Below are 72089 nucleotides of genomic sequence, written 5' to 3'. Positions count from 1 at the left end.
CTGTCCTCATAAGAGAGGTGCTCCAGCCCTCAGATCATTTTCATGGCCCTCCTCTGGACACATCTTGTGCTGGGGGCACCAGAGCTGGATGCAGTACTCCAGGTGAGGTTTCACCAAGGCAGAATACAAGGGCAGAATCACCTCTCTCAATCTGCTGGCCACACTTCTTTTGATACAGCCCAGGATGGAGTTGGCCTTCTGGGCTGCAACTGCACATTGGTGCCTCATGTCCAGCTTTTGATCCACTAGTACCCCCAGGTCCTTTTCCACAGGACTGCTCTCAAGTGTGACCTCCCCCAGCCTGTATTCATATCTTGGGCTACCTCAGCCCAGGTGCAGGACCCTGCACTTGGCCTTGTTGAACCTCATGATGTTCCCCTGGGCCCACTTCTCTAGCTTGTCCAGGTTCCTCTGGATGGCATCCCATCCCTCTGGCGTATCGACCACACCACCCAGCTTGGTGACATTGCCAAACTTTCTGAGGGTGCTCTCAATGACACTGCCAATATCGTTAATGAAGATATTAAACAACACTGGGCCCAGCACTGACCCTGAGGGACACCACTTGTCACTGTTTTCCATCTGGACTTAGAGCTGTTGACCACTACCCTCTGGAGGTGACCATCCAGCCAGTTCCTTATCCACTGAACAGTCCACCCATCAAACCCATATCTCTCCAATTTAGTGAGAAGGAGGTTGTGAGGGACCATGTCAAAGGCCTTGGAGAAGTCCAGATAGACGACATCCACTGCTTTTCCCTGGTTGACTGATGGAGTCACTTTGTTTAGAAAGCCACTAGGTTGGTCAGGAAGGATTTGCCCCAGTAAAACCACACTGGCTGTCCTGGATCACCTCCTTAGCATGTCTTCTAGGAGGATCTGTTCCATGATCTTCCCAGGCACAGAGGTGAGGCTGATAGGACAGTAATTCCCAGGGTCCTCCTTTCTACCCTTTCAAAATATGGGCATAACATGTCCTTTCTTCCAATCACCAGGGACTTCACCTGACTGCCATGACTTTTCAAATATTATGGACAGTGGTTTGGCAACTACATACACCAGTTCCTTCAGGACTCTGGGATGTATCTCAGCAGGTCCCATGGACTTGTGTATCTTCAGATTTCTCAGATGGTCATTAACCTTATCTTCACTTACAGTGAGTGGGAATTTGTCTCTCTGGTATGCAGCTTGTAGGCCATCAACATGACAATTGTGAGGAGAGGGGTTGCCAGTGAAGACGGAGGCAAAATGTTGTTGAGAACCTCAGCCTTCTCCTCATCCGTTGTCACCATTTCACCATTGTGGCTCATCAGGGGGGGTTACTCTTTCTTTAACTTCCTCTTTCTCATTTACATATCTGTAGAAGCCCTTCTTGTTTTTCTTAATATCTCTTGCCAAGTTCAGTTCTAGTTGCGCCTTGGCCTTCCTGACCTCGTCCCTACACAACCAGGCAGCGTCCCTATACTCTACCCAGGATACCTGTCCCTTCTTCCACTTCCTGTGTAGTTTCATCTTGCCTTTTAGTTTGACCAGCAGCTCTCAACTCAGCTATGCTGGCCTCTTGCCTTCCTTGCCTGATTTCCTGTACCAGGGGATTAAGGCCTCTTGTGCCCTATAGAAAGCATCTTTAAAGACCTGCCATCTCTCTCTGCTCCCTTGTCCCTGAGGACCACTTCCCATGGGGTGCTATGTACTAACTCCTTGAAAAGCTGGAAGTTTGCTTTCCTAAAATTCAGAGACCTGACTAAGCTTTTCATCTGCCTCTTACCCCTTAGGACAGTGAACTGCACTAGTTCATCAATCAAGCCTCTTGAGAAGCTTTTCTTATCCTTTTATTTTCCTTATTTATCTCCTTAGGCTTTGAATTAAATATTGTAATCCGAGAATCTTGGACAAATCACTTGACTCCAGAAACCAAAGATACATACACATCTTAAAAAAAACAAAAAACAAACAAACAAAAAAACGTAGTTCTGCAAATCTAGTAGCACTGCAAGTAAAAAGTCTATAAACAAAAAGGGTGCAAAAGTTCTTTTTTTTTACACAATTTTAATCAAATTCAAGGAGTAGACAGAAAAATAAAGTAGAAAAAGCAGACTAGATACTGTTAAGTATTTTTAATACAAGAAAGCTTGATAGACAAGATTAAAGTTATTTATTTTTGAAAGTATAATTCTATTGCTTAACCTTCATTGTTTGGTTCCACTGAGAGTGTTTAATCTCATGTGTTGTTCTTGGAATGCCTGTCTTTGAGTCTGCACAGAGCAATAAAAATCATATGGCAACTCCTAAGGTGGAGCTAAGCTGCTTTCTTACAGAAGTACAGAAAATTTCTAAGTTCCTTTCTTCTCTAGACATGAAAAATTATCTTTTCTTTGATACTTTCCTGAGAATATATGACATGCAGAAGGTGGCTTGAAGTTTATTGACAGCAGGGGGGTTCACATCAACTGGCTACACAGTGATGCCTGCTGCCTCAGATCTGCTGATGCTCCATTTTCTTCAGTATTCATCACTGCACAACAATCAGACCTGTGAATTATGTCTTTGCTTTTAAATGGTTTTGTGGTTATCTAATGTTTCACACTACATCGCTGTCTTGCAATGACAAGCATTTTATCCTGAGTGAAATATGGATGAAAGGTAGCTGGGAATGCAGTTTCTCTGGTTTGTTTTTTTCCCTAAACCAGACGAGAGTTTTTCTTTATTCATAACCTAACTTGTTTAACTGACCTTTACAAAAAGCAGGTATAGGATTTCATAGTGCTTTTGTCCACATCATGCATCACTTTTTACATAGCTACAGTTACATACAGCTCCCAAATAAGGCTGACAGTCTTACAAACTTTCCCTGATAACCAGCAGACTTGACTAGACCTTTGGTATTTTCCTTTCCATGCTGTATGTCAATAAACTATGCCTCATACCAAATTCACATCGCTCCTAAGAGGATAATATTAATGCTGCCTAAAGCCAAATAACTCAAAGTTTTTGAGTGTGGACAGGAAACAGATCCAGAACAAATCTTCCATTATAACTGAGATTAACATAGCACTGAAGGGGCTATATCGGGCAAAGGAATAAGCTGTTTAATTGGGTAAGTCTAAGAGTTTCTGAGAACTAAGAAATGTCATTCAAAATCCACAGGTAGTACCTAGGAGTCAGTAAGTCAATGGCGAAACTCCTGCTGCCTTAGCTGAACTACCTCTGCCTGGATGGCTCTTCCCAGATTTTTAGCTGCAGATTTGCCTGGAATTCACCCTGGCAGTCAGCCTGCAGGCACCAATCCTGACATTGGAAGACATCCTAACATTGGAAGAAAGAATTTGAAATAGATGCATGGGCATAGCTGTAAACATGCAAATGAACATATGTTGCATGGCACAGTAGCCATAAAGAATGTACACATGAAAACATAGTAACTATGGAGAAAAAACAACTTTAAATCTTACTCTGTCATAAAGCCATTAAAGCAGAAGTATCTTATTAATTCAAACCACATACTTTTTTCTAGTGTAGATGCAAAATGTTTAATGTATCATGGCAAAGTCTGAGAGAAAGTGCACCCTGGTTTATATGACCATATACTAAATATACAGCCTATGCAATATTTCTTAATACAATTCTTAGTCAGTCAGGAGAAAATGTTAAGATTATTAAGTTAAATCACAGTCACTTCTAGCACTAGTACTGTCCTCTGCAAGCTTTCTAAAACACAGTCATCTATTTTTTTTTCAACCTGCCAGTCCTTCTGTACAACCAAAAGGGGATAAAAAGAACACAATGGACCTAAGTGCTGAAAGCATATACCTGCGAGAGTATTGTGACAGCAAGGGTATGTCTTCACTGTGCAACAAAGCACTGGGGAGATACCTACAGCAGCTGAGGCACCTGAAGCAGCATGGATTTGTTAGCACACTGCCAGGACAGTGCTGTCTCTCAGGCCAGGCATACTCTCTCAGCCCAGGCATACTCTCTCAGCCCATTACCAACCTTTGTAGTGTATAGACAAAACCTCAGATAAAATCAAAATGGACCTCACCTTAAGAAGTCATCAGCACCCATATAAACTATGCTCAACAGCTTTCCTCCAGTTTTGCCCAAAAGCCCATGCAGACCCTGCATGGGATCTGTCACTTTCGCAGGGGGCAGAGAGGACACCCAGTGATGTTTGCTGAATCCACAGGCACAAGACCTCCAGGCCCACAACTGGAATCCCCCATGGATACAGCCTGCCTCTGTTTAATCAAAGACTTTTGCTGGATTCTGCTGCTCACGCTGACTTTGACCTTAATGCTCAGACTCCCTTTTGCTATACTCATCATTATAGGTAACGTACACTTAGGTTACCAGAAAGTGCAAACAAACCAGGTTAGAACAACGTATGCAAAATCATTTAACATGCCTTGGACATGCCAGGATGCAAAGCCCCACAACAAAATCTGGAAACACATGGGTCCTACCCATGCAGAGATTAGGTTATCATATGGTGCTCAGTGCCCCAGGGAGAGTAACAGTGATGATCTTGCCCCTACACCATTGTTAACACTTCTCTCTGCTTTGCAGGCACCAGCCACAGCTTCTCCCAACTTTTATTAAGGCAATTATACTCAGTCTCTTCTGAGCAGCTGTTCTCAATGTGTATTTAGCTTTACAGGTTGCCAAGAACTTAAAACCCAAAGACCTTTAGCTGTATTTGCACAACAGAGTGTTTGTTGTGGAAAGCCAGCATGCACACACATTCCCACCCCATTTCAGCTTCAACTGTACCCTGAAATTGCAAAATGTGGTTTTGGACCTGGGAAGTCTTCATAGAAGAGACAGACTACTCTTATGAAAGTAATCTGAAGCTAGCACATCCCACACCCACCGCCAGCACTGCCAATATCCAAACAAATGGTAAACAGAAATAAATGAAACAGAAACTAAGTGGAAATTATTTTGTAACTAAAATACCTGCAGCATGTTTATCAGCAACAGCTAAGGACTTTCCAGAATTGTAAAACAACATCATATTTTCCCTGAAGAAACCAATAAAAGCCTTATACCTGTGACACAGTAGAAAGCTACCTGCAGTTATTTAATTAGAATTTCAAGAAGAATTAATGTTCATAATTAGGGGGAAAGTTCTTAAACAACCAGTGAACATAGGTGAATTATCTTTCACCAAAAGTTACCATTACAAAATTTTGCATCACATATCCTAACTTTGAATAAATGGCTGAACAGTACTTTCACATGAAAAAAAATTGCCATTTGGAATCACAGGTTAACTCCAGTTGGATGGGAGCTTGGGCACCTCTGTCTAAGCTTCTGCTGGTGGCAGGTCCAGCCCTGAGATCAGACTAGGTTGCTTAGAGTTTTGTCCACTTCATATTAACTCATTAACTCATACAGATCAGCAGCTTATAGATCAGCCACATGTGAGACTGAACTGCTGCCATATCTACTGCTACACTGTAAAGAAAGTTTGACAGCCATGTCCCTTGGAGGTGATGCCAGTGCCCCGAGTCACTCCCAGCTCCTGCCAAGGCTCAGGATAGCAGTCTGCTCCTTGCAAATAATGGAAAGTAATAAATCCCAAAGAAAAAGTATTGCTGGCCTGTTTTTATGTGTGATTGATTTGACAGTTCGGGGCATAGAAATATGTATGTTACTAGCACAAAATTAATAGCCCATTTCTTTTGCCACAAGAGCAACAGTGATAGCTGCTTGCCTAGTGGAGTCTGTCCTGTTTCTCAGCTTAGTTGTTAAGAATGAGTTTAGATGAGAAGCGTTTTGGATCCTATACTTTAGTTGAATAAATAATGACTGATTCATTCTTCTGGGACAGTTAAGCCCAGCTGTGTTTTACACCCTTCTTCAAAACATATGCGGTGACATGCCAATCATCTCTAGGAGATACTTATTTTTACATTTTTGTACACCTTGCCTTATAGTGCTTTGACACATCTAAATGTCCACTGAAATGCATTTAGCCGCTCTCTTCTCCTTACATTTATCTAAAGCTGTTGTGTTCTGTTCCTTGACACAGGAGTTGCCAACACACTAAGAAAAGCTGCTTTGGCATCTTGCTGCTAAAACATAAAGCTGTAAAGCACTTAGAAGCTGGTCTGTTGTTCCTGGTTTAAGGAATGCTACTGCATGCCTTCAGTTAAAATGGTTATAAGGGAGCAATTCTTGCCTTAAAGAAAGTGAAAATATACAGCATTGCATAGACATAGATAAAGTAAGGTACCAACACAAAATAGGTGTTTTGGGTACAATTCAGCAAAAAAATTACTTTGGTCAAAATCTATTAAAATAAACCCTCTGATACCCTTCCCCTCCTCTCACTTCCCTCTTCCCTCCCATCCCCTTTCCCCTTCCCTTCCTTTCCCTTCCCTTCCCTTTCATTTAATGAGGGTTTATAGATACCTGAAGATGTAAGCTTGTTTTGAACAGACAGGTTTTAAACAAGAGTGGGAAAGAGGCTGGGTACCTACGCTGTCTTTCAGATACACTTTGAATCTGCTGAGTTGACAAGGTCAAACAGTTCTTACATAGTCATCTCTAGAAAGACTGCCAGAGAACTGTCAAATGATGGGTTGGGTTTTTTTCCCTTTTTTTTTTTTTTTTTCCCCATCTTCATTAATTAAGGTCTAGCAGGAGAGAAGGTTTCCATGTCCCAGCAGCAGCAATTGTTTCCTACTCTTCATTAAGATATTTAAACTATGCTAAAAACTGTGAAGTGGCTTGAGAGTTTTTGACTGGCTTCCTGATTGCAAATAACATCAGTTCTGGTCCTGACTGCACTTGCAGGAGAAAAATAATTTGTTGTGAGCTCTTAGTATGTGGGTCTGGCTTACATTAGGGATTTTTACACCAGAAAGTCCCCAGTTATTGCAAACAAAGCTGAGAAGATATTTAATGTGCTGTCCTGAAGTTCTGTGTAGTAATATAGCCAAAATTAACATTTGAAGATGTCATTTCATCAGAGGGAATGAAAAAGATCTAGTTACAAATGGGCCTTTTTACATCAGTATTGTAATGCTAACAGGTCTTAAATAACAGAAATAATTTATTTTAATTTCTAAACTATGCATAATTGACTTCACAAACAGCCTGCATACAAATTTACTGACACAGAAGACAACATTCTTGTTGTCATGTGCAAAAGAAGAATTGCTTTTGAAATATAATTAAAGTCCTCATAGAGACTAACTTAAATATCAAAGAGTTTTCAGGTCTTGCTAATGTGATGCTGATTTTTTTCAGATTCTGCACTCTTCCAGCTTTGAAAGATGTTCTTGCTGTGAGTGTTGTGTGTTCACATCAGTATCTCATGATCACTGAGACTGAAATTTTACACTATCAGGGTAGTGGGGTTTTTTTGTGACTGTAAGGACCACAGTGCACAGGACGTGCATAGTATCTGGCAACTATAATGTCCCTCTTTCTCCCACCTCCTCTAACAGGGTTTGCAGAAAATACTTCTTTTCAAAATACATTTTAAAATCAGTGGAAGCTTTCTAAAGATTTGTTAACCCTGTCTTTCGGCACATACTGAGTATTCTGTGGATCTAGCCACATTAAATAATAAGAGTATAATGTGTGGGGAGAGAGATGGGGGTTGGGGGAGAGGCAGATCACTGAAGGAGCAAGCTGGAAAGAAGAAATGAGATGATGTATCACAGATGCAGGTAGACAACTGGCTCCTGGCTCACACTTACGCTTTCTCAGCAGGATGTGGAGAAATTTCTGGAGGTGACAGATGACAGTGGGAGAAACTGGCAAAAGTTAGGAGGAGAGCTGGAAGGACTGATTGGATTTCATAGAGGCCTAACGTGTGTGAGAAAGGACCAAACATGACAGCTGAAGGTTGTTTAGGGGACTTTTGGGCACATTGTATCATGGAAGGCCAACAAGGCCTGGGGATCCACTTCAGTGACGTCCTCCAAGGCTGAGTGCATCACCAACAGCAAAGTTGAGGTGGGATGCAGCAAAACTTTGAGGAATGAGGAAAAAGTGATGAGGGGCAGGCTGTTTATCTAGGGGAAGTGGAGAAAAAGATGGGAAAATGGCAGCTAAAAAGTGATCAAGAATTAGGGAAAAGGAAGATAAGGTATGCAAACAATGTGATTTGTGGGATCTGGAGGTACTTGCAGAGCAGCCCAGCACTTGGTTTTAACTTTGGAACTTGTCTTGCTGGACCATTCAAGCTAGAAGGGAGTTCAGGAGGTCCAACCACCTGCTCACAGCTCTGGGGTAAGACTTGGTAGTTGAAGGCTGTGTCCAGTTGGGTATTGAAAACCTCTGACTGCCAAAACCAGGATGCTTAAACAATATCAGTTGTCTTGCCCACACCACATCCCAACTCTGCTGCCATGATCAGGAGGCTGGGGACACGGGGGTGCAGGTAGTCCAAGGGAACACATTGAACGTGGACCTTCCTTAACAAAGCTACACATTATGGCAATGCAACCCTCCAAAACTGTGTTTGGTGTGTCCCAGATGGCTGTCTGAAAGCTCAGAATCCCTTCTTGCACCGCCTTGCCCACTCTCTCAGGCTAGAGCAGGGCTTAGCCGGTCAGTGCCAAGTGACTGCAGAGGTGTCTACCAAAAATTTCTTCACAGCTAACTCCCCTTCAGAACTTTCCCTCAAGTCTTTCATACAGAACTAAAGATAATATATAAGAGAGTGGTTTGAATCAGGATACAAACCAGTTTTGCAAACCAGGCTGCCTATCTGGGGTTTCAGCACTTAGTAATTTCTGAATAATTCTTAACTCATTAAAAATTTTGGTACCTAATCATTTAATCAGTCATTTCTCTGCACTCACCAAATTAACCAGGACTAGAGATGCCCCATTTCATTTTTTATTTATTCTTTACATTAATCACTCCAGGACCCCAATGACAATATCTCTTCCTCAGGCATTAGACATTATGATTTAACCACAGGAAACATTGTTCATGTAGCCATAAGGCAGTAAAAGACCACAAGAGGTCAGGCAATCTGAGTCCTGCTTCAAGGCCAGGGAAAATTGCACCTAAAAATAATACTAGCCTGAAGACCTTTGGTGGTGGCAGCTCCACAACCACCCATGCAGCCTCTTCTGTTGCTTCCTGTCCTTGGCATGTTATTGCACACTGTTGGACATGCAGTCCCCCAATGTCCTCTGATTCTTTCCTGGGCAGTGACAACACTCAGTGACTCTTGCTGGACTGTATCACCTTTCTTTTGTCACCATGATAAAAGTTATCCCTATCTCAAGTTTCTCTTTTTTTTTTTTTTTTACCTCTAACCTTGTTCCCCAGTGTTCACACCTTCCTGTATCCAAGACAATCTGCTCAAGAGACATTTCAAGCAAGGTATAAATTACCTGCTCTCTAATCTGGCATGAGCCAGTAGTGAAGGTGTGGCTGGGTACTCTCCATGCCAGCCTCCCACCAGCACTCTGTCCACATGGACTCTGCTCCTACACGGCTGTCTCTCGGGACATGCATTAATGGATTTTCCTTTGTAGTTGGCTAGCTACTTGTGCAAGCAGAGTTAGAGTTAATGTCTCTAAACATTTTTTTCCCACTGCCAAGTTTATTTGACACTAGCCAATAATTTCAAAATTATTCAGGAGAAATAATACACCCATTTTATTCCAAAAGTGACAATTCTTCAGAAAATAATAAGAACAAAATATGGGTCAATGCATTTTGCACTCATCTTAAGTAAATAATTTCTTCATTGGTCATGCAAAATTAGAACAATCCACACTTGAATCTAATATTGTCAGCCCTGTAACACCTATTTCTGCTATAATTTTAATATCCTGGCATAAGACAGCAGCTCTTAAAATGGTGACAGTCTCAGGCCTGGAGAACATGAGACATTTCCTAAACACAAAGAAAAGAACTGATGAAAGAAGTTAACTGTTCCACCAGAAACAATATTATCATACTCATCTTGCTTCAAGAGGTAGTGGTATTTTATTCAGAAAAACAAGGCTGGTGTGAGGGTGTACTTAGTGCACAACTTTGTTTGCAATTTTTAAAAGTTGTGAGTTTTTTTGTTTGGTTTGGTTGTTTTTTTGTGAGCTTTTTTGTAAGAGTCCAATAATTTACACTTTGACTTTATAGCATTCCAGATCCAAAAAATATTCAGGTTCTCTTTTCTTCCTCTCTCAAAGTGGCTGTTTGAAAGGAAGGACGAAACAGCTACTCTTGCTGCAACAGTACTTTAGGAATGCAGAATAATCTGTAGTTAACATATTTTATCACTAGAGGGAAATCCATTACAGTGCTGTTCTCAGTAATACTGGTAGGCATAATCTTCTCCAGAGCTGTAAAATGTGCACCAGGCTTGAGTTTGGATGCAAAAGTTGTAGCAACCAAGCATGACACAGGGAAGGCTTTTTTTCCCCTTCCTCGGAAGGGTGCCCAGGGAAATTGTCCCTACTTTCATCACATCACACTAGAAGATAAGAAGGAAGAGGCTGGAACACAAGTGTTCCCAGGAAAAGCAAAATCCCAAAGTGTTTTTATGCTGTTTTTATAGTGACCTTCTGTGGCAAAGCACTACAGAAATGAGTATTGCGTGTGTAGCTGGCATTAATTATGCTACTTTTAATAAAAAACTCATTTTTAATTAAGCATAGTTTCCACAATTAAATTCTTACCACTTTTATTTTCCCATTTAAATAGTGCTATGCTCCTTACCATTCAAATATTGTACCTAAATATCAACACATTTTAAACCCTGAACTTCATGCTGTGAATGAAACAAGTAATAAAGAGATATCTGAGAGATTTCTTGATACACAGATCCTCACTTTGCTGTCCATGCTTTTTGGTTTTTTGTTTTTCTTTCCACTGCAGTGGTATACAGTAGTAATTACCTAGCTGCTCTGGCATCCTACACTCAGATGCTGAGAGATGAATTAAATCTTTGGATTGACTGACTTATACTGGCAACATCCCCAACTTTCAACCTTCTATATAATTTCATAATCATATTGTTCTTTTAACTCACTGCAAAGTGATTTACATCTTCTTACACAACTTTATTTGAATGTGGATGAGGATTAGGTTACACGATTTTCAGGCTTCACAGATAATTGCTTGAACCTAAGAATCATCAAAGCCTCAGATATCAGAGTGAAGAAATACTTACTGTAATTCCAGTTTTGAACAGTTGCCAAAATCCATTTAACTATCAAAGTTTCTTATTCTGTTTAAAAAACTGGATTAGCTCTGTGTTTGCATATTGAAAAACCAAGACACAGTAAGACATCATGTGTCATCCGAGGCTTTTTCTCCTAACAGTATTTTCTTCTCCTATGAACATACATTTTAGCACACATATTATTGCCATTTAAAAAGGACTTAGAGGGGATTTAAGTGTTATTCCTAGGCAGGAGCAACTGGCAGTGAAAAGAAGTTGAAGGAGAGCAGCAACAAAGGGAAGGAAAGAGAAAACTAAGTTATAAGAGAAAACTGGTCAAGACAGGCTGGTGAGAACACCAACAATCTGCCTCCACCCTGTCTTAGGCCACCAAGTCTGTCTTGTCGCTACAAGATACTTTTTGCTTCGCAGACAGAAAGGACTTCTAGATTTCTCTGTTTTGGAGTTAGAAATGCCAAAACTACTAGGAATCAATCCTTCTAGATTTTTTCCTCCAAGAAACAAGAAATTTAACTTTCAGAAATCCATAAATAGAAGTCCCTTACTCACATGGGTTGGCTGAACTCTAGTTTGTTTTCCAGACTTAGATACTTACACGCAAGATAAATTACAATAATTTTCTTCACTCACTGATTTAGCCAGAATGCCTTATGACAAATTTCATACTGATAATTTTCAGGGAAAATTATATCCTTAGGCTAGAGCCAAGGAGTAACCTTCTTTCAGTACTTGTTTGCATACATATACATACACATACAGAGAAACTCACAGGAAAACCTCAGTTGGAAGGATACTCCTGATCTCATCTTGTCCAGTCCCTGCTCAGACCAGGGCCAACCTTGAAGTTAGATTCAATGTTAAAATTAGATGGGATTGCTCAAGGTCGTGTCTAGTCAAATTCTGATTATCTCCAAGGATGGAGATATATCCTCTTTTCATAATAAACAAGTGGCTTAGATCCAGAGCACAAGCAGCTCAAGGACTTAACCTTTTGGAGTTTATCTGCAAAATAAATTAAGAACACTAATGGAAAGGATAACGTGAAAGCAAAGACACTTCATCCAATTCACTAGACTCAAATCTAGGTTTGGATTATAATCTACTGTTCAGTGATTAATTTCACTTTTACATTTCCTGTGTTTTAGGCTCACCCTAATATCATAAAAATCATGGGTGTTTTTCCACTTAGGGGAAAAAAGTAATTACATTATATAGAAGTATGCAGTTTAGGGGCTAAAATTAAAATTGTATCAAGATGTTTCCTTCTAGGTTCTCTCTCACCCACAGACTCTGAAAAACTTCCTTTACTGATTAATAGACTCCTGGCAACCAAGCAGTCCAAAGTTTTATTGGCAGGATTAAACTCTTTTGCTCTTTATTGATGATGTACCTTTCCAAAGAGCTGTAAAAGTAATTAGTTAGGCTTTTTAATAAATTACCTGGGGAAAAAAAAATAAAAATATTCCTTTTCACCAGCTCAGAGTTGTCAGTATGCAATATAATAAAATCAATTGGCAACAAAAAACAACAAACAGGTTCATTTAAATATGTTTCAAAATGTTGTGGCTTTCCACATTTATTTTGAAAGGCTATGCAAACTGTTGATATTCTGCATTATTAAACATTATTGCTTAAAAATATTGTTTTGCAAAAGGTAGCACAGACAATGTTTTAAATACACAAAATACTAAATAGCTACATGAAATTTTTCAGCTAGGTTGGACTCAGGGGAAATACAGGACCAGATTAGAAAACAAGGGGTGCTGTAGCTTAAGACAAAGTCTTTTTCATTTCAGATGTTCTTGACTCTGCTGAAGGTCTCTCTTCATCGCCAAAGGTTGCTGAGATCACCCCTGTCTATATTGTTCATCCATCACAGTCATGGCCTCTGCAAACCTCTTACTTAGGAAGATGGGCTTGTACTATTATGCTGATCTGTAAACTGGTTTCTATACCATTTACTGCTAGCACAGAGCTGAGACCTCCAGCAGAATTGAGTAAAACCCAAAAGTACATGTCAGTCAGAGCTATTAGACTCAGCAGCATGCAACATTAGAGCATTTATCCTCTAATGAGGAAGAGACTCCAGATTCCTTCTCCCTTTACCTGCCCCTCCTCTCTTACAGAACAAGTTTAGCACTACCTGTGCCACATCCTGCTATGGCCCAGCAGGGAGGGCACTTATCCTGTGCTTAATCTCCGGCCTACAAAAGCAAAAAAAGCAAGTTCATCACCAGCAATAATCTCACCCCATTGGCTGTAGGCCTGGTATAAGACACAGGTCCCTGAAGGTGGGCTCCCAAGAGGTAGTGCAGATAAGGAAAGGCACAGGATGATGGAGACAGGGCACGGGCTAATGCTGAGGTGCTACAGGGCTATAGCCCAAGCATCAGTGGTCAGCAAGGGAAGTACAGACCTGGGAGCTGAAAAAAAAACGATCTTAGGAGTTACAAAAAATAACAACAAGAATAAAGAACAAATTTTAACACAGGTACAATGCACCATATATAGGAAATTCAGATGTAACGTAGAATTGCAGACTGATCAAGAAAGAACAAAGCACAAAAGGCACTGGGAGACATGAACGTGGCCTTAAGTGGATCCTAGAGGAGAAGGTAAAAACTACCACCACCATACTCATCCCAGTGAAGGACTCAGAATACTGTTGCCCCCAGTCTGAAGCCATTGACCCAGAGGGGCATTGGAAGGGGAAAAGGGTTCATCCTAGACAGTGCAAGCATAACAGTTTTGACTGTATTATTATTATTGAAGATTTTAATAAACAACAATATTCCTAATTTTTCCCTACTTCTTCCTGTTTTGAAACACAAATTAAAAAATCAATCTGCATTTATTTTTTTTTTATTAGATTGCTAAGACTTCAGTTATACTAATCTTAAACTCTTGGCATTCCCTGCCTTCCCCCCTTAAGAAGATTTTGCATGTAACAAAGTTTGTACAAGCATGGATGTATTTAGGTGAAGAGCAGCAAGGGTTACTAGACTGGCTAAGGCTGGAGTTGGAGTTTGATTTAAGGCTGGGTTCATAACTTAGGTTTAAAGAGCTTTTCCAGAAAGCATAGAGCTTGGGCTCCAAAAGGTCTGCCAGATGTGACTGAGCTAAACCTATGTCATTCACTGCAATCCCTCCACATGGGCAGCTACATTTTTGCATCCCTAACTCTAACAAAAGCATCGATCCTTGTTCAGTGACCCTGTGAAGAGGCAGAGCTCAGTGACCCAAGCAGGCACCAGCTGACAGTTTAACCTGTCTCCACCTTTTTTAACCTGTCCGTCGCCTTGGTGTATCCCAAATCCCAGCTGTGGCCGGGTTGCAGGCAAGGGTAATGGCTCAGGCTTCCATACACCTGTGAGCAGGAGTAGGCTGGAGGTGAGTCTGGCTGGTACCACCAGAAATGATGATCCCCACCTCCTCTGCTGCTGCTCCCCAGATCTAGGGCTTGAAGCTTGGCAAAGGATCATGCTGTGTGAACAGGTGCCAACAGGGGAAAAGGAGAGAGGTTGCCCATGGAGATACCAAATCATTTCACTGTCCCCAAGACAGTCACACCTTTCCCTTGGGTTTCCTACTCTCTTATGTCTCAGTACTTGGCTTATGTCTCCACGAATGCATTACTCTGAATGTTTTTCCTTCCAGTTTGGATACTGGACCAATGCAATGGTTCTTAGGCAAGAGAAATAGTTAATTAATCAGTTATCCTCCGAATGGAGCTGTCATGCAACAGGGTCAATTTAACTCTTACTGCCTTGGACTCTGTCCACTGACTGTTGTCTCCACACAGTACAGAAGGACACAGTCAAAGTTCAAGTAAACAAAAGATTATTGGTCTGCCTGGGCAACTGGGAAGAAGAGGAAAGATAAAATAAGCTGCCTGGGTAATCATAAAAAGATTGATGGTTGTTACTAACGTAGGGCAATGATAGAAAGGGTAAGAGGTTTATCCAAGTTTTGGAGAAACAAAAGATAGAAAAAAAAACAAGAACAAAGCCTTCCCCACATATAATGATATTAAAATAATTCTACACGTAGCCCCTTAGTTAAAAAAAATACTGAACGAGTAGGAGAGAAAAGCTTTTTATCATTTCCCCTCTTTTTTAAAAGGAATCAAACCCAAATGTAAAGACCTAGCTTACTTCAAAAAAAACCAACAAAACCACAAAAAAAATACCCACCACAAAAAACCCCCAACAAACCCACCTTATATTGTTTTCTGTTTATACCCTTCATATTTACAAAGAACTTACAAAGACAAAGAAATGTTTTGACCTACCACTATACTAAAAAAATTAGTAGATCTTAAGGGTTTTTCCCCCATCTTCTTTCAGCTTTGGGTGTTTTAGTAAATTACAGTTTTCACAGAATAGAAAAAACACTACTCTCATTCAGAATGTCAGCTTAACTGCATCTCTACAGTTAAGCCCACAGCCTGATATAACTATTCCTCCATCACTGTTCAAAACCTTTCTGACAGCTAATTTATAAGATTCCTGCAAGGATCCCAGCACATACTATTCCCTTACTGCAATTCAAGATGCCTTGCTTCTAAGTTCACTGAATTTCTTCTCATTAACACGCGTTTGCGTGACACAGCCGATCCTGGCACACCTTCAAAAGAAACTCCTCTCACAACACCCCCCTCCCCCGCCCCCAAGTGTTTGCACTCAGAGCTTTGCAGTCGTTCAGAGGTGCCTATGTCGAGTCTTGCAAATAAAGCCATACTAACAGAAAAGAAATCATTATGGAAACACATTCGGCAGCACGAACACATCACCTTTATGACCCAGTCCTCTACAGCCGAACATTTGTTTAAAAATCCTCAGCTGTAGCTAATTAAACCCTGGGCCACGGAGGGAGTCAGTGCTTTCAGCCAGCAAGCCAGCACGGGCAAGCATTGAGAAAACACACACAGGTACAAAATCTTCTCACCTGTGGTGGGCGTGCAGCGTTTCTTCCTCCTCTGAACCCTGAACATTTAAAAAAATAAAATCTACCAAGAATGGGGGAATTATCAAAAAACTCCCCTGGGCACAGACCGAGTCAATCCGCAACTCAGAGCTCTGTTATTTCAGCCAGGTCAGTGGGAGTTAGCCTGAACTTACAGTCATGCAGCATTTGGCCCAACGTTTTTAAAAGGCGCTGAGTTTTCTTCTGCCTAACTTTGAGTTAAAGCATAATAAAACTGAGCGAGTGGGACTGATCGGGGTACTTACACCAATCCCCCAGCTGCCCCTGCTTGTGGCATGCACTGCATCTCCCAAGTTGGGGAGAGAAAAGCTTTGAAGGAAGAAAACACAGCTGCAGTGCTTACAAAAGCCAGGTAACCCCATATGGCACATATTTTTGTGATTTTATCTTGACAAGGAAAAAAATAACTAATAGATCACCTCAACCTCTTAGAAAACATTTTGTTCTTCCCTTATTGTACTGTCTGGCAACAGAGCAGCTCTGTGGGCTGAGGCCTGTGTCTCAGCTGCATTTTGGTGCACATACAAAGCCCAGAGGCAGGGTTTGCCCAATACAAGAAGGTGTTAAGGACTTGAGAGATAAGGTGGAAGGAGCTGTTGATGCTTCAGTAAAAATTTGAATAGAAGTTTTCAAACAGAAAAGCATTTTTCAGTGCTCAGTTTTCACATGAGCAGATAAGCCTGAGAACTGTTTTTTTTTTTTAAATGAGAGCCTTCCCTTTTTCAGTTTTTAACATATATCTACAGGAATTAGGAAGATATCTAGGTCCTTTTAGCAGCACAGAACAATAATCCAACTAGTTTTTGGCATTAAACAACCTTGAGATTTACATTAGCTCAATATATCTCTTTACTTTGCTCCAGTGTTTCCTAATAAACACTCTGTCTCCTTCATAGTTGCACCTTTAAGAAGTCCATCTACTTTGGTGCTAGGTTGCAAGTGGCTTGGAGTATAGATGGAATAAGTGGGTGAAGGTGGCCTTGTTTTACCAGCACAAGCCCTCTCATGAACGCAGCTTCACTGCTACAAAGCATCTTTAAACTGAGGCAACAGTGCCCATTTTAGCCAGATCAGCTTGGTCAAGGCAACAAAGCACTGCCAAAATGCTCTGGAGTAAGGATACCCTGAGGAAGCTTTGGCAGCCAGAGTATGGTGGTGAAGCAGAATAAAGGAGCTGCAACATGTGAGGAGAAGGGCAAGAAGGCTGATACTACCCAAAGATAACTTTAGAAATCCTTTGGATTTGAAAATTGGCACCAATGATGTGTTGCAGGATATGCAGAAGGTAGCATAGAAAGAAACTCTTTCTTATTGAGAAGAGCTTCTCAGAGTTTCCAAATCCATGTGCTCTGTCTTTCATTCTCACTGCCCGGAGCAAACTGTGCATTTATTTTATCAATTAAAACTTGTTAAACTTGCACTTATCTTCCTTATGCTTTTCTATTGCCAACAATTTCCTGATTAGTCCTGTACACTATTTCTATTTTACTATAGTAATTCTCATCTCTGAACTGCTTAGTGACGTGGTAACTGACAATATCATCAGAAACTGGAGGAACTTATGGATGCAAACTTCAGTATTTCAAGTACTACACTTAAAAATAAATAAATAAATAAATAGATAAATAAATAAATAAAGTATGTTGGTGAACCTCCTATTTGTCTTTTGGAGTAGAAATTCAATCAAGTTCTCACCCTGTGAAGTCACTGAATGTACCCTATGAAATGTTTATTACCCAGGCAGAGATATGAAGGTCTACACTCTGGCTCAAGCACATTAAATTGTAATAATAAGCCTCCAACTAATGAAATTGAGAAACTGGGAGGAGGATGATAACCAGTGTACAAAGCTTATATTCCACTAAGTGTCTTAGCCTCTTAAACAAAAGCCACTAAAACTTGTTTTGATACTACCTTCTATTTATATTGTTTATAATACAACACATTGATAAAGCCTATTTTATTATACTTGTAGGAGACAAAATTTGTCTTATGCTGAGCAGCTGCTTGAATGGCTTTGTGGTCTACACATAGCTGATTTAGGCAACAAAGTGCTAAGAATATGTATGCCTAAGCAAACATGTTTCTGGAAGAAGATTGTAATTCCAATGCATTTTGACAGTGTTTTGTAGCATAGGCTGAGTTGATCCCTCTAAAATGGACACTATTGCCTCAATTTAAAGTTTATTTAAAATTTTAATTTAAAAAATAAAAGTTTTTTATGATATAGCAATATAATTTCTTTGGAAAACCTGTTTTCTTTGTGATGTTCCTGGTCACTGATCTCCAAAGTTAACATCACAGCCAGGATATGATCAATGAATCCTAGAACTTGTAACACTTACATGATGCTTTAAAAACCTAGGCTGCCTTTTTTGTTGTGTTAATAAAACATTACAGCAAATGTAGCCTTCTTCTAATAGCAATGTATGAGTGGATTCAAAATGACATTACTAAGGGAAGGTTTACCCAAAAACCAGAATGACTAGAGTGCAGTATGCCAGAAGAAATACCATGCTGAGCGACATACGTATTCCCCTTCCTTACTTTTAAATAACACTCCATAGCACAACAAAGAACTGCAGTTCATTGGAACATTCACACGGGGTCTCATTTTGTACTCAGTTTCAAGACAAAGTTTGTCGTTTAACTCATTCCATAGCCCAGATTTTTAATTGTTCTGGTAGTTTACATAGTAAACAAAAAAATCTAAAACTCATATGTATACCTTTGTATTTATAAGGGAATTTAAAGTCATCTGTTTGCCTGTGAGCCCTGTTACTTTTCAGCAGTGTTACTAGAACTACTGAGCACTACAAACAAGATCAGAGCCTATTTGTACTAGGTATTTTACACATGAGAGTGAAGTCTCTGTATTGATGGGTTTAAAATATGTGGATTTTTAAAGTATAAAAATAATGTATTTAGTGATTTGTTATTCATGTTAACCCTATGGATTTGGGTTTTTTGGTGTTGGGTTTTTTTTTTAGATTCAAATTAGCAGCTGGAAGTAGGCAGGCCATCTATTTTTAAGGGATTCACGAGCTTGTGCCAACTTCAAGAACAACCCAAAAGGTTCCCATGTGGAGGTGTTTGACAAGTCTGAAGCTGTATTCTCATGCTTCATGCAAAGAGGCCCAGCAGAAACCAGCAAGGTCTTGCCTACTGAAATGATGCAGACACATCCAAGCTTGCTCTGAACAGGCCAGAGTTGGCTGTGCCTGTATAACTGTGTCCAAGAACCAGGGTAAATATTCAAGCAGTCTATCTGTTCCAGTAGGAAAAACAATGCTGGATTCATAGTGGAGAGAAGAGAGTAGGACTCTCTGTAGTTTAACAGTTAGGACACAGAGCTCAGAAAGAATAGCCTGACAACAGTCCTTGCTTCATGGGCTATTTCTCTTTTCTCCAGTGATTGGTCCTGCTCTTTCTCACCTGCTGGCACTTATTTGCAGACAGCAACTTACTGTATGAAGAGGCATAATTTCTTGTGAAGAGTCTGGTCCTTTTGATGTGTGTTATATGTGATCTGTGACACCCTCCTGGTCCAAGACTCTCATGGGACCTTGAGGCAGGAAGGTCTTGTTTGGTCAGACTTGCACGTCTACTGGATGTTGAGCTTCTCAAGCACGTGACCATAAATGCTTCAGCAAAGGTGCAGCAAATTATCTTGCATGCAACTAAGACTTAAGAGTAGCCCACCACCAGGAGCTGCCTGGGAGTAGCTAGTTAGCTTTGAAACTACATAACCTAGCTTGTATTCTAGTCAGTTGTTCACCATATCCTCAGATGTGAATATCTTGTCACCATGGCAATAAAGTATAAAATAACCTGCATTACTCAAATGTCTTTGTTACTTCAATAGGCTCAAAAAGTAGTTCTACAAAATGAGTGAAAAATAAATCAATTTTTTCTCATTCTAATCCCAGAGGCTGTGACCATTCAAATACCAGCTTCATTATTCATAAATTGCTTGTTCTCCTCAGACTGATACAGAGAATGTTGCACACTGCAACACTACTCTGAAAATGGATCCAAACAAATACAAGTTGAGAATCCATTCAGTTTACAAATGAAAGGACCTATTTGCTTGTTTCTAGTTACCAGCCCACCACCCCATGGGCTTCTAAGCAGTAGGCTAAGCTCTTCTGTCATGTCCACTCTCAATACCTATGTAGCTAACACACCTATCATCTCTTACAGATACCTCTGCAGGCCATGTTAAGACCAGATGATTAAGACTACTAAAAGCATCAACTGACATCAGAAATTTCTGACATGTGAGTGTGACAGGAGAAGGGATCTTTCCTTATTTTCAAGAAGTCATTTAGGACAGCACTCCCCTTGTATGGGTTACCTTTTTCTCTCTAATCACCCCCCCTTAGACCTTGAAGCAGTTTCCAGATCACATTCTATTTAAAGAGACATTTTCCCACATCTGACAGGTAAAAGCTTGTAATTTAAAACAACACAAGGCTGCGTTTATCCAGGACTTAAGTAGGTGGAACTCCAGAGATGGCATGGAGTTCTTTCACCCTGCAATAACATCAATCAGCTTTATCCATAGACCAGGGTGTATGGAAAGAGGCAAGATTTCTGTGGTAATTGTGCTGCTGTTCTTAAGACTCTGGGCATCTGCATGAGTTCTGTGGTGTTCCATCTGGAGATATCAAAAAACCTTTCCTAAGGTTTTCCTGTGCATAATTCTTCTTGCCTGACAGTACAACTTTCCTTTCAGTGAACAGAACTGAGAGCTCTTGGCAGTATGCTGTCTGCCTAAGTGCAGTAAACTGTAAGACAGAAGCACAGAAATTATAATACAGGATAAAAATAATCTATTTCTTATACATGAGACTACACAATGCAATCAAGTTCATTCTGAGCTTTGTTTTAGCAGCTATCAATTGTATGTCCCAAATTTTAGAAAGCTGGCAAAGAAAATGCCAAGGATTGTTTTATGCACATTCTTACATCTAAGAAGATTAAGAACAAGTCTAACTAGTTTTCAGAAAGAACAGAAAATCCAGCATTAATCATCTACTAAGATCCAGTGGTTCCAACATTTCTCATTAATTCATGTGCTTGTCTGCCCACTTACTTATAAGCCAGGTCATTCAAAACTCAAAATATTTCAACACATAATTAATTAACCATGAGAAGGAATGTAACATAGTAATACTATTAATATTATACATGTCCTGTGCAACACTTTGACACAGCTCCTTCATTTTCATTTAGCTTCGGTTAATAATCTACATTGCTACATCTTCATTGAGTTTTGCTCAAAATGGACAAGCATTCATAAGCATTCATTTACCCTCAGAAGTCAAACATTCAGAAAATGAAAACCATAGATAGCACCTTCCCGTATTTTTTTGCCTCTGAATAAATTTGTGATCAGCTTCCTTTTTCCTAGCTTTTACCCTCTTGCCAGTTTCTCCCTAGCATTCTGCCAAATCCTGACTGCAGCACAGTATTCGGAACTAGAGAAAGGCACTGGACCAGTATGCCAGAGCAAGTGAGCCAGAGAAAGGGACAGCGTACTACTTTTTCCTTGTCATAGCAGAGAGAGCAAGTGAACAAGCTGTACTGGCTTTACTCCAGAGACACCAAGGGGAAGCCAAGGCCATTTCCATTGAAGGGAGCACTCTGCCACTATGCATTCTTGTGAACAACAGAGGATAGGCACATGAAGGCCAAAAATGCAATGCTCAAATAATTTAGGGCAGTAGAAACACTGTGAGGTTGTACAAGCAGACAACATGACATCTGAATTTAAAGCATCAACCACCAATACTAGCCTCTCCAAACAAAACATAGTATTAAAATTAATTGCCAGAAAATTAGAGGAAGTACCTCCAGAGCAGATCTCAGCACAAAGGATTTTGTTCTGAGAAGAAAGCAGACTCTGTCCATTCTTTTTTTTTTTTTTGTCACTGTAAAACATGGACTATCCTTTTGACTCAACTAGTTTTTCAATAGCATAGTCATTAATTCCTCACCACACCCATATAACTATTATCTTCTTTCATAGTCCTAATCAAAAGCTCAAGTCACATAAAAACTCCCATATGACCCCCTACAGAAAGCAGGTCTAACCTTAGGGTGTTAAAAAGGAAAATTACAAGCCAGATTATCTTTTTAGTTCACTTTTATCATTTGTAAGACCAGTTCACATTTAAAAACCTGAAACAGTCGTGTCTATCTCTGAGGAACAGCTTTCACCTGGACTGGTGAAAGTGAATATGAATAGAGTAACTATTAATAACAAGCTGTGGACATCTATATCGGCATCTCAACTTGTATGTTTTGAAGCATTGCCTACTCGTCTCCACTCACTGTGCTTTTGGTTCACACTGTGGCAATTCCCTGCATGTGCCAGCTCAACTGCTTTTAGATGGGACTGAGCTGGCATAGGTACTTTGGGGGACTGCATGAATAAATACCCAGTATATGGGACCCAAACAGAGCTATACCGTACTAAAACTGCCAAAATATACACAGCTTGGAAAAAAGGCCTTTTGCAGCAAAGGTTTTGCTTTATGGATCCACTTTGATTGCACTGCCCTGTTCACTGATGTGGACATAATTATCCCAGTCTGATTTATTGGGGGGAAAAAAAAAATATAAAGTATAAGCTTTTAAAATCTGCTGTTGTGTTGGATTTCTTTGCTTTACCACATGTGAACTTCATTGTTATTTTAAAAACTAATGGAAAGTTCAGTACTTGAAACTTCATTTATGAGTCTAAATACCAACTCAAGAGTTAATATAGCCTTTTAAAAGAAGTGTATTTGTAAAAAAACCTCAATAAATCCTGAATTTTTAAACTCTGCTTCTCCACATTCAGAGGAGAAGCTAGGGAAAAAGCAAGACAAAATAAGCTAGTGCTAGTCACAATCCCACACATTGTCATTTATACTCCAGGTAAAAAGGTAAAAAAGTTGACAGGACCTACTCTAAGTGCACATTTGTATTTGTTAACCAGGTCTAACAGAACACATGAATACAAAATGTAGCAGATACTAAACTCCTTCAAAATTGAAGCTATATGTGATATCCTTATTTGCTGTAACAGTAATTTCTACAAAACAATCTCAAAATGAAGAATTCTTAAGGGATTCCTATATTGACATATTCCTACGTACACACAAGACAATTTCCTGAAGTCCCAGCACTTTCCCTTGCCCATTATATTTACTTTTTTTTAAAGCTAATTTTACAGTGTACTAGTGTCCAGTTCTTGAGTCCTGAACACAAGAAGGACATGGAGCTCTTGAAATGAGTCCAGAGGATGGCCACAAAGATGATCAGAGCTGAGAAAGCTTGGATAAGAGAAGGCTCTGAGGAGACCTCATAGCAGCCTTCCAGTATCTGAAGGGGCTACAGGGAAGCTGCAGACAGACTTTTTTACAAGAGCTTATAGTGATAGGATGAGGGGGAATGGCTTTTAACTGGAAGAGAGTAGATTTAAATTGGATATTAGAAAGAAATTCTTTCCTGTGAGGGTGGTGAGACACTGGAACATGTAGCCCAGGGAAGTCATGGATGCCCCACCCCTTGAAGTGTTCAAGGCCAGACCAGATGGGGCTTTGAGCAACCTGGTCTAGTGGGAGGTGTCCCTGCCCATGCATGGGGGTTGGAACTAGATTATCCTTAAGGTCCCTTCCAATCCACACCATTCTATTAGTTTGTCTTCCCAAGTAATGGTTATGAGTAATGGAGTCCTGCTTTCCTGGAGATGACTTTAACACCTGCCTGCTGATAGGAAGTAGTGAATTAATTCCTTTTTTTTGTTTTGCTGGCATGAGCATCTTTTGCTTTACTTACTAAATTGTCTTTATCTCAACCCATGAGTTTTCTCATTTTTACCCTTCTGATTCTCTCCCTGCAGCTGTGCCGGGCTTTGTTGCCAACTGGGGTTAAACCATTACAAGGACCTATCTTGATTTTCAGGTACTTCTGAGAAGCATCCCAATATGCAAGAGTATCCCTTCCAAGGCCTTCAAAAAACTTTTAAATGAATGTATTTCAGACAGCAAGAGTAAGCAATTAAACTTTTATTCATGATCATTTACATATGACTAAAAATGTTCACCACAAAATTCACACTTTCAGTTATCTTGTACTTAGCAGTGAAAAGTCATCTCTTCATAGTAAAGCACCAAGGAGCACATCAAAAAACAGTCAAACATTCCATTTATCAGTTCTTCTCTCACAACGTACATGACAAAATTGAAGGATTTTGTAAAAGTCTAGAAGTTCCAAAACAAATTCTACAGTCACCTGAGTGCTTGGCAAGAACAGTGTGATTTAGTAGCCGTTAGTTTTTTCTGCTTTTTTCTCAAGAAAGAGCTACTTTTCACAAAACTGAGTCAGACATAATTGGGCCAAACATTGGGTTTCGTATTTCACCTGAATTTTTCAATGGGAGGGAAACAGAACAATTTGCTAGTAAAAGTACCTACAACAACTATAAGAGCAGATGTCAAGAAGAAAGGAAAAAATAAATCAGCTCCTTATAGCCTGATTCATATGGCCCAACTGCTTACAGGCATCTATACCCACTAGTAGCCTGCTCAGCTTTTTCCATTACATTTAATTTGCATTTCATTCAAACACCCTACATTTAAGAAGACACCATGAGTTTTTAAGTTAAGTTGTGTACATGGACAAATACATGTACATAGTTTTGGTAGTCATTTAAAGCTGTAAAATTTATATGTAAAGACAGTCCTACAGACACCATTACAGATTACAGAGAAATAACCAGAATCAGTGTTACATACAAAACAATATTCTAATACAGAAACCAATACAGTTATCAAATAACTCATTAGAGAATAAAATTGTTATACAAAAAGAGAATTGCTACCTTTTTATCACTTCAGAACAGCAAATAAGAAGGCAACATTAAGAAAAGTGCACAGCAGAAATGTTCAGTTTTCTGAAAAAGTTGAATTTTTCTTTAGACATGAGGCTTTTGTCTGGAAACATTGGATTAGGATTGCTTATATTCTCTCCTAGATCAGTCTCTTCTTGCATGAGTTTTCAGTAAGGCGCTTACTCTGACATGTAGGAACGATACATTAAGGCCACGATAATTGCTGCTATTAGTGGGATCACCCAGTTGGACCATGAACTAGAAGGAAGTTTTTGAAACAGCAATTTAGGAAGTGACAATCAGCAAGCTTAAAAACCCCACAGTAATTAGAGACATCCTTCCTCCCCATTCCCAACAAATACTTCAAAGTTAGGGCAACAGAACACCTGGCCAGTAATACTCTAGCCAGATAAAAAAGCTTGTACTGTTAAAGCTTTGTACTAGAGCTTCCAACAAGTTTGCTTACTAGACAAGAATAAGATTCTAGACACATTTAAAGTCATGATGTGCTGCCCTGTACATCATTCAAAAGCTATTTAAGTAGCAGCATGACATGGCACTCCCAAGGACTCAGACTTCCTGCTTGGAGGAGGATTCAGTGTTCCTCTGAAGTGTCACCAACAGGCAAGTTTGATTCAGCAGTGTTCCAAAGTGTTTTCCCCTCCCTCTGAATTCTGACAGATTCTTTAATTTTCCTTAAATACAAGTTGTAGCATTTTTTAAAAGTGAGGCATCCATGTCAGCAAAAAAGTCAGCAATGGCACCAAGTGTCTTATATTCACCTGATGACTCAAGAAAGCCTGTGCAAAATAAACCATTTGGAGCATACTGATACTTACCAATGTGAGAAAAAAAAATCTAGCTAGTAAGCTAACATGCTTGTCAAGTGGTACATAGATGCCAGCTTAGACTTTACATAGTTCATGCACCATCATCTGAAGTCTAAGCTTCCAGAAGATAGGAACTATTCAGCTTTCTAAGCTTCAGAAACATAATCATGAGAAACTTCAAGTTTGACATCAGGTGTCATACTATACCTGGTATTAGACTGAGTTGTAGTAATAAGAGTTTCCTGAAAAGCAAAGCATAAAAACATATTTACATCAAGCAGACACCCCTGTTGACCTTCACTAGCCCCTCAATTTCTCCAAACTCATTAAGTGGGAATAACTTAAAAATTACTCATTGCACTGCATTTGGATTCCATTTTCTTAGAATGCCTATAACAGACTGTTGTATTAGAAGCTAGCTAGTAGCAGTTTCTGTAGTCAACTTTGCATCAGAAGTTATTAAAAAAAAAAATAATCAAGGAATTTTGCCAAAAGTTTTCCATGAAGCTAACTTCAACCTCAGGCTACATCTGAAAAGTTTCAGTCACCTTAAAAGACGAAGATCCCTTACTTGCCTAAAATCTACTCAAAAAGACTCTGAATTAATACACAGCTATTTCTTATATGGAACCTACATGACAAAAGCTACTAATTACATTCATAAGGCTTATTTGTTGTATTTCAGATTGTGTAAGAATCAGTCAATTTTTTTACGGTTGTTTCTGACATTGATTTGGACTCCTTGTTCAGTTTCCATAGCAAAAAGGAGCACTGCAAGACTGAATCCCAGTGGGTACATGTGCACAGTTTATATTAAGACTTATTAATTTGAATAATGCTAATTGTACATGGTCCTAAGTGCAGTTAAAAGATCCAAGATTTAAAACTACTTAAAATTTGTGGTGCAAGATCCATCACTGAAAAATTAATTGCTTTAACATCAGAATATTTACTATTCATTTAAAGAGTGAAGGATTCCTAACATCCTCTCATAGGCTCCAACAGGCTACTTCTAAATCACTACAGGTTTACAAGTGACAAAAAGCATGTTTAAAAAAGACTCAGTCATTACATCTACATAGGTTTTGCAAACATCTCAATGAAAAATTAAACCCAAAGTCAAGCAGCATGCAACAGCTTGTGCCCACACTATCAAGGCTAACACCTTCTACAACAGACTTGCCACATTCAGGGACAGAGGACACCCTCCTCCACCCCAAGACCGTAAGAGAAATACGGCCCAACTCATCAAAACCTGTTTTTAAACACTATGGCACCCAACATGTACAGTGAGGCTACTTTAGACAGTGCAAGGACAAGGAGGACATTTTAAAGCACAAGGTCTTCTGATGGCTCCTAGAGAGCTAGAGCACCAGGCCTAATCTGCCACATTATCCACCCAGAGTGCAACGCAGAGTGAAACTGTCTTATCAGCTACACCCACACGTCCTACCAGAGCTAATTGCTCCAGATTATTTCTGGAATTATGGAAAACACACATATAGTGTAGATAACTATGACCAGCACTAAAACAAGAGAATAAGCCAAATAGGAGTGTAGTAAAAAAGTAATTAGGATACCTCCTAACTCCCACCTGACCACGTTTTGAACAAACTAATATTCTAAGCACTTCAGTTTAGTAAGTTCCTGTGAGCTTAGCTAAGCTTACTATAACTTGCCCTGGGCAGTCTGTTTTGCAGTTGCATTTACAGTCACTGCTCTTACAGCTTCAGTATAAACTGCTCTGAATCTCAAAAAAAAAACAACAAACCCAAACAAATAGCAGATGCTATTCTTGGTGGGAAGAAGTTCTAAATTCCAGTCCCCCAATTGTCTATTTTTATTAGCATACTAGTTCCAGTCCTTAATAATAAAACGAGTAATTGCTATAGTGAACATTACAGCATGTGTGTATATTTATTATTTTCTTTCCTTTAACTCATTTACATTATTGGAAGATCTTACAAAAATTATTGTTTCTTAGAAGTAGTGTCTCTGATGGTTTTGGCTGGAATAAGTGAATTTGCTTCATAGCAGCTGCTATGAGGCTACATTTTGGACTTGTACTGAAAACAGTGTTTGTAATGCAGAGATGTTTTTGTTATTGCCACACAAATTAAAGAAAAGCTAACGGGAAGAGTAATTTGAAGCCAGATAAAAAAGTCTAAGAGATTTATGGCCTGAAACACTACATTTAAATCAAGCTGAATTATTTTTGACTCTGAGGGTACACATAGCATTGACAGACAGACACTGCCCCATATGCTTAAAAGACACAATGTGGCATTTCAAAAAACACACTTACTGTTGGTTTCTGAAGCTTCCCTCTGTCGTCCTGCAGAAAAACCAAGAAACATACATTTAGGGATAACTTATTTTTGTTCAAATCCAGTGTGCAATTTATTCTGTTAATGTGTACCTATTTTAACATAGGAAACATTTGCAATAGAGCAGGTGTCAGTGCATGATTTCTGAGCTACTATAAACAGGATCACTTCCTTAAATAATACTTTCCAGTATACAAAAGAAGTAGTGAAACCAGAGCCTCCAACATATTTCATTATTCCTTGTGCCCACATTTTTGCATTTCCTTTGTCTCTAAACAGGACATATAACCTTAGCTTTATACACTGATTGCAATCGTATTAGTTTACTTCTACCTAGTTTACTCCTATCATCAGGCAGTAGTGAGAGAGGAAAAAAAAAAAAGCCCCAACAGTTATATAATCTTAATAGGGCTGTATTTGTACATTAAACTATCAAGCTGTTCATTTCATATCACATGAAAACAGGTACTTGTCAAATAAGGAAGAACTGGACTGGTAGCCAGGTTAAGAACACTTCCTGGTATCAACTGTCATCTGAAATTGGTGACAAACCTGCAAGATTACAAGTGTGCATCAGAGCTGAATTGCTTCACATTAGGAGAAGCTACACTATTCGCATTGATCAAGAGAGGATACAAGATCAGTAATCTTCCTATGAAATATGTTACTCAAGACAGTGATATTTACCTCAAATCCAAGACAAAACACACAAAACAGAAAAGGAGAAGAGACAGGGATGGACACTAAAGTAGAGCAGATGGGCACACTAGCAGCCTAAACCTCTAACAAGTGGTTTTCAACCATCAGGATGCAGGATTGCTTAGATAAGTCCTATCTGAAAGAAGCCAAGGTAACAGCTTCGTAACTAGAAAGAAATACTTCCAAATTCGTGGCAGCAGAAAAGCACCTATTAAAAATACAGGGAATGGTTAAGGACAGTACAGAAAAGAGGAAGTGACAGATGATCCAATGGAAACTCATCATAAACAACCCTGACAACTACAAGCATGGAACACTGATACAGCTCAAAACAGGGGGAGCCAGACAAGAGAAAGACAGAGCATCAAACTATAATTAAGATGCTTACAGTAACCATTTTCTCAACACACACAGGAAGAGTAGGATTGTACTTTATATCCTGATGGAAGCCTGGCATATATATTTACAATTATGAAAGTGGCTGTTAGGAACACTGTCTATACCTTTCTTAAGTTAGTAGCCAGTCTGACATATCAGCTTCAGGGGTTACAGAGTTTCATTACAAAGCCCAAAGGATTCACAAGATATGGCATGACTCCATAATCAGTTTATTCAAGAACTAAGTTGTAAAATATTTCAAAGCAACAAAATATGAAAAGCATCCTTATGCTACACTAATCAAATCCCTTCACATGGGGAAAATCTCCAGCCCAGGTCCATCCACAAACAGCCGCAGTGCTGGCATCCAACCAAACTTGCAGCTCTCCTTTATTTTGAAATAAATTAGCAGAGAAATAACTAGATGCAAAAACACTACAGTAAACAGCAAGTACTGGTACTCTCACATACTCACCAGATGAAGCTCCCCAATAATAAATGTTTCTGACATTGTCCTTGCATCTGAGGAATGGCCAACATCTTCAACTACTGGTACTCTCACATACTCACCGGGTGAAGTTCCCCAATAATAAATGTCTCTGACATTGTCCTTGCATCTGAGGAATGGCCAACATCTTCAAAGTTCTCAGTAGCATCTCCCCCAGCTTGCTCTCTGAGGACCTCTTCACCTCCTGGGTGCTGCAATTTTTAATGAGTTTGGATTTGTTACTGAATACCATTCCACATTCTAAAAAGGGAAATACTTCATTTCCCCATTTCTAAAAATAAATTTTTTTTAATTTTTTTATTTTAAAAATTTAAAAAAATTGTCCTTGCAAAATAAGTTGCTAGAATTCCTATGCAAACATAAGCCTCTCTGAATAATCAGAGAGCTTTATATACTCTCTGAAACAAATCCAAGAAAGCTAAGTCTCCATGCCATCAGTGACAGAGCAGCTAAAAGGCATTACCCCTAGCAACTAAAGCATTTAAAACATTATAGGAATCAGTCTTTTAATAGACCAACTAGTATCTAAAGTTACATTCTGTGTTATCATTTCTGCAGGAAATGTATGTATTTACCCAAATAATGCTTTATACAGCAAAAGGATAAAAGACAAAAAGGTACAAGCTGCAACATGAACATTCCAGGTAGGTATAACAAAATAGCTACTCACAAGAAGAGCAACCAAGCACTGAAACAAGTTGGCAAGGGAGTATGCAGAACCTCCATCCCCTGAGGTTGCCTATACAAGGCATTAAGGAACCTGACCTTCAAGTTGATCCTCATTTTAGCTGGGGGTTCAACCAGATTACCTTCAAGGGTCCCTTCCAAGAGGAATTATTTTATCATTATCTAGTAAACCAGCTACTTTGGAACTGTTTAAGCACAACTGAAGGCTCATAAAAGACACTACGACAGCAATCTGATTTTAGCTGACTATGGAATCCTAAAACTACATTGCTGATAAAACCCTTGAGATGCACCGAAGCTGTCTCCCAGTATCTCCCAATACCTCAACCCATCACCACTCCCTTAACCTAAATCCCTGCTCTCCATTGACTTTTATTCTTCCCCAGGATGCACTTTTGGGATGGCATGCAGTTCCACATTTTCATCCATCCACTAATTCTGCCTGTACATGCTACAAGATATGTCACATCTTCTATTTCAGTGAACTTTCTCAGCTTCAAGTTACTCATTAACAAATAAGTAACATGCCATAAAAATTCACCACTCAAATTTTAAGTAATCAACTATTACATAAATACCAGGAATGATTAGGTAAGCAAACTGAAAACACTTTAGTACTACTGACAGAGCACTGGAACAGGCTGCCCAGGGAGGTTGTGGAGTCTCCTTCACTGGAGACATTCAAAACCCACCTGGATGCGTTCCTATGTGATGTGCTCTAGGTGACCCTGCTCTGGCAGGGGGGGTTGGACTAGATGATCTTTCGAGGTCCCTTCCAACCCCTAGGATTCTATGATTCTATGATTCTACTGCCTTGGATTACTGCAACCATGAAATAAAGTCTAATACTTCACCAGTGGCAGAATATTTTTAATGTTTCTGACTACAGGATCTAAAATTATACAAATAGGCAAAAATTCTACTATTTAGGGTCATCTTGCCTGGACCTTAGCTGAGCAGAATGGCTATGCTTAGACAAAAGATTAAAGAAATGGCATTAAATACTTCTGCTAGTCTAGGCAGTTCAGGTTAGCATTTACTTCAAATGCACCATATTAATCTCCTAACAATTCTTCTCTTCCAACAAAAATAGAATGTGCTCCTACAGATCAGGAAGGCACTATTACTACCACTTTCCAGCAGTACCAGAACTCCCAAACTTGAACCTCTGCATTAAAGGCATAAATTGATTTTAATAATTAACAAATCTGCTTAAAAAAAAAAAAGGCAAAACCTCAAAAAACAACCCAATGCTATTTATTAAAGAGTCAAGCTACCACAGCTAGAAGAGTAAGAGATACCTACCATGACTAAGCAAAAGCAAGATTAAGCAATTGATAGAGAGATTAGGGACAACAGCCAAGCCAAAAAAGGTTAAAAGAGTGCATGCAGAGAAAAGATTATGCAAGTGGACGTGTAAATATAGCATGTGCACAGAAATCCTGCCCTTGAATCCATTCTGATAAGCATTTGTGGAAAGGACTGGGCAAAAGCTGAGGGATCACTCAAGTTCAGTGTCTTGAAATGCATAGCACATTTAAGAAGCTGAACCCCCAGATACTGCCACAGCTAAGAATTCCTTAAGCAATGTGGGGTTTGGGGCTTTATTTTTAATGCCATCCTAAAGAAATGCGCTCCCCAAAATAGAAAATATATATGTAGCATCTTCAGCAGAAAAGGCAACAAAACATGCTAAACAAAGAAGACATGAACAGCTAGCAAAAGACACCAAATTTAAACTACCCATAAAGGACTAGTAGCATGAGTAGGATCCAGACTAATGCATCGCACTGAAACAAAACCCTATTTGCACAAGTGGATAAAATACTCGTTATTCCAGATCACATAGTTCACACCAGTTCCCCCCCAAAATTCACCAACCAACCAAGAGGATACTTACCAGTATAACTGCACCTAGATTAAAATTATTTCACACCGTACTTCAACAAACTGCCTGCAGGTTGCTGACTACAGAATGATCATATTCTATTTTGTTCCCAAATTCATCCCTTGTGCAGCTACAAGTAGCTATATGGACAGCTTCACTGAGGCACTCCAGCTTTTTAATGTAGAACTATTTAAGTACTCTGAAACTAAAGATTTTTCTTTCTGATGGCACCTCTGCTTAAAGATGCAAACTTGCAAACAACCAGCACATAACACAAACAATTAATGAGAAGACTTTGTTCACCTCCCCTAATGAAAGGCAGCAACTATAATGTCTCACAAAGTGACTTTTCTATCAAAAGCTGAGCATTTGCCATGGCTCGTGAGTTTCTCAAAATCTGTTTATACAGAACCTTTGTTTACACTTCTGCATGGTAAACAAAGCTTGCTAGTAGAATTTCTACTTTAATGAAGAGCCTCTGGATAGACCCTGGAAGTCTATAAAATTATCCCAAACTCCTAAACAAAAATCCTGCTGATACAAATAACTGAAGAGCTTTTGCAGGTAAAACTGTGGTTCAAGGGCAACAAAAGAGATTTTGACAATAAATTAAGCTCATGCTAGTCTAGCTCATTCATAGGACATCCCCAATACAATAACATAGGTATTTAAGTTACATGTGTAACAGAAGTTTGTACAAAGCCAGCACTAGGACATAGCATAGACTAATTCCTAACAGCAGCGTGTTACAAAGTTTTAGATAAAGTTAATAAGCAGCTAAACTCACTGCTCCCATGTGGGTCAGAAGTCTGTGATTACTTTGTCCTGAACACCTATCAAGTCTTCTCCCCCTCGCTACAGTCATGCAACTTTCTAGGTATCATAGTCCAAGACTCTATTAAAGTATAACTATCTTAATTTACAATTACTGCTCCCTTCCTATACTGGGAGAATAAAATCTAGCTTCCAATTTAACTTTTGGGGAGATTAGCAAAAGTCTCCCTCCGTGGCAGTCTTAAAAATTCAAGTTTTGCCTTCTGGACTAAAGAGAAAGAGAAGCAGAAAGAGCCAGAGAACCTCAGCTTTCTTGCGCAAGACAGACACATGGATGCTTGTTTGCTTTGAGGGCACTTGCTTTCAATCTGAAGAGCCCTTCAAATTATTTTCATCACCTATTTAAGTTACAGGACAGAAATGCTGCATTCATGTAACTTTTAGGATCCTAGGAGAGTAGATCTCTTTCTGACAGTATTTTTGAAAACCACCAGTAGCTGCATGCCCATTTCCTCACTTACAAAACAATGACAGCTTGCAGAGTCTTGCAGTAAAAAGTGATGTCATTTTTTAAAGCATTTTCGAATCTTCCTGCAAGCTTCATCAGAACTTAAGGAAGAGATAACACTGGTTTTAATCCTTAGACTGCAAGGTTCTGAAATAAAAATTCACGTGGTACATTGACAGACTTCAAAATGTGCCAGCACTGGCACCTTTCACTGTAAGCTGTTCATTACCTTAATCTTGATAAGTATTATGCTACTCCTCCGCAACACCATCACACTGGAATAACGCAACTTCTTGCCATATAGTGAAGACAACATTTTTCATTCTGACAAAGACAACAATATTCGTTCTTCTGCACTTTATTTGATGAGCATTACAAAGCACATTTTGTGGGGGCTGTCCATTAGGAAACAGTACTACAAAAGCACAAGGTCGCACCTCATAATAACCTGTTTTCATCGGCCATTAATATTTTCACTAAATTACGAGACCACCAATAACTGAAGGAAACTAAGAAAAATCTGTATTAGAGGAACATTAAATACATACCATAGTTAGTTTCTAGAATGAGGAATTTCTCTCAGGTAGAGATATTCCTATTCTTGTTAGCTTCTTTGCCTAGCTTAAGAAACCCAAGTTCCCACAAAAGCCCCAGGGAGGACTTACTTTTACCACAATGGGAAGCAGATCAAGACACTGGTAACTTCATTTTTATAGGCCCCACTACTCTTGCTTAGCTCATTAGATTTATTTCAAAGCCTGACTAATGGGATTGCTTTATTAAACTACAGAGAAATAACAGCAATCATTACTAACATGCTTAATCTATTAACTGACATTTAGTATTATTTACATATGTAATTATCTGTAATACTGTAATATCTGATATTGCCAGAAGAGCCTGCAGTGAGTACACATGCATTTCTAGTAGTTATCTTCCCTTAAATGATGTAGGACCTGAAACTATTAAAAGATTTCCCAAATGTTCTGTAATATAGGTCCAACAGTTTTTGAATGAAAATTATTATATACAAGTTTCTGGTCTCAAGAATAGCCTTTCTTGCCAAGAATTTTCCAATACCGCACTCCAAAAGCTAAGGTCTCTGGATTTTCTCTCCAAGAGAATACACTCTGATAATAAAAATTTAGAGATACACATTTGAGTTAAAAAGTTTTTCTGAGGGCTGCCATTTAAAAAAAAAAACAAAACACCACCAAAAAAAAACACATACAAAAAAAAAGGTGGTGGAATTTTCCTCTTCAGCAACCCCTAGTGTAAGGAGTCAAAGGATACAATCCTTTCCTCCTTCAGCACTTGATCTGTATTGCAAATGAACTTTTCTAAGCCTTGTCCTTCGAAAGGCTATGCAATGCCTCCATTCATTTTCAGCTTCAGCCCCCCCAGTCTGCTTACTATCTAACTTCAATCAAGTGTTAACTGAGGCTGATGGTTTCCAAAAACATTTAACTGAACACTTCCAAGCTTTATGAAGAGATAACAGCTGGACAGAGGAAATACTCCCTTTAAACACTGTGAAAAAGTATGCAGCAGCATACTTTCACTTACTAGGCATGAGAGCATCCAGGGTGTCTTTTAGCACTGAAGCACTGAAGGTTTCACCTTCCTAGTCAATAAAAAAATATTTCTGTAGGTTAACACAGTAGCTGGAACATTTGCTTTTTGAATTTAAGAAATGGGACTGGTTAAGTCAGCTTCTCTTCCCAGTTCTTCACTCCGTAGTACACAGATACTTTTATTTATTTACTACTTGGGAAGAACAGGAGCAAGGTGATGCTTTACCAGTACATTCTCTTTGGTACTACTGGACTTACTTGAGTAGCCTACATTTAATTCTTTATATATTTTAAGCTTTTGTACTCCTGCAAGGAACTGCAAGAAGTAAAATACAGTTTGACCAATAATACTACTGAAACAGCTAATGTAATCCCCACTTCACTAAGAAATATCTACCTTACTCCAGAATGCACCCACAAAAGGCTAGCTCCAATTTCTCCTCATCTGTCACATGTAAATGCCCCAAGGTGTCTGATAGCATTGAAAGAATTAGCACATGACTTGATAAATTAACTATATATCCAAAAGCATTTAGAAAAAGGTAAAAGGAGTGTCCTATGAAATATTTTAATCCAAGGGCTCCACCTCAAAAATGAACATTACACACAAGGAACATTACAATAACCAAGAACCTTCCTTAGGAATGTAGCTTTATTTAGACACTTTGTGGAAAACAGTTATCCATATATGAGCCAGAAAACTCAGCTCAAAACCAGCCATATTATATTGAAAGCTATTTAGTGTGAGGCTAAATTTTTACCCAAGTGCATTAGACTGAACCACAGACATCCCGCAAGTGCCCAACAAACAACTATTTAACTGCTTATAAACAAACTGAATGCTTTTGATATGCTGCTGAATTAGCAATGTTGTCCTGAGCCTGAAATGTAGACTTCCTTGGCAAAATTTGTGCAAGGCAGTACCTTTTAATATTTACCCATTTCATTGTGTGCATTAAAGGAAGAGCCTGTCAACTCGTTTGTGCTACTACATAAATCCAAAAACTCATTAGATTCTAGATCTTTTTGTCCAGTGTGGTTGTTTTTTGTTTTGTTTTGTTTTTTCTTGTGCAGGTTTGTTTTCGTTGGTTGGCTTTCAGGTTTTTGTGGGTTTTCTGGAGGCTGGTGGTGGTGCAGGGTCCCCCTTTCCTAATCTGGAAGCACTTATACAACTATGTATCAACCAAAAATCTTCAGATTTTCAAGAACAGATACTTCAGTTTCTTAGGCTGAATGAAAAACTGCATTCTCTTCCAGGGCTTGTATAATTAAATCGGCCTTGTCTTGCCTGCATAACCAAACACTTCCCTAACTAAAGGATGAACCGGCCCAGGGACAGAGCCAGATGAAAAATAATCAAGATCGGTTTCGCAAGCCCTCTGGCTGAAAAGCCAAACAATTTGTGCTGGTACACAGCTTAAGAAAGAAACACTATTTGTGTCAACACTGCTTTTGAAAACCTGCTTGCCGACCTTTTATTTGCAAAATGCTCAATTTATAGTTTGAATTTCAGGTGTTTACAGCGACAAAATCACGATGGGGCTACAGAACTACTGAGGCTTGAATTCTGTCATGTCACTACAACATGAACTGTATTCTCAAAGAAATTAATTTAAACCTGTAATAATACTCTTTAGCTGGATGCTAGGTCTCGGCAGATTTGCAATAGCAGGGGTGGTGGAGAAAGCTCAGTATGTCATTAATAAATCGTAACTACATTTAATACTGAAAAAAACCTGCTCGGCATCTGCATTTCTACATCCCCGCAGAAGAATATTTTTGTTCGTGTTGTCCAGTAACTAAAATGCTTATCTATAAACCGTGACTATCAATGATTAGATCAACTGTTCACCCAGCGATCAAGAACATCAAGCGTTAGCTGGGGAAAAACCAACCAACAAACAAGCAAACAACGAGTTGGAAGCCCGGCAGCTCCTCAGCGCAGGCGCTGCCCGTCCAGGCCGACCCCCCCAGGCCAGCGCTAACAGCACCAAGTCTGCGGGCACGTTCGGCTTCTCGAACGGCAGAAAGCTGCAAGGCAGGCGGGCGCAGCTCCCAGCAGCAGAGCACAAGGCGAGTCAGGGCCGCCCTCCTCGTTGCGCCCGGGTTTCTCCTGCCCGAGGAGACACCTCTGCCCCGGCGGGGCACCGGGAGCCCACCCCCGTCCTTACAGCCCCTTGCCCGTCTCTGCCCTCCGCAGCCGCCGGCCAAGCCGGCCCGGCAGCCCAGGCCCGGGGCCGCCTCACGGCGCTATCGCGACAGGCCGAGGGCGGCACCCGCAGCCGCGAGGGCCGCTCGCGCTCCGGGGGAGGCCGAGGAGCGCCCGCACCGGGCGGTTGCCCCCCCCCTCCCCACCCCGCACACAGCCCGCAGGCCTGCGCCGCCCCTGGGAGGCCGGCCCGGCAGCGCGGCCGCGGGCTCTTCCTTCCCCGCTTCTCCCCCGCCCTCCCCGGGCGCCCACCTCGTCCAGGAACTTGGTGACATCGTAGATGCGGTTGTGCAGGATGATCCAGGTGCTCTGGCTGTTGTTGTGCTTCTGCACCTCCTCCAGCCGGTAGTACCGGCCCCGCCAGGGCTCGCTCTCGCCGGAGCCCACCATGTCCCGCACCCTCCGCACCACAGCCGCGGCAACCCCGGCCCCGCCACCCCCGCACTTCCTATAGCCCCACTCCCGCTCCGCCACGAGCCAATCACCGGCCGGCTCCGCCCCCTTTTCCCCGCCCATGCCCTCCTTCCCAGCTTCTCATTGGCGGAGAGAGACGCCTTTCACAGAAGGCGTCAGGCGGGCGGCGCGGGGCGTGGGGCTGGGGCGGCCGCCTCGTGCTTCGCCCCTTTCCCCCCCCCCCCCTCCCCCCCCCCCCACTTCGCCGCGGGGCGCGGGCGGCAGCCGCTCCCGCGTGACCGGCCGCGGGGCCGCGCGGGCTCCCGCTGCGTGCGGCGGGGAAGCAGCGCCCACCGCCTTTTCCCGGGCCGCCGTCGGGCTTCCCGGCTGCCCGCCCCCCCCCCGCGGTGCGGCAGACGTGCGGCGAGGGGCCGGTGGTCACCCCAGCGCCCCTCACCCCGCCCCGCCGGCGGGCGGCGCGCCCCGGGCCGCGCAGCGCCCGGCTGATGGTTCCCTCCCACCTCTTCCCCCGCCCCGTTCGTCCCCCGGCGGCTCATTCCCGCCCAGCAGGCGGGGAGCCCCACACGCAGCCCTCAGTGCCCGAGCACCCGCCGCGGGGTCGCCTTGGGGGGGTGGGCGGGGCGCCGAAGCCCCGCGCCGGGCCCCGCTCCCTCCGCGCGCCCCGCCCCTCCCGCCTCGCGCCCGGCGGCCGCTCGCGCCGCAGGCGGGAAGGGCGCGGCCCCGGAGGGAAGGCGGGAGCGCTGCCTCGGGGCTCCGCGAAAGGTCCCGCCTGTACCGGGAGCCCGCCCGGGGTTGCGGAGGGCTGGGCCTCGTGCCCCGGCGGCCGTCAGCAGCCCCGCGGGGTTGCTGCAGCCCGATCGCGGCGGGGTTCGGTGCGTGGGGTTTGCAGGGTAGCTTGGGGTTACATCCTCACTGGGCTGAGGTAAAATTCACCCAACGTGAGTTGTTAATGCCGGTTTTCTCCCAGCGGGTGCTTACAGGTTGTGGGTGTGCAGTCTGCGGACAGCTTCGTGCTGGGACACGCGGTTCCCCCGCCGTCTGCAGGACTCTTCTGCGGTTAATTGCAGTCAAACTCCTAATGGGAGGAGTAGCTCCTGTCCCTCGCAGCTGGGTGTCATTCTCAGCTTTAATAAGGTCGTTACGGAAAATAACAAACACTGCCACCAAGCTCTGCGGTTTGTGTGTCGGTTCTGACAGAAAGCGAGCAGTCGCCGTCCTCTGGCTGATCAGCTCAGCAGGAGCTCTGTGGTGGCCCCAGGTTCAGGAGCTGTGATTGTCAGCATGGAAAGATCTGACTTCGCCCACAGGTTCTGCTTGTGCAGAAGGCAGTTGCGTTTATTTCCTGTGACTGGTAGTTGCGTGTTCACTGGTAGTTACGTCTTTACCCTCTACCCTGAAGGGAGAAGCTCTTTGCAAGCACTCGGTCCCATTAGCTTTCAAGATGACTGGGAAGACTGAAGTTACACTGAAGGCAGCAAGTGGTTCCCACAGGGGAGTTGGCATCAAACAGCAAGCGGGTCACTGGAGCCTTGCGGCCTGTGTTTTACACAGCCTTTGCCACAAAAATCCCCAGCTGACCGTTTAGGATTCTTTTAAGCACTGTGAAACAGCCTTTCTTTTCTGTGATTGCAAACGGACAAGATTTTTTTTCTCATTTGTTTAAAATAATCCTTTCCGTGAAGCTGTAGCTTTTGGAATTCTCTGAGGAAGTTATAATCTTGGCTGGCATTTAAAAAAATCTACTTCTCACAATTACTGGAAAAAAACTTGAATTATGTTTTCCTTTAAGGACAAGAAACAAGGAAATATTCTTTTCTTTAAACTTGCAGTTATAAAACACTTATATTTTGATTTTTCTAGGATATGTCTGAGGTTAATCTTTTTAATGTGTTACACTTCAAGCAAGGCAGAGCAAAATCAGGACAGCAAAGTTATCTTTGACATTATTCCTCAAAAAATTTTCTAGTTCATGATTTTTTTTTATAATGATTTGCATCCTGGCCTGCATCAGGAATAGCGTGACCAGCAGGCAAGGCTGCACCTCGAGCACTGTGTGCAGTTTTGGGCACTGCAGTATAGGAAGGACGTCGAAGGTGCTGGAGAGGGTGCAGAAAAGGGCAGCTAGGCTGATTAGGGGTCTGGAGAACAGGTCTTATGAGAAGAGGCTGAGGGAGCCGGGGCTGTTCAGCCTGGAGAAGACGAGCCTGAAGAGAGACCTCATTGCTCTCTACAACTATCTGAAAGAAGGTTGTAGTGAGGTGGGTGTTGGCCTGTTCTTCCTAGCAACCACCGATAGGACAAGAGGAAATGGGGTCAAGTTGCACCAGGGGAGGTTCAGATTGGATATTAGGAAAAATTTCTTCACAGAAAGGGTGGTGAGACATTGGAACAGGCTGTCCAGGGAGCTGGTGGAGGCACAATCCCTGGAGGTGTTAAAAAAAACAACGGTGGTGTTTCAGGAAATGGTTTAGTGGTTAGGGTTTGTAGGGTAGATGGTTGGACTTGATGATCTTGAATGTCTTTTCCAACCTTGATGATTCTATGATTCTGATTTCTCCTTGAAGAGCAAGAATGGGAGAACAAATTTTGTGTGGCCATTATTAATCATATAGCTGATTGCAGTTTTGGATTAGTACAGCTTTTAGTCCAGTGTAAGGCTGCATAGGTTCTGCATAGGTTAGAATAAGATGTTCACCTGTCACTTGAGAAGAGAGATGGGTTTAAGCAGGCAGCACAGAAGTTCCCTGTACCACTAAAATGGGAGCCTGCTGTGGGGAAAAAGGAAAATATTTCCTGCATGCCTCCGTGTTTCTCTGTTTTTCGTGCTCTCTGACAGGCTGGCCTTGGTCTTCGTATGACTTGGTGAGATCACTGCTGAGCTCCTGGGAATTGAATTTTCTTGCCAGACAGGAGGGGACCAACATAGCAGAGTGATTCCTTAGCTCTTGGAACCTACATAGATTCCAGCCCCGACACAGACTGAGAAAAAGATGGAAAGGATGCTTTTGTCATTGTCTTTACTCTGAATATTTTGACTCTTGTAAATAGTTATTTTTTTCAAGTACAATGCATTATTTATAGCAAAAATGTATTGAGCACTCTGTTTTAGTTGATGACATTGTGGTATATTGCCTACCTAATATTAATCAGAAGAAAACTGATTATTCATTTACCTGATAACGTGTTTATGAAGTTCTGTAAACAAATATCTGCCTTATAAAAATGAATTAATAATTTATTTTTTAAAAAACCCAGGTGCTGCCTTGTGGCAATCAGCAATATAACATGAATAACACCAAGCACCAGTCTCTGTTCTTTGCCAGTTTGCCAGAGCTACAAAAACTCTGTGCCACTACAGTAACACTGAGTCCTCAGATACCAGAAGCTGAGATGAGGAGTACACAGATAAAGATTTGCAGGTAAAGAATTTTGAGTGTTATTTTCAGAAGCTGTTGGTGGTTGTTATTCAACTATATCTTTAGCAGTGCTAGAATTAACTGTAATAAAATGAACAAAATTCTTATCAGTGTATAAGATTGTTCAAATTAGTGAGTTGTTTTGTGGAGGACTTGCTGGCTATTGGAAAAGAAACACACATTTCTATTACATTTTAAATGTCATCAGCTAAAACTAACAAGGCCACCTACTTTTAATTACTAACAAGTTAAAATTAATTGGTGTTCACATGCAAAGTTGGAATGCTTAAAGTACATCTTCTAGGCTATTCTATAGCTTTAAGTAGGTTGAGACTGAGGGAAATGAATACTTGGAAAGCATACATATGTTCCTTACAAACAAGCATTATGTCATTCCCTTTAATAGGAAAGGGAAGAAATGAGAAATTCTGCCAAAAGGGACACTTTTGGAGAGTTCTGTTTATGTGCCAAAGGCCTGTACTCTATCTTAGATACTGTAGGTGGGTTAAGAGCAAGTAACTTGGACTAGTCCAATATATTATACTGAACCACTAGAAGACAATTAAAAATGGGATGTGTTTTGTTTGCAGAAGATGAGGAAAATTAATTTATGCTGAGAAAATCAAGTACAGAAAATTATTTTTAACATGTTTTTTGTTTGTTTGTTTTATTATAGAAAATTATTATTCCTGCATCAAGACATCCTTTCTGCACCTGTTATTGGAGCACTAAATCGAATTTCAGTTGTAATGGCGGTCAGTATCACTGTAAATAAGTATATGTAGATACATACTGTCATGGATGAGAGGAATGCATCTCATTCAAAAGAGAGAAGCAGCAAGTGTATTTGACTGAGGTAAAATAATAATTTGACAGAGTTCAATAAACTTGATGGTAAGGTTCACATTATTCATTACTGCTTGGAAGAAACATACAAAGAAAACTTGGTTTAGAATGATTCATAGAGAGATGGGAGGTGCAAAGATCAGAGGACCCTCCTGTTGAGTCACAAGGTTCAGAGTGGACCCCCCTTGCTTTCTAAGCTCCTTTTGTTGACTAAGTGATACTGGATCAAATCTTAGTCTCAGACTTAGTCAATGATTCATGTCCAATGGAAATATTTGTTCTATATTTATAATATCTGAGTAGCTACATGGATTAGTAATGCTTCATAGCATTAACTAAGCATGCTACCAGTTACTTAGTGAGGATGTGTCATGGGTAAGGGATCTGCCTTGGGTGAGGAAGGATCTCTTAGTCTCAGGTAAGGAATCTCTCTAATCTTGAGAGGTGTTCCTGCTCATGGGAAGAGTCACCTGATGTGCAATCCAGCCCCTACTCAGGGAGAGCTTAAACTGGACACATCCTAATTTTAATATTCGTAGGGTCTTTACGATTGGCTGCTAGACAATAGTATAGACAAGACAGATGTCTTCATTTTAGCACAGATATCTTGTTCTGTACTTTGGTTATCTTGTACTTTTGGATTTCAAAACCAACTTTTGAAATATTTTTCAAGACACCGTCATGGCCTTTTCAGATGGTGAAATTTTTGTTGAAAAGAATGGACCCAGTTGGTAAGATGCCACCCAGTTCACAAGGAGAACAGCAGGAGCAGAGTGCTGCAATTTTGTGTTGGGAAGTCTTTTGCTTGCTTGTTAATGGTCTTTAGCTGGAAATGAGATTACACTATGATGAATGCCTGAACTCATTTTAGTTACTGTTCTCCTTTAACATACAGGATATGGTGTTTGCTTTAACTACTCCTTAGTATGTTTTTCTTAGGCAGAGTCACTGATGGTCCAGAATTTGATTTATGATTTGCTAGAACACCCCTTAGTTTCAGACACTTGAATATTTTTTTTATTATTTTAGGTACCATTTTACAAATCAGGAATATGTCAAGCCTGTGTAGAGAAAGAAGGAGCTACCGTAAGTGCTGAAAGATGCCACAGATCCTAAGCTTGTTATGCTTGTCTGCAATTGATGTTGCCAGAGATGAGTGTTTTTCATAGAGCATGCAATTTGCACTACAGAAGCCAAGTTTCAGGGTAAATACGTCTGTCCCATAGACAAAATATGTCTTATGAATCTGGGTAAATACATTTTGTCAGAGTCAAAAGTTTTAAGAAGTTCCTCAGCAATTTCTCTAGATTTCTCTGCTGTAGTGGGATCCTGATCCTGTACAGGGGTGTCAGGATTTGACCTCGAGGCAACAACAGACCTGCCCTTTGTGCCAAAGGCCTGCAGCTCCCCTGCAAGTGTCACCTGCTCTGTCTGCCTTGTAGGTTCTGCAGGTGGGCGTGGGTGTTCAGACAGCTGAACTGTCTCCCCATTCATGTTTTGGGTTTATCTAGCCTGTATAGGACAGTCTCAGAGAAACAATACAAACACGTAGAGAAGAAATGGAACCCATGATCTTAACAGCTGATACTTTTTTAGATCATTATGCATGTTCTTTACTGTCTGCCAGTATGCAGTGTTTGTGAGTTTATGAATCTGTGTGTGGGCACACTAAAATTGCTGAGTTAAAAGGTGATTGTAATCAAAGTCAGTATTTCTCACAATTCACTTGCAGAGTCAGCTGGGTGTGTTTTTCTTTGTTCCAAGAAGTGGAAGTGTATCTGGATTAGTAAGACAGATCTGTGTTCAGATACGCTTACCTTACCAAACTGCTTGTGTTGACATGTGTAACTGATGTGTCATGGTTAGATTTTCCAGCACCAGAAGATTAGTATGAAGTGTATTTAATAACCATGAGCTGCAAGCAGATCCTTGCAGAATCTTATTAGAAAAATCTTCCTGGAGGTGGATTAGTTAACTCTTTTTAACCCAGTGTAATTAGTTTCTTTTTCTTGACTCATGCTGTCAATAGAAGGCTAGGCAGGCTTTCTGGACAGGCAAGGACAAAGCAAGGACAGGCAAGGACAAGGCAAGCAGTCAAGCAAGTAATAGTGCTGGGTGAACAAAGCTACTTACATCTGTTATTCTTGTGATTGCAGGACAATGTCTCAAGTCTTGAGTTTGACAGCAGAGTTAATATATGTAATTTTTTGATATTGTGCCTATTGTCTGGAAAGAGACCATATATATCTAGTAAAGTACTCCAAATAGTTCAATTAATCTTTTCCCTGAGTCTATTATCAGCCCAGTGAAAACATTAAATTACTTGTAGTGAGCCTTTCTTTGATGCATATTAAATCTCTCTGTCTACATCAGATGTTGTGCTGACTTCCTCTTGTAACTAAGTAGATGAAAAGTAAATATGTGTAATATACACTAGGATTTGGGTCCAAGATGCAGTAGCAGGACCTGAGATTAAATTTTGACTGAAGCCTTTAAGAAAATGTTAAATTATTAAGAATTTTTTTTCTTTTCTTTCTTATGTTATTAGCTGGAAACACCACAAGCAGCTAGTCCAGCCATTCTCCAAACCTGTCTCTCTTACACACTCACAGCCAGACTTGCACCCAGATGGAACAAGGCTGGTCATCTCTTGGTGCAAGGTATTTGACTCACCTGGATAAGGGATCAAGCATTTAGTTTTCAGTTCTTTATTATTGCATTTATTTTCCATAATTGAACTTCTATCATTATTTCATTAATTATATGAAATTATTTCATTCATGTATCCTATGATTTTTTTCTTTGATGGCATGTTTATTGTTCCTTTATCCAAGTTCAACTATTCCAGTTAACAGCCTGAATGGACATACCATTCGCTTTTTCATCTTTCTCCTCGTCTTAGTAATAGATCAAATAATTATTTCAACTGAACACAACATACCAGATGAATAATTTTCAACCCAAATATTGTTGGACAGTAAATATCTTCTAAAAGCCTCCTTTTCAGAGTCATGCTTTCGTCATTGACACTTCTGCACATAGTTTGCATGCATTTCTAATACAGAAGTGTTTTTCTGACAGACCATCTCCATCTGCCAAGCTCTGTCTTTTTAGATGGTAGTTCCTTTGCCTGACATCTCTCTACTCCTGTATAGGATAAATGGGAATTACCAAAGTGTTGTGGTTTGGGCCTAACATGACAACAAAGAACCAGCCCCATGGCCACTCACTCAACTCCCCCCCATGCACACACACTGTGGGATGGGGAGGACAAAGGCCAACTAGAAACTCATGAGTCGAGACAAGGACAAGAAGGGTTCACTCACCATTTACAGTCTTGGGCAAAACAGACAACTTGGGGAAAAATAATAATTTAATTTAACACTAATCATATATGTTGCTAAAGCTGAGAAATACAGATGATGTATGCTAAAATTGTAGTAATACTATATAGATTTGCTTTTGAACCTGAGAAATTTATTGTTAGTCAATTAAAAATAGTTCTATTTCTTACTGGGAGGAAAAAAACATGTATAAATTGCTGTCCCCTAATAAACTTTGCATAATAAGATTAGGTGTATGATTTAGAAAATAATATCTCTCTATTTTATTTATTAAGGAAAAGATTTTTTGTCTCGTTCAGGAAGGCAAAATGCTGTTGGTAAGTACAATATTCTGTTAATGGTAAACTCAGGAGAGCAAGATATAGTTATGTGTTTTCTTACTGCCCTAATCTTGGTATTACCAACATGATGTCTTTTTGTTTTTCATTCTGAAATAACCTCTGTCAAAATAAACTTGATGGCAGATGGTGCTGTGTATGTAATTTTTGTCAGCTAAACTGCACCTTTGCTATTAAACTACAGCCATAGGTTGGAATTTACAATTTTAGCTTTCTTATTATTACACTTGTCTCAAATTATGAGTCTAGCAACTGATATGAAAGTTCCAAAATAATAGAAAAATGAGCTAAAGTGACTGTCCAGTGTGTACCAACGTTGCTGTTCACAAAAGTTAAGTCACAAAGCATGCTGCTTAGCTATTGCAAAAATTAATATTTTTGTTCCAGTATAAAAATTAAAATTACGTTTGTGGATATTGGCACCTAAATTTGCAACAGGGACATATGTCGAGGAACATCATACATTCAGTCGCTGTGCTGCAGCTGCCTCAGAGCTGGGTGAATGTTCTGCAGATGTGTCAATAAATGCTTGCCTTGCTCATGAAATCTTTCGAATCCACCACTTCTGGATGCATAACTGGACTAGATGACTCAGTACAGGCAAGGGTTGTAATAACTGCATTTGCTTTGAAAGTGGGTGTTTGTGTATACAGGATAATAATTTGCACCAAGCATCCAGTTTTATGGACAGCCATGAGTTCCCATGCAGGTATACTGTATGGGTGGTAATTCATTATTATTTTAATTTTTCACAGTTAATATGCAAATAATTTTAATTTCCATGCTAAGGAGGTGTGGCCTTTTGATTTTCAAATGCAACATTTTGACTAACTATTATTTTAAATAAACACTTGGTTTAGCTTTCTGCTAAGAGATGAACTCTAGTTCAGAAGAGGGGTTTGTGCTTTGTTTTTTATTTTAGTTGTAGACCTCAATGTATCAGAGAGACAGCTTTGCGTCAGTGTGGAGGCTTGCTCAGTTCGGTTACCGCCCCCTGAGGTATAAAATAGTGACTATATTTGTCTTATTAATCTTTATCTTCTTTTCTGTGAAGTGACTTGCAATTAGCATGATGGGTATAGAATTGCTGATTTCTGACTGTATTAAGACAGTAATCATATTTCTTGACTATCTGCATCTGTTCTAAGTGTAATGTCCATATTGTATCCATGTTGACACATTCTAGCAAGCATGTAAAACTGAGATTCTGGACTAAGAGACCTTTAAAAAATGCTAATGGAATAGAGTAGTGGAATATCTTTATGATTCTAGATTTCATTTTAGCGGTATTTTCTAGAAGGCACTCACTGTTTCACGGTATTGCATAGAGAGTTTTGAGTAGCAGCTTAAAAGTGAAACTGCAGGTAAGTTGTCAGCACAATGTTTAAAGTCCCTGTATTTAATTATTCTGGAACCTGCTTAATTTTCTCTGCAGCTTCCAAAATACTGGAGCAGACTGGAGTATGCTGCTTGTAAGCATAATTAATAAATTTTTGAGGAATCGTGACTGAGGTCTAAAAATTGCCATCCTTTCTGACACCTTGTTTGAATATGTTCTTTGATACAGGGGCATATTTATTTGGCTTGCTGGTTTCTTCCAAATAAGTATTTCTGATCCTAATGCTATCTTTAGGAATCCACTTCCAAAATGACAGAAAGCAATGGTGGAAGCAATAATGGTGTGGCTTCATTATCATTTGATAATTTTAATGCTTTTCTAAAATAGAAATGGCCAGATTTTATTTGTCAGTGAATAAATGAAAACTCTATATAGAGAAAATGCTCCTCAAAACTCAGCGATTAATTGGCCCACACAGTCATGTATTTTCACGTTGTGAAATTGTGTGGTGTTTTTTAACTTCTCACAGGGTGAAACTATATATCCCATTAATTCTGTTGTTGGGACCTCTCCACTTGATTAGGCAAAGTGACATACATATTACTAGATTGTCAAACATGGACTTCTGATTTGATTTTTTTAAATGTGCATGAAAGTGAGACAGTTCTTAGTTTGATGAGTCCCTTCTCTACTCTTACTTATTAAAGTACCTAAAGTAGAGCGGTAGATGTGGTCTATCTTGATTTCAGTAAGGCATTTGACACCGTCTCCCACAGCATCCTTGTAGATAAGTTGATCAGGTATGGGTTTGGTGATCAGGTAGTGAGGTGGATTAGGAACTGGTTGATGGGAAGGAGTCAGAGAGTTGTAGTCAATGGGGCAGAATCTGGTTGGAGGTGTGTGACTAGTGGAGTCCCTCAGGGGTCGGTACTGGGACCGGTGTTGTTCAACATCTTCATCAATGACCTGGATGAGGGTATAGAATGTACCTTCAGCAAGTTTGCTGATGACACCAAGCTGGGAGGAGTGGCTGACACACCAGAAGGCTGTGCTGCCATTCAGAGAGACTTAGACGGGCTGGAGAGTTGGGTGGGGAGAAACATGATGAAATTCAACAAGGGCAAGTGTAGAGTTTTGCATTTGGGGAAGAACAACACGATGTCCCAGTATAGGTTGGGGGCTGACCTGCTGGAGAGTAGTGTAGCTGAAAGAGACCTGGGGGTCCTGGTAGACAGGAGGATGACCATGAGCCAGCAATGGCTTATGGCCAAGAAGGCCAATGGCATCCTGGGGTGCATTAGAAAGGGTGTGGTTAGTCAGTCAAGAGAGGTTCTCCTCCCCCTCTATTCTGCATTGGTGAGGCTGCATCTGGAGTATTGTGTCCAGTTCTGGGCCCCTCAGTTCAAGAAGGACAGGGAACTGCCTGAAAGAGTCCAGCGCAGAGCCACAAAGATGATGAAGGGAGTGGAACATCTCCCTTATGAGGAAAGGTTGAGGGAGCTGGGTCTCTTTAGCTTGGAGAAGAGGAGACTGAGGGGTGACCTCATCAATGTTTACAAATATGTAAGGGGTGAGTGTCAGGGAGATGGAGTTAGGCTCTTCTCAGTGATGACCAGTGATAGGACAAGGGGTAATGGGTGTAAATTGGAGCACAGGAGGTTCAAGGTGAATATCCGAAAAAATTTTTTTACTGTAAGAGTGACAGAGCACTGGAACAGGCTGCCCGGGAGGTTGTGGAGTCTCCTTCACTGGAGACATTCAAAGCCCACCTGGATGCGTTCCTATGTGATGTACTCTAGGTGACCCTGCTCTGGCAGGGGGGGTTGGACTAGATGATCTTTCGAGGTCCCTTCCAACCCCTAGGATTCTATGATTCTATGATTCTATGATTCTATGATTCTATGAAAGTTCAAACTTCACTGATTTAAATAACCTTTAAACTTTATACTTGCATAATTTCTGAAAGCATAAGCTCTAACATAAGATAGTGTGCAGTTTGATAATCAGAATATCTTCTGAAATAAGCGGTCTGTGAAAGCTGATGAAAAATAATCATGCACAAACTTTAGTGTACTGTGATGCACAATTTTTGAAAATGTTCATTTTGTACTGCTATAGAAATATTTGCAAATAATAATTTTTTTTTCTTCTTGAAGCTGGTAGATTTTGATATTTCACCAAACACCTTAAAGCTGTTTGACAGCAATGAAAATACAGTAATTCACCAACATTCCATATTAAGTAACTGGTGCTATGTTTTGCCAAGGTAGGAGTCTGTTTACATTTCAGCAGAAACAAACATTTCCTGGAATGTTTGTCATACAAAGTGGGAATTTGATACTAGTTATAAAAACATTTCTTTTTTACAGTCTGTTGTACATTCAGGAATCTTTCTTTTTTATTTTTATGGTCTCAATGTTACGGAAAATGAGAAAGAAAAATTAATCAGTGATATATAAATTGCATATTTAAATATAATTTCAGTTTTGGTAATCTCCCTGCTACCTTTGTGATATATAAGAGCATGAATTTTTCTCAAACGTAATTTTATCAGAAAGTGTCTGTTTAAAGAAAAAACCTATTTCAACCTTTGCCACAAACTTTCTATTTTCACCTATGGTTTTCATAATAAAAATATGAGAAGTAATTATGTATTTGCTTTTGTTCTACATTCACTGATGGTGTTACAGAGAAGATAAATTAGACTTGTAAGTGCCAAGTTCTTTTCCATATGTCTATTGTTCTGTCATAAATTTACAAGCTAAAAGTACTAGTCCTCAAAACATAATGCATAAATACATTCAATGTCAAACATAAGATTGACTTCTTTTTTCCAAAAGTCCAATATATTTTCAGCTGAGTTTTCTCACATCCTTTCTGACTGTTGCTTCTTTACCTGTGCACAGCATGAAAATGGGTCAAATCATAAACATCAGCCACATAATTCCTCCAGAATCTCCTTTCCATTCATATAAAGATTTTCAGATGCACTGGAAGAATCTGGTAAGGAACAATATACACTGTTTTTGTTTTTCCCTTCCTCTTTATATGTAATGAATTTGTATTTGTAATACACTGTTGTGGCTTTTTTTCAGTATGGATATATTCTTCCAGAGGATCTTGAAGAGACAAAAACATACTTCAGTGTTTACTTCAAGCCAATAGGGGAAAGGTTCTTTACGTATCCTTTTAGGGTGTTTTTGTTACGTTTCCTCTACTAAACTTCTAGCAAAGTTCTAATTTTAAATTTTTTATTATGCCGCATTTTCTTCTTCCATAATTTCATAGAAATCAGTGGAGCATTGTTTCACTAGAGAAACGGGAAAAAAAAGTCAAGTCTTTTTGTGCTAGTGTTAAATAATAATATGTTAAATAGTTTAGTTTGCTTCACAGCCTCTGTAAACATGATAATGCTACTCTAAATGATGATGTAACAGGAAGAGTTAAATTCCTGTAACAATGCATCCAACAAAGATTTTTTTTTTTTTTTAAGAGAATTTTCCTGCTAGGAAAGACTACACTAAAGATTACTTATATTGAGTAATTTTTGATATGGCAGATTAGTATAGTAAAGTCATGTTCAAGTCCTGTAACTTTATAACCTTCAGTCCTTTAATAAAGTAAATACTTTTGTTCAGCATTTTTAAAAAGCTTTAGACACATTGATGCCTTCTTCTCAACAAAGATGATTAACAATTACAGAAATGTAAAGGTACTTGCTATGTATCCCTGAACACTTACTCAGGTACCCTTTAAGTTGCATTCGAAGTCAGCCAGTGCAGTATTTCCCTAGAACAGATTCAGAAAGTGTGTTGAACTCTTTTCTTTCTGACATGAAGCGTATTTTTTCACATCTATGTGGATTTCCAGTAAAGATGACTAGTAAAGCACTTTATGCTACACAGGAACTCTCCAGGGCTCTGGTGTGTGTAATTATTTTTTTTAATAAATATTAATAGCATGTGCTTTGTGTGTATGAAGTGGTTTTTATCATGCTCAGAAAACAATAAAAGTGTAATATGCTTTTTGCAATAAACTGCTATAAGTCATGTAACTTTTAATTAAATGTGTAGTTAAATATTACATTGCTATTTGCCATTGTTAAGTTGTTGTTCACATCACAAATACATTAAAAAAATTGACTTAGTGTTAAGTAGTTGCTATCAATATTTGCAGTTCTATAGACCTTATTTTACAGTTGGGTATCCAGAACTTTCTCACACCTCTTTCATAGTAATAATAACAACAATAATATTGATATAATTTTGTTACTTTTTATTATTATTGCTGTTACTATTACTACTATTACAAATCATTTTTCAAAAAATACCAAGAAATATATAAAGTTCAGTGGATTGACGCATGTAAAAACATTCGAGCTGTAGGTTTTACTCCATGGCTGGTGATGGAAAGAAGGTGAGCAATCAAAACTTCTTAAAGGCTGAGACGAAATTTCTTTGGTAATGCTGTGTGACAGAAGAAATTAAGTAATTAATTCTGAACAAAAAGTATTGACAGAAATTGCAGAGATTCTAAAATACTTTAATCCTTTTTCAGAAAGCACTTTCTGTTTATGTCTCTTCAGTGATCAAAGCTAAAACGGCTCCTCTTTGTCATCTGCAGTTTTTTATAGACTTTCAAGCTGGTTTTTTTTCTCAGAATGTAGATGCCCTTAAAAGTCTTAAGAGAGACGAGGAGCCCTGACAGTCGAACTCTGCAGACGTCCTCAAAGGGCTAAACATTACCCAACCTGAAAGCACTAAACCAAGATAATGACTGTAATTAAAGTCTTTCCTTCTGAGAAACACAATATTCCAGCATAGTTTATAAATAAAGAACCTGGGGAGGAGAAAACAAATCTTCATTTATAGGGACAACAAAATATTGTTTAAAAATATAGTTCATTCTTACTTAATAAATGAAAATGAATGGTTATATATTGTGATGCATATTAGATGGATATCATATAGTGATGTATTAGGTGACACTATCCGATTTTTAAATCCACCGTATTCAGTTTAGCAACTCTTGTTGTATTGCAGGAAATAAAGCCTGAGTATACAAAATTGGCCGGCGAGATGGTTTGTGTAGTATCTCTAACGCAGACTCCTCCAAGGAAGCCGACTTGTCCTCGAATTTCTTCACCACGCAGTATGGAAAACAGCCACTGGATGGAGCGTTTGATCAAAGAGCCAGAAACGCAGACTTTTTCGAGTAGCCGTAAGGGTACAGCAAAGGTTAGCACTGAAGCAACAGAGGAATCAATGACTAATGGGCAAATAACAGAAGTAACAGAGTTACCAACTGTTAAATCTTCAGGAATGCCTGTAAAGTCAGCCTTTGAACTCCCACCGCCCACATTCAGCAAAATCATACCAATATTCAAAGGAAAGTTGATGCAGATGAATGGAAAGACCACCAATCAAATGGATGGGAAGAAAAGAGAAAATGCAGAAAGACATTCACCAGTAAAAACGATGGGTGTTTCATCTTCTATGCTGACTGTATGCAAATCCAGCATAACTCAGGTTTACAAACCTGTTCAAAATATGATAGTCAAAAATCCTGCTCCTAGAAGCATACCTCAGGTAATGAATGCAAAAACATATGCAAAACATGAGACACCTGTATTTCGATGGAAAACAGGGTGTAGCGGGCAAATGACTCATTCTGATTCTTCTGATAACTCAACTTCTGGTGGGTATGCAAGTGAAGTCAATAATAAAAAGGCAAATTCTCCTTCCTTACTTAAGAACGTTGAGTCAGTGCTTCAGAAATCAAACATCAATCTGAGTCTGAATACATATGCTTCTCCTACTTCTAGTGCAAGAAGGGGAAAAAAGTTTGCAAGTCAAGATATCACGCAAGTTCTTGGGAAACAACACCAGTCAAAGAAAGTACCTTTGCAGATTTGTAAATTAAACAACGAAATTACAAATTTTGGTTCATCACAGCAGCAAACAAAGAGATCAAATGAAGGAGCAAGGTTAAATATTCATGAATCTCACTTAAGTGATAAATTGTGTATTGCCAAAGGTGAAGAAAATAAAGCAGCATGTCATTCTAAGGACTATATTGCTAAGACAAGTAGTCATCGTTCCAAATCTAACTTTGAACAGGTATGGTAAATAACAGGGCTCAATCTCACTGGTTCTCAACAGTTCAGTATATTCTAAAACAACATTAAGCAATAAAGAGCATGACTTTCGTCATGTTCTGCCATCATTTCTAATGCAGTTTTCTAAAATTTCTACCACAGAAGTTGATGTTGTCAGCCACTGCTACTTTTTTCTGAAAGGGGAGATGATCCATTTTGCTGTCTGAAATAGAATCATCATAGAATCATAGAATGGTTTGAGTTGGAAGGGACCTTAAAGATCATCTAACTCCAACCCCCCTGCCATGGGCAGGGACACCTCCTACTTGACCAGGTTGCTCAGAGCCCCATTCAACCTGGTCTGGAACACTTCCACCTTCCAGTGTCTCGCCACCCTTACGTGAAAGTGTTTCTTTCTAATGTCTAATCTAAATCTACCCTCTTCCAGTTTTAATCTATTACCACCTGGCCTCTCACTACAAGCTGTTGTAAACAGCCCCTCCCCAGCTTCCCTTTAACCCCTTCAGATACTGGAAGACCGCTATGAGGTCTCCCTGGAGCCTTCTCTTCTCCAGGCTGATCAACCCCAACTCTCAGCCTGTATTCATAAGAGAGGTGCTCCTCATGATCATTTTTGTGTTCCTGCTTTGGACTTTCTCCACTTTTAAGTTTGGGACTTTTAAGGTGGGATAATTAGTTTTCCTTTCTATAAGAGAGTTTACCAAGATTTCTGCAAGTTTAATGTGAAATTTTCAGTGTTCAGTCTATCTTCATAGGAAACCATATTAATGAACAGCTCCTGAAAGGAATCTCAAACCTCATCAGTTCTGTAGTGCTGACTGCAGTGCATGTAAAGCATCGTGCTTTAAGACAAACATGCAAGTTTTGCAAATACAAGTTTAATTACAATTTCATTAAAAGCACAAGATGAAACAGGAAAAAATCCTACTGAACATAAGGAGAAAAAAATCTTCAGAGCGAGAGTGGTGAAGTAGTAGGACAAGTTGCAGAAAGGTTGTAGAGTTATCCCTTTAGATTCTCAAAACTTGACTGGATGAGGCCCAAAGCAATGTAATCTGACTTTGAAGTCAGCTCAGTTTTGAGTAAAAGTTATGATTAAATGACTGCTAGAGGTGCTTTACAGCCTAAATTTTCTATTATTCTGTCTGTATTTCAATAATACAAATAGCTGGGCTGATTTCAGTGCAATTTTTATGAGGATGGTATTCCACAGATTGGGCGCATAGATGGCATGTGTTGACCTTATCACTTTTTTCACCTATGAAATGTAATTTTACATGTTATTTCAACTGTGTTATGTTGGCATCTTTTGAAAAAGTAGGTCATTTTAACAAGTAGAAAAATACTAGTGTTTTTTTTTGCTAATGAAGGTATAAACTTTTATACTTTTAAGATGATTACAGGGAGCAAGTATCTGACAAGTGAAACACTGACCTCAAAACCAGCTTGTTCAAATAAGGAGAGCAACATGGAAGCATCTGTAAAGAAAAGTTGTGCCAGAAAAAGACAGGTAAAAAACCCCTCACATATCCACCCCTGAATCCAGTCTAGAGAGACCTGAATTGAGAGATAAAAAGGACAATTTAATTTTTCATCTTAGCATGTTCCAGTTAAAATGGGGAAGCCAAGAAATCTTATTGAGCCTGCTCTGAATAAAAGTAACCTTAATCAGGATAAAATGAACTTTAACCATTGGTTATGTTGCTGTTAGTTCAAACATGCAAAAGATGCTACTAAAATGGAAACATTCAAATGTTTCCTTAATGTAAATAAGTTTCTGATTCTACAGAAAACAGTTTTATCCTTCCCAATATAACTGTGGGCGTTCTCATTGGCTCTGTTAGTGTCTCATCTTAAGTGCTTGAAGTCAGCAACACTGTAGTAAGTTCTAGAAGGCTATTCGTAATTAATTCTGAGGTTTTAAAAGTTATGTTCTCTTAATTATTTAATGTATTTAAGTTGTTATTGTATTACAAATTGGATTTAGCAGCAGCAATTAGGTATGTTTCTCATATGAATTAATGGCTTTTTAAAAATATTTTTTCCTCTGGATGCTGCTCTAATGATTGCAGTGTGTACTTTCCTCTTAAAAAATATTTTTTCATTATTCTTAAATATTTCTTTTAGCTACCACTGGGCTACACTTCTGTTTCTAAATATCAGTTCTTTAAACATCTATTCCATTTTCCATCTCCTGCTTCTTACAACCACATCTCTTTGTTTTTGCTACCTAGAAATTAGACAGATTAGAGGGAACAGATTCCAAGTCTCCAATGCACAGTACAATTGTATTTTCTTACATAGAAATGTATGTATTATTTCTGCTAATAGCCAACTGGAAATACTGTGCAATAACTCTACAGAATAAGCCAGGAGGAAAAATTGTACACACTTAATTCCCTTTTCATCCCTTTTCCCTTGCCGTTTGTAGTTCATTTCAAGTGTGACCATTTGAGGTCTCATTACCAGTACTTGTTCTGAAGTGCCTTAGCCTAGTCACATGTTGCAATATATAAACTTACCTTGTGAACTTATCCATTAACTGTTGATTAAGAACTTCAGAGAATATCTTCATAATTCAGATTCATCCACTTAGTTTACATTTGTTAATATTACATTTTATCTGTCATTTTTTTATTTGGTTATGCTTTTAAAGCCAAATACAGGATGATTCTGTAACTTTTAGTGGTAATTAAAAGAGCACAGTCTGTGCTATCTGTGCAGTTCAGAACGAGCCAGCAGAGCTGCCGCAGGGGCCTTCTGCAGGAGCACACTCATACCCTAGAGCTCAGGCTGCAGCAGGGAAGAGAGGAGTTGGTATGGGAAACACCAGCCCAGCTGCTCTGAGCTGGCCCCATCCAACTGCAGCTGGGAAGGGCCCTTCCACAGGGCCACAACTGAGTCACAACCAACAGCCCAGTTCAGCAGTTGCTACAGCAGTAGAGTCAGGAGTCTCTCTCACAAAGAAGAAAAGGAAAACAGCAACTAAAAATCACTGTGGTTATAAGAATAACAACCCCAGAGGTCTGAGCACTGAAGGGAGACTTCCACCATAGTATGAATTAAGTGCTGAAGTCCTTTGCCTGCTGCTGGGAGTGACTCAGCCACACAGGGCTTAGGAGCATGGAACTAGCTCTACAGCTTGTGCAGACTAGACAAACTGCTGGTCTGGCAGCAGTGCTGGGATAGGGAGGAGGCACAGTCCTGTCCTACTCAAGAGCCACAAGTGCCCCATGGCAGTCTTCTGTTTCCAGGCAAGCAGTGAGCAGCATGCAAGGTACTTGTAGGAAGTGGCAGGAGACAGAAGGTTCTCACTGTCTGCCTGCCGCACGGGCAGTGTGGCATTGCTGCCACTGGAGCCAACTGAGGTGGGTGAACAGCTCTAGCGAGGCCTCAGCTGGAGTCTCAGAAATAGGAGAGGGACTTGTCTGTTAACTGGCATAGGAATAGACTCTCTAGGGCTCATTAGTCTGATTCCTCCTCTCTCCAAATTGTAATACAAGGGTGCTGACTGGGGACACTGCTAAACTTACCTGAAGAGTAAGATTTTGTCATTATCTCAAGTCTGGACACCAAAAATGGCCAGCTGGTTTTGAAAGTGTTGGCTGCCAGCATGTAAAAGGGTATTTTAAAAATAGCTCTAGTTTTAATTATTTACCCACTGAACATATAAACACACTTGATACTATATTTATGTTGGAAAATAAAAACTTTCACTAATTACTTCTCATATCATTCAACTAAACATTTCACTCAGAAACAACTTTTTATTTCAGCTGCTTGTTAATATTACTGCTTTTTTGCTTAACTGTGTTTTGCTTTGGTTTTGTTTGGCTTTTGTTAACAGAAAGAAGAAGTTTATTCCAAGTTAAAGAAAGTTAAAAGAAGTAAGCCTTCTATTTAGGATGTTCTAGAGTACTGAAAGAAAACTCTGGGTATGTTCATTACAAATTTTAAAGCAAGTAGACTAGCAAATAAAGCTTTGGGGTTTTGTTTGGGTTTTTTTGGTTGTGGTTTTTTGTGTTGTTTTTTTTTTTTTGTGAAACAAGCAGCGTTAAATGCAAAGGCATCTTGTACTTTGTAGAACTTGGACTTTGGCTTAAATTTGTGTTTTGATTGACTTGTTTTCTTTCAGACTAAAATAAACCTGTTTTTTTGCTGCTGAGTTTCATTTGAATCTGAGCTGAAGTTAAAACCATAAATGATTAAAGTGAAGCTGTGTGTATTATTTAATAACATTCCATGAAATGAGGTGGCTAAATGCTTTTGTGGTACTAAGATCTAATCCAAAGACAAAATGATCTGTCATACAAAATTAATACATTTAGGTTTATGGCCAGATACTTTGACCCATATATTGGGTGGTTGTCCATAGTAGTCTTGCAAGATAGAACATGCTTTTCCTCTGAATAGTCCTTTGAATATTAAGGGTACAGATAGCATATGAAAACCACCAGTTTTATGGACCTAATGCCTATCACAACTTATCAGTAGTAAAACATGCAAGAAGGAGTAGCCTGAGTTACCTGTTTCAGAGATAAATTGATGTGTATTTATTAAAAATAAAATATTGATGTAAGCATGATGGTCACACAGACACACCAACACAAAAATGTATGTGATACAAAACAAATAGAAAAACATTGCAATAAAGAAGCAAAATATGAGCTATGCATCTTTCCAGCTCTCTTTTGGCTTCAGAATAAGTGATAACAAGTAACCAAATGTGTATTTTGTCTCAGAGGTGCATTTTATGTCCTTTCTTTCTTTGTGTGGATAAGTTTCCTGCAGTGAAAGTATCTACCAGTTGTCTGCTTTCAGTAAAGGTAGTCCATTGTATGGATGGAAGTGTTACATACAGGCCCTTCATACTTCAGTATCCAGCATGTCCTGATCCTGGGTCTAGCATTTCATCTCTCCTGTTTTAGGCCAGGAAGTCCAGGTTTGGTCCTTCTTCAGAGGGGATCTGTTTTAGTGATTTAACATTTGTAGGTCCAAAGTCTATGACTTTCACTGAGGACTGATGAACAGAAGTTATGTCTCTGAGAATGGTCAGAACTATGCTTTGTTACTTAAATTTAATATTTTTTTTTCTTACTTATGAGTTAAATGCCGCCAGATCCTGTTGATCATGGTAGGTGATGCTTAAACCCTGGAGGGGAAATGGAGTCTTCCATAAAGTGTTCAAAATATGATTTGTTAGCATCCCATTGGGATGGGTTCATTGGCATTGATTTAAAAAAAACACCTCACAACTATAGCTAAAATAAATTCTGCTTTTGGATTGGTGCCTGCAATTTTTACTCTGAAAAGCTTTGTGCTGGATTTCTTTGTTATGTATTATTACATGTGTGCTCAGAGTGCATGTTTTCATTTGAACACTTGAGAATTACTTGTAAGTTTTCAAATTTACTGTGTAGCAAGATTTATGGGTGAGAAAGTCTTACAATGAAATTCAATGATGTAGTCAACAGGAAGGGCTTGGATCTGTAATTCATGACAATAAAAACCTTTTCTAACAATTATCCTCCAAAAAGGGTCAGTTTTTACAACTAACATATGCCAAGTTGCTCAACCTCTCAACTTGTCCAGGAAATCACAGCCTAACCCTAATTTTCCTCCTTGTTCTGCTGATGAAAATAGTGGGCATGTTAATAAAGCAATGTGTGAGAAGTATTTAACATTTTAAGAAGCTGAACATTTGATCCTCATACTGAATCATTCTCATTCGTTCTAATTTTACCTATATGTAGACAATCCCCCACTCTCTGGGAAAGGACTCAGGGTTTTCTTTGGCATAAGAAGAGTAGCTAGATATTAGCATGAGTTTGAGATGCCCCCTCCCTTCCTTGTATTTAGGGGTCTGAACTATGCTGGGTATGTTGTTCTGTTCCAAGACCATGCAGATTGGGCCACTGGAACCTTCAGGGCTGCTGAGGTGCCCAGCCTGTGGGGTGGGGGCAGGATATCTGCTGCTGAGTGAGCTCTGTAGAGTCTATTGGGTATGTCTACTAGATTTCCATCCAATTTAGTAGGAGTTTTGACATTTAATACATATGTAGACAGCTAAATGTAGGTGGTCTCAATCTGGATCTCAAAACCTTCCCAAGGGTTTGAAGAAAATCTATTTACCTATTTTATATTTGCTTTCAAATTTAAAAAAAAGCCTCAGTGCTTAGTTTTTTATTCATTAAAGTAATCCTATAATTTTACAAGGTCAAAAACTAGAGTGAAAGGAAAGTTTGGCTTCTAAGATCAATCTGAAGAGCAAAGCTTTCAAAGGAGAGTATACTAGTACAGAAAAATTATTTAAAAGAAGGTTTTGTATCATTACAAACACTGATACTAGCATATACATAATCAAAATAGCAGCAATGAAATCCCCAAGCTTTTTCCACTGTTCTGTACAACTCTTCCTGTTGCTCTACTCCTGTGTTGTCATATGATACTGACCTTTGTTTTTTGATGCCAAAATCATTTAACAAATGAGAAGCTACAAATTTATTGCCTATAGGAAAAATAGTATTATTTTATGTGAAAGCAATTGCTGCCGTTGCTGTCACGTTATTGTATGAGCACAGGTTGAAGGCAGGCAATCCACACAACTGGAATTCCGTACAAATTCTCAGAAGTTTTGTAAATAAGGGTTAGAGACCTGATGGACTGTTTCTTCCAGAAGGTGGATTGCCCCAAGCCAACATGTAGGAACTTCTCTTCTAAATTAGAAAGCTATGGTACATATGTTTCAACAAAGCCATCTTTCACATGGGCTTTCTTGATATGAAATATTAGGCTAAAATAAGACCTTTTAAGATATCATAGAAATACAACAACTTGAGCTGATTTTATGAAGAAACAGGTTTAACTTAAATTTGAAGATATATTCATGGAGATTTTATGTGGTGAAAGTACTTGGGTTTTCACTGGGAAAAGATTCTGAAAATGTTTAGTCTTTCATTGAAAAAGCAACTTCTTTTACTATGGAGTAAAACTGATTTCCTAATCAAATCTACTATCAGAAATAACTTTTGGACTGGACTCATTAGTAGGTTGTTGGTACCCAAATACTTGAGACATACTCCAAAAAATAGATGTTAGCATAACATTATTGCTATTATCCTATATATTTTTAATCGCTGCAGGATTGTTCCAGGTTAGGTTAATATAATTTACTGCATGGTTGACCATTTAAAAATGCTAAAGAGTGGCTTCTTAAGATTCTGTCTCTTACTTTCTTGTAGAACTAAGAATGTCATTTGGCCACCTGGTCTCAGCGGATTACGAAGGTATGAATACATTGCTGCAATCTAAGTTCCTTCCTCCAGCATCACAACGGATTGTAATATTTGAGTACCTTAAATTTAAGAATTCAGTCTTAAGAGGAAGGGTAAAGCTGAGAATAGTACTATAGATTTATCAAGGATATAATTCTTTCTTGTTCAGTATAAAGATGCAAACATTTAATTTGAATGCTCTAAATCCAAACTTTGTAAACAGAATGAAAATACAAATGTGGAAACAAACCAACTTTTGTCTGCATGTTAACCATAGAGTTCTGAGTTGTCTTTTGTTTTCTTTCATGATCTAAACTTTTTCTGTTTTCCTCCATTCCAGGTTCCCAGGAGGGCGTTAACATGCTTGAGGATCTCTGAGCTTTGCGAATTTTACTCTGTTTATTTTACATCGTTGGTACCTGTTTCTGGATGAAAAACTGAGAATTAAATATATATAGTCATGGGAATCCATGTGTCAAGAACTTCTGCAAACAGTTTAGGTTGATAAGCCTCTAATGAATTTGAAAATTTCATAATTGCTTAGGTTTTTGAATGTCTGTCCTAGTAATTACTTACACACTTAATCATTATTGCAAGCTATTTTTGAAGTTTCAAGCCAGTCTTTTTATGATATAATTGTATTTAATTCTTTGCTACAATGTCTGGGCCTCTTTGCTTCATCAGCAAAGCATTCCTAAAGAACTTTTCCGTGTCAACTCAAATGGTTAGAAAATAAACAGCACAATTTTTCTTAGGGAAATAATCAGAAGGCTGGATTTGATTTCAGCTTCTTCAATTCTTGTTACAATTTTTAATTATATTTTCAGAAATGAAACCACTCTCTAAAAGATTTACATCTAATTTTTCATCTCATTCTTCAGCAGTTCTTGCAGATTGTGTGTAGCTGCCCTTAGAGTAATTTTATCAACAGAAATATATCTTCAATGACCTACTTGAATTACAAATATATACGTATATATGATTGTTGCCCTATAATATCTGGTTTTAAGTGAGTAGTATTGTGTTACCTGGAAAATGAGTATCAAATGTCACAACACTGGCTCCTAAACTCAAAGGATACAGAACTGTAGTTGAACACTTGTTTTGGATAGATGTTTGCTAATTTTTTTCCTAAAAGAACTGGTACAATGAAACTTTCTGCACGTTATGAAAACTTTTTTGGTTTATATTGCCATATTTGTATTTTTCACCTAATTTTTCAACGCAGGATTTTGCCCTACAGCAATGACAACTTTTGTTTTGTTTGTAAGGTTTTTGTCTCACATGTGATTGCAAACATAGCTCTAGTTTAATGGTGCCAGTGTTTAAATGGAAGTAGGCACTTCAACAGAATATAGTTTTCTCATACATAATGCAAAAAAAACAACACAGACATTAGAAACATCAGAGTAGTATTCTCAGCAAGAAATCAAATCATTTACATTTTGTCTGGAAACTGATTTACAAAGCTACTTTTCAGTTGCTGTAGAGGAGTTATTCTTTCGTAGGTTTGACTGTATGTATGACTATATGGAATTGATCTTTTTCCAGTCTTACAATATGGAAGAGCCCGCAGCGCAGTGGCATTTCTACAGTGCTATATAAATGAGCACTTCATCTATTGTTGCTTTTTAAATGCTGCCAGTTGCCAACAGTGGCTGTGTATTAAAACAGAGGTAATTTTGTATTATTCTTGCTTTTTAAAACATTTACATCTTTTTGTGTTATCTATCATAGTGTTCAAAATACAGAAACTGTAATTATTGCAGATTGGATTTCATCTGTTTAAAATAAACTATTGAATTATTCATTTGTGCTAAACTGCTGAATGCTGCCTAGTCTGTACTGTGGGGAAAGACCCAGTTACTCCACCCACCCACTCCTTGTAAATGTACAGTAAGGTGTTGATAGGGAGTGAAAACATGCTGGGTGGAGGAGAAGTGATGGAAATGCCACTAACAGGGAGATAGGATTAGTGCTGTGGCTGTCTTCAGAGGACAGGGACGTGATACAGGACAGCCAGCATGGCTTTACTAGGAGCAAATCCTGCCTGACCAACCTAGTGGCTTTCTACAACAAAGTGACTGCATCAGTGGACAAGGGAAGACCTATGGATGTCATCTATCTGGACTTCTTCAAGGCCTTTGACATGGTCCCCTACAACACCCTTCTCTCTAAGTTGAAGAGATACAGATTTGATAGGTGGACTCTTCAATGGATAAGGAGTTGGCTGGATGGTCACATCCAGAGGGTGGTGGTCAATAGCTTGATGTCCAGATGGAAAACGGTGACAAGTGGTGTCCCTCAGGAGTCCATTCTGGGACCAGTGTTTGTCTTCATTAATGATATCAACAGTGGCATTGAGAGCACCCTCAGTGAGTTTGCTGATGACACCAAGTTGGGTGGTGCGGTCGATACGCCAGAGGGACGGGATGCCATCCAGAGGGACCTGGACAAGCTAGAGAAGTGGGCCCAAGGGAACCTCATGAGGTTCGACAAGGCCAAGTGCAGGGTCCTGCACCTGGTCTGGGACAACCAGAGATAGGAATACAGGCTGGGGAAAGACATGCTAGAGAGCAGCCCTGTGGAAAAAGGCCTGGGAATGCTAGTGGACCAAAAGCTGGACATGAGCCACCAATGTGCAATTGCAGCCCCAGAGGGTCAACCGCATCCTGGGCTGCATCAAAAGAAGCATGGCCAGCAGATTGAGAGAGGTGATTCTGCCCCTCTACTCTGCCTTGGTGAAACCTCACCTGGAGTACTGTGTCCAGGTCTGGAGCCCCCAACACAAAGGACATGAAGGTGTTGGAGTGTGTCCAGAGGAAAGCCATAAAAATGATCAGAGGACTGGAGCACCTCTCTTATGAGGACAGGCTGAGAGAGTTGGGGTTGTTCAGCCTGAAGAAGGGAATACTCCAGTGGACCTTATAGTGACCTTTCAATACCTGAAGTGAGCCTATAAGAAAGTTGGGGAGGAGCTGTTCACAAAGGCATGTTACGATAGGACAAGGGGTGATAGTTTAAAGCTAAGAGAAGTGTAGATTTAGGTTGGACATTAGGAAAAAGTTCTTTAATATGAGAGTGGCAGATCACTGGAACAGGTTGCCCAGAGAGGTGGTGGAGGTCCCATCCCAGGAGACATTCAAGGTCAGGGTGGATAGGGCTCTGAGCAGTCCGGTCTGTTTAGAGATGTCCCTGCTTATTGTTGGGGGTTGGACTAGGTAGCCTTGATAGCTCCCTTCCAGCCCAACACATTCTGTGATTCTGTGATTCTATGATTTGGTGATGCTGAAGGGATATCTGCTGCTGCCTTGCCCTTCAATGTTTGTGTGGAAAGGTTATAAAGCCAGTCTGAGTGACACTCCTTTTAAAGCAGTTCTGAGTAACTGGGCAGAATACCCTTGTCTCAGACAGGTACATGAAAGTTTCAAAAGCTCAAGAGCCCTTGGTGTCTGGGATCACCTGGAGCAGGCTTGATTTCTCATGATTCGAGCAACAGACCCACCCACCTGCCCCAAAATATATAAAAGTACATCAGGAACAAATGGAAATGTAAAAGGTTAAAACAACGCCCAGGTGTGAGAAGCAGGTAAGAGGTCACCTAGCAGAACACACCACCTGCCCTTTGATGCCTGCTGGGTTTTATAGTGTTCTATAGCTTTTTAATCAGTTTTCAAATCTTCTGATTCTGTGTCTAAATTGATTCAGATTCACATTTGCAAAAGCTTTCTTTGGCCACTGTATTAGAGGCTTCAGAAAGCTTCAGTCAAGGTATTCATAATGAGCTCACATTTTTAGTAAAAACGCACCTCCAGAAAATGCTCTTTTCTCCAATATTTTCATAAGCCAGCAGCGTTCTTCTCTTCACTAGTCTTCACAGATGTAAGCCGAAGGGATTTCTTACATACTCTTTAATTGGCATATGCTCAAGCATTCTGTCAAATCTGAAAGTAGAAGTTTGCAAATGATTGTATGTGTGCTTATTATAACAGCAGGGAATCTTGCTATTTGGTTCCTTTGGTGTCGGTTTTGTACCAGCTTGTGGTTAATTGTTGATTTAAAAATAGGCAGATTGAAACCTCTGAAAGTATTATGTCACTATATCACAAAGTAATTTAGTAAATACAGCCATTGGAGGAGTTTGGGCTGCATGCTGATCTGCATCGGCGTGAATGTTCAATCTTCCTGCAGAAGCATGAATTGAAGAACTGTGGCACCTCTTGTCCCAGCACAGGAAAAGGATTTGTTGCAGCCCTGCAACAATCCAATGTTCTGTTTCTTCACAAAACTGTGTAGTTCTGCTGGCTTGTGGACAGCATGGAGCAGCAGCTCAACCTCTCACCTAAAAATTTGCAGCCAGGATGAGCAAGTGTGTTTTCCCTGGGATCTGTGCAGAATGTGACGCATCCTCTGAACAGCTTAATCCCCCCAGGGTAGCGTTAGAATCTGGGACAAAGCAGTCTAACTTTGCTGGAAAATATGTGAAAATTGTTCACAAAGAGCTTGCAGTTCTACCAGGAACACACATGGCTTTCTTGCAACGCTTTTTTTTTTTTTGTGCTAAACACTGACAACAAATTTTTTATTGAACCAAATATGGAAAAGGGATTTAAGCTTGCTCCAGTGAGAGAAGTTCAAAAGTATTGGAAGCTAGTATATCCCAACTCCTTGCAGGATGAAACTCTTTTTCTGGGATCAAATTATCACTTTCAGGAACAGATACAGTTTTGTTTCAGCGTGAGAGTGTGGCAAAAAGAGAACTGACTACAAGGTTCAAGCGAACAATGTCTTTGAATTTCGCTTACAGGTTCAACTGCCAGCTCAAGCAAACAATTTTTTTGAACTGCACTCACAGATTTAATATCCCATTGTTGCAAGTTTTCACAGATACAATGGAAAAATGCACTATTGTAACTTCAAAGGAAGAACTCGCTATTACAACCCATGAAGATTCACAGAACACACTGTTACAACCTATGAAGTGTGTTAAATATTTTATGTGTTAGCTAATCTTACAGCATGCAAGATACTTGCTTACCCCTCCAAGTAAGGGCTTTCAATCCCAGAGAAGTAACCTCTCGGGTTGTCTCTGCAGAGACAGGGCCTCAAGGCAATCCAAGACTGGGTTGCTTTTACAACTCCCTGTGAATTGCCTGTGTGCACCAGATATTCTAAAACTCCTTTTCAATGATCCAGACTATCTATACAGAAAGCAGCCCAATATGTGTGTCAATAAATAGGAATGTATACTTATGTGTGTGTGTCAGAACATGTGTGTGCGTATACACGCATATATACATAGAGGTATGTTTCATTAAAGATGTTTAAAAATACGCAGAGAATGTGTAACATGAAAAATACAGGCAGGTATTTCAGATTGAGCAGGAGTGTTCGGTAGTTCCCTCTTGCCAGATACCACAGGATGATGTGCAAGGGATAATTGTCATCCTTATTCCCATGTCAGACTCCATCACCCAAAACTCTGTTTACATTGAAGGGAACAGGCTGCCAAGACTTAGTTGCCTTCAACTGTGCTGCCATTATCAGTACAGGAGTTTAATAACATAATATTAAACCGTCAACTACTACTTAAATAAATCAACACTTAGCCGAGACCACTAATAGCTGCAGCTTTCGGTGTGGCTGGGATATGAAATCTTGGGCAATGGCAACTAAGTAGTAAAACTAAATAGTGAAGGTAAAACTTTCACTCTTTGAATTGCCAGGACTCGCCTGGTCCAGTGCATCAGTCTGTGCCCTGCAGGCCCGCCTGGGAGTCAAAGTGGTCACCTGGGTAGAGGATCATAAATTGAACCTCAGCATAAATAAAGCAGGTGATTATGTGCTTTTCAGCTTCCACAATTCACCAAAATGTGTTTCCATTAATTATGCATGATATAGCGGCACAGATTTTAGCAAGAATAAACATTTGTATTGCAAAGAATCTGGCCTCCTGTCTCAGTTCAGCCAGTGAATAGTAGCAGGAAAAGCAGCTAGGACTGCTCCTGCTGAAGTGCTTTTCAGAATGAAATTAAAAGGATTTTTCCACTGGGAGGTGCTAACAAAAAATACCTATGCCTATACAGCTGAAATAGATGCAGATACCTATTTAACTTTTTGTGTTACATTCTTTATTGTATTATGCAGCAGAAATATTTTTATTGCAACTGGAGTTGCGTGGCTCTGGGATATTTCAAAGCAGATGAGGTAGATGAAACAAAATTCAACCTCTGCTGAGAAGGGGAAAAAAGGCTAATAAGTCATCATTCAACATGTTAAAGTGTAGTTTTCAGTCTTCAAAAAGAAAAAAAAAATCAGAAAATGAACTTCATTTGTTCTTTTTTTACCATTTCTGTAATGGAAAAAATATAGAAAGAAGAAAAACAGACCCTCTGTGAAGCAGATATCATTCTGCAGCTTACTGTGCATCTTTTCACATACGTGACCAGCATTGTAAGGAACTGAAATCTGCGTAAATTCAAACATTTGTTAACCAGGAAATTTCCATAGTGCTCTTTCTATTGAAAGAAAAGCTTCAGTAAAATGCAGTTCCATAAGGTTTTATTTCATGGGAGCTCAGCCACTTTGAAGGCTGACTGAAGCATTTCATTCCATGTCAAACCTGACAGCTCCTTTAGGAATGCCCTCACTAAAATGTCACCCAGACAAAGTGAGCACTTTGTCCTATTGACCAAATTTGGGTTATTACTATTCATTCTTACAGTGCTAAGTGGATATCCTGTCTCTGCAGTTTGTTGGTTGGTTTTTTTTTCTTTTTTCTTTTCTTTTTAATTTAGAAAGAATAACGATAAAATCCAAATTCTGCACATCAGTGAGACTCACTGTGTTCCAGTAATGGAAAACATAGTTCCCAATACCTGGGCACCTGGCCAGCCCAGCTTGTTACTAAGCATACGTCTTCATTAGTTCCCATTTAGAGAGTAATCGATTGATGTCAGCAGTGCAAGCTCATGTAGTGTAAACAGCCACTCAGGTGTAAAGGAAAAAACAACATCGGTTTCGGAATTTCACCCATACTGGGAACACTGGACATGAGTACATGCACTGGCTTTGGCATGCATGTGTCTGCTGAAATCTGGGGCCCCAGCTGGGTGAGGGATGCTCAGCTGTACTCCCTCATGTCCTGTGCAACCCCAACAGAGCCAAATCTGCCGGCCTTTGGGTCAGAATACTGATTTTACCTACTTTCCCAGGCTTTTTCTGAGCTGGAGGGAGCCGACTGGGTGGGAGTGGGCAAGAAGTTGTGCTAAATCACAGAGACACTCCTTTAGAAAGCTGGTTTGCATGTTTGACATACAGCTACAGAGATTAATTCGTTTTAAATGAGTTCAAATTAAAAGGCTAAACACCACTTACTTTCTGCCTTATTAGTTGGTGATAATAAGCCAGAGGGAATTTATCATAACAATTACACTGAGAATTTCAATACCCTGAATGCTGTATATACCTTTGCATCTTTCTGGAGGAAAGTACTCATCTGCTTGGATTTTTTTTTCAAATATTACGGCAAAGTTTAAAAGGTGCTACAGAAGAAGAGGGTTTTTTTCTGCTTCACAGCTTGAAATATTTGGGCTTTTTTCCAAAAGTCAGTTAAAAAAAAAACAACAACCCTATTTTTATGCTATCATATGGGATTTTTAACCTGAGATGGAGACCTAAAGCAGTCTTATTGGAAGCTGAAAAGGAGAACACAGAGTGGAAGATCTCACAGAAAGTCTCTGTAAATTCAGTAGAAAAATAAAAGTTCACCGAAAGAAAGTGTTTTTGGTGAACTGAGCCCATTCCCCTGCACATCGAGGCAGACCCATCCAGCTGGAATCTTATCTCAACCTAGTGAGTTGTGCATCAGTAATGAGATAACACTGAAAGTCTGCACCATTAATTTTTAAGACAGGTACTGTTAGAAGAAAGCTATCAAACTTTGTAAAGAGTGTAACAGACCTGTCAGGACTACATTTTATCACCACAACGTTTTTATTTTCATGTCTCTGAAGGGTCAGTATCTGCTTAAGTTCCAGCAACATCATTTATTGTGTAGTTTCACACAGTCCCCAAGGGAGATCTGATGCAAAGTTTACCTCCTATACATCAACAGCACGTGCCTATTTCTGCATAATCAGGGCAATTATTTTCAGAATAATTCAGAATAATAACATATCAGCCTTCTAACGTTCATTTAAAATGTTCAGCATAGAATGTATGAGTGGGTTTTTTATATTTTTTGTGAAAACAGGACAAAATATTTGTGCAGTAATTTACGATTTCATTACAATATAGTACATTTTATTATCACTTTTAGATATAACAGTTACATATGCTCAGAAGGTCTGTAAAAATTGGGAAGTATCACAGTGTCACTGTATATGACACTTGCTGTTCTGGTGAACTTACACTTGAACAGACAGGAGAGACACACAGCTGGCAGCCCAGGCTACTGGTCGGAACACGGAGCCCATAAGTATCAAAATTTATAACTGATTGCAGGTTACTTGATTCCCATCTAGTTCTTTGTGCATTTAATCATTTAGTCTCCCTTTATGATTATGGCAGTGCTTCTATTAAAGCTAGTTAATTAATGATACTGAAGTCTGTATTATTTTTGTCATTCCCCTCTTTCACAAGCTGATGCATGCTCAGTCCCCTCTCTGCCTGCATCTGAAGGGGGGTCTTCCCACCTCTGCCTCATGAACTACAATGTGCTTAGAATTTAGTGTGAATAGTGCACTTCTGGGAATGCTTTGTAGAAAATAATTAATGGGGGTGGCTTTAATTCATATTGAGTCATGTTTGGGCCAGGGACAATTTTCATACAGTTTAGATCATTCGCTCTGTGACTTAATACGACAGATGTGACTAAATTAACTCAGTGTCAGAGTCAGGTGTCTTTTGAAAAGGGATTCTAAAAGAATTGAAATAAAGTTTGTTGCTCCCATTTTGGTGTTTTGAGATAGAGGTATCTCATAGCCATAAACATTAGATTTCTTTCATGTTTCCTTGCAACTTTTATTCTTCGGGAAAAATATTTTTACTTTAAAAGGTCTGTGAGCTTAAATATTCTGTTCATATACTTGTTCATATATTTTTATTTTTGTCCTTCCCACATTAATTTCCATTGTTTCTTGTTTACAATGTGTTGTCTCACAAACCTACACACTCCTGTTCTGGTGATGTTTTGCTGCTCTTTGCTGCTTACCACTTTTTCTCCAGGGCTGTCCCTTGGGGAGTCACCCACTGACAGTCCCTCGAGGTGTCCATGCCTCAGGATGTCTCTGTCCCTACCAACACCTCCCTGATCAGGAGTGGTGCCAGGACTTGCTTCGCCTGCTGGCAGGCATCCTCGCAGTGACATGGCTTCCAGATAGAACAATATTGCTGCAGCCCTGGTCAAGGTGCCATGACAGCAGGACCATCTCTCCCAATGCTCAGCCTCCCTCCTCACACTTGAACACAGTTCCTTGTTCCTGCACTGGTGGTCAGATTGATACCAATGAGGTTTAAAGGAAGCCCTAAGTAAATTAGTTTCATCTATTCTTCTGCAGCTTTAGTCCCTTAAGTCAAACATTCACAAGGTCAGGATGAAACTTTACCTGGAAACAGGAACTTATCTTAATGACCATGAGGATTGAGCCAGTGGGCAACCAAAGGGGGCACTTGATTTGGGAAATATTTCCCAAGTGATTGATTCTGCACACAATCAAATAAAGCAATGTCTCCTTCCTAAACATAGTCTCTTCATCTATGTTTCGGGAGCAAGGCTAAAATGGTAACAAGAAGGCCATTGAACCTAGAACTCCCTCATCATCAGCTGCAGGAGAAGCAAGTGGCAGGGCAATGCAGCTCATATGTGACCAGTGCTCTGGCTCCTGCAGCTGCAGAAGGTGCCTGCCATGCTCCCGTCCTCAGACTCAGCCCCTAAGTCATTTCTGAGCAAGCCAGCACTTCCCACGGCCACTTCATACAGTATCAAAAAAGACCTTAACAGGGATGACCTCTGAATGCAAGCTATTTGCTCTAAGGTGCTGATCCCACTTGGTACCCAGGCCCTGGCCAGCCAGCTTGCCTCCCCAATGCCCTGGCACCTACCCCTCCATTTTCCCACCCCAGGCTTGTGTTTATCCAGGTTGGTTGATGGCACTACATGGGTTGCATGGAGCTGATACCCTCCTGGGCAAGACATCAGCTAATCCTGTCTGTAAGTATGTGCTAGGAATCTATTTCTGGGTATCCTGGTATGCCCCAGAGAGTCAGAAACAGCTAGCATCTCCCACCAGGCTCTCCCTCCCACAGTTCTTCCCCAAATATGATATATTCTTAGTTTTCCAGCCAGAAATTACTGTCACTAGCCAGTGTTTTCTTACCCCTGACTTAGCTTCTGCACTCATATCAGCCCAAGCAAAGATGCAGGGAGAACCAAGAAATTCACCAGTTATCTACTCTTCCAAGCTTTGCTTTGAAGGGACCTTTAAGAGAGGGACCTTGAGACTTGTCTTTTAGAGCAGTGGCTTTTCCAGGGTGTAAGAGTGAGGGAATGTGCTCCTGATTTCAGGTGGATCATGGCCTTCCCCTGACTGCATCACCCTCTTTCTCCTAAATCTTTTATAGCCCAGTTGTGAGTGATCTCTGCCATGAAGCATATTCCTCCAGTTGTGTACGTGGATATCTGGAAAGTGATCCTGTAGCATTCCAAAATGGAGTGATGGATATACCAGGAAAACCAACCCATCCCTGCCAGAGCTAGTGTTGACTCAGAAGCTAGCAAGAAAGTTCATGATTGTTATGCCTACTGCACAACTCAATTCGTCTTAGGCACTACCAGAACTACCCAATGAGTAGGAGTATGGAGGACATGAAAGGCTAAAAAAACACAGAGAAGGTGGATCTGTGACTGACAATAACCAGTAGCCCTGCACAGCTCTACAAGCAGCTAGTTCCTCTATTTTTAAGCTTTTATTCCTTTCCTCCTTGTTTTCCTAAAGGGATCATCTTTCAGACTTACTCTTGGTGACATGTCTGATCACAAAAACCCCTGCAGTGGCTTTCCTTGGACTCATCGTGGTTTCTTTTGCTTTTTTAGAAAAGCAAACAGCCTTGTCTATGCTTATCCTGCTATAGAAAGTCTTATCACAACCTTCCTGTTGGGTCTGGCTTCATGGTGGCTTCCAGGACATCCTAATATGGCCCAAGATTTCACAGGGCATTGAGGCCATGAGAGTTCACTTCTTTGTAGGCCTGTTCCATAGGTCAGAGCAAAGCATGGGAATGAGGAAAGCAAAGGTGTTTTTAACTGAGGCAACATCTATGGGCTTTGACCTTTGCAATGGAATAAAGTCTACATCTGTGTGGGTGCTCAGGGAAACCTGAGGATGCAAATGCCAATTGCTTCATTTAATGCCAGCTTCTGGCTGCTGATGGCTAGTGCAGGGCTCCTCTTCCCTTGTGTGATGTGGCAGTGGTAAATAGTAATGTAAGCCAAGCAGAGCCCTTTACTTGGGGCCAGAGAGTCAGGGCCCTGTGTGTAATGTAAACAAGCTGGGAAAGGCCTGCAAGGCTTTGAGAGTAAAGCCAGA

The 72089-nt window shown here is 39.9% G+C and overlaps 2 protein-coding genes across 2 annotated transcripts; one reads left to right on the top strand and one right to left on the bottom strand.

Moving 5' to 3' along the window:
* Positions 1-24191: 24191 nt before the first annotated feature.
* LOC127380872 (cytochrome b5) lies at positions 24192-37844 on the bottom strand. Its single transcript, XM_051610450.1, has 5 exons — positions 37665-37844; positions 29835-29963; positions 28166-28195; positions 26068-26102; positions 24192-25288 (listed from the first exon to the last, which is right to left on the bottom strand). The coding sequence occupies exons 1-5, from the start codon at positions 37800-37802 to the stop codon at positions 25210-25212; spliced, it is 411 nt and encodes a 136-aa protein (XP_051466410.1). The 5' UTR covers positions 37803-37844; the 3' UTR covers positions 24192-25209.
* A 3258-nt stretch (positions 37845-41102) lies between these two features.
* Positions 41103-57301, top strand: C2H18orf63 (chromosome 2 C18orf63 homolog). The gene is made up of 13 exons (XM_051612429.1): positions 41103-41245; positions 41919-41997; positions 43118-43174; positions 44637-44748; positions 45708-45749; positions 46693-46769; positions 49266-49375; positions 50016-50112; positions 50205-50290; positions 50855-51032; positions 52152-53228; positions 54621-54737; positions 57075-57301. The coding sequence occupies exons 1-13, from the start codon at positions 41112-41114 to the stop codon at positions 57129-57131; spliced, it is 2223 nt and encodes a 740-aa protein (XP_051468389.1). The 5' UTR covers positions 41103-41111; the 3' UTR covers positions 57132-57301.
* The last annotated feature ends 14788 nt before the right edge of the window (positions 57302-72089 follow it).

Source organism: Apus apus, chromosome 2, assembly GCF_020740795.1.
Source record: "Apus apus isolate bApuApu2 chromosome 2, bApuApu2.pri.cur, whole genome shotgun sequence".
Lineage (NCBI taxonomy): Eukaryota > Metazoa > Chordata > Aves > Apodiformes > Apodidae > Apus > Apus apus.
The sequence above is the reverse complement of the archived record's forward strand: the minus strand, read 5'-3'. Positions and strand labels throughout refer to the sequence as shown.

What these genes read in the sequence shown, in the direction of transcription:
- LOC127380872 (XM_051610450.1), bottom strand. Translation starts at nt 37,802, where the DNA reads ATGGTGGGCTCCGGCGAGAGCGAGCCCTGGCGGGGCCGGTACTACCGG. An exon ending in TCACCAAGTTCCTGGACGAG is followed by an intron (nt 29,964 to 37,664) that starts GTGGGCGCCCGG and finishes TAAAAATTGCAG; the next exon opens with CACCCAGGAGGTGAAGAGGT. An exon ending in TTATTGGGGAACTTCACCCG is followed by an intron (nt 28,196 to 29,834) that starts GTGAGTATGTGA and finishes GTTTTTCTGCAG; the next exon opens with GACGACAGAGGGAAGCTTCA.
- C2H18orf63 (XM_051612429.1), top strand. Translation starts at nt 41,112, where the DNA reads ATGAATAACACCAAGCACCAGTCTCTGTTCTTTGCCAGTTTGCCAGAG. An exon ending in TAGAGAAAGAAGGAGCTACC is followed by an intron (nt 43,175 to 44,636) that starts GTAAGTGCTGAA and finishes TTATGTTATTAG; the next exon opens with CTGGAAACACCACAAGCAGC. An exon ending in TTCGGTTACCGCCCCCTGAG is followed by an intron (nt 46,770 to 49,265) that starts GTATAAAATAGT and finishes TTCTTCTTGAAG; the next exon opens with CTGGTAGATTTTGATATTTC.